Source organism: Diadema setosum, unplaced genomic scaffold, assembly GCF_964275005.1.
Source record: "Diadema setosum unplaced genomic scaffold, eeDiaSeto1 scaffold_48, whole genome shotgun sequence".
Taxonomy (NCBI): domain Eukaryota; kingdom Metazoa; phylum Echinodermata; class Echinoidea; order Diadematoida; family Diadematidae; genus Diadema; species Diadema setosum.
Window position 1 is genome coordinate 1 of NW_027307674.1, and position 57,279 is coordinate 57,279.

General features: G+C 38.1%; 2 protein-coding genes across 2 annotated transcripts in view; both read right to left on the bottom strand.

Moving 5' to 3' along the window:
* Positions 1–11,849: 11,849 nt before the first annotated feature.
* On the bottom strand, positions 11,850–44,152 carry LOC140245866 (uncharacterized). Its single transcript, XM_072325353.1, has 9 exons — positions 44,074–44,152; positions 40,932–41,243; positions 35,790–36,098; positions 28,607–28,948; positions 27,748–27,855; positions 26,486–26,662; positions 25,283–25,432; positions 23,649–23,733; positions 11,850–12,675 (listed from the first exon to the last, which is right to left on the bottom strand). Exons 1-9 carry the CDS (start codon positions 44,150–44,152, stop codon positions 11,850–11,852), a joined length of 2,388 nt encoding a protein of 795 aa, XP_072181454.1.
* An 8,257-nt stretch (positions 44,153–52,409) lies between these two features.
* LOC140245867 (uncharacterized) overlaps positions 52,410–57,279 on the bottom strand; it is a 23,050-nt gene continuing 18,180 nt past the window's right edge. The window contains exon 7 of the mRNA XM_072325354.1: positions 52,410–52,639. Within this exon, the coding sequence (XP_072181455.1) occupies positions 52,410–52,639 (230 nt within the window). The remainder of the gene's footprint in view (positions 52,640–57,279) is intronic.

Consider the following 57,279-nt stretch of genomic DNA (forward strand, 5'->3'; position numbering starts at 1 on the left):
CATTACGAACACTCCGTGATGTGATAACATTAACACAAACACTATCCCGATAGAGACACAATGTCTCCAAAAGCGTGCATGAACTAACAACTAACTAATATAAAACATTAACTTTACATTAGCTGTAATCAGCACAGCTATACAGTACATACATTTATACCCACTCATTGGAGCAACAGTCAGAATCCTGTGCATACAAGCATAACAATCTACGCTTGACATGTGCCTTCATGTGCATTCTACCAATTATAAAAAGTAACACTGAATACAACTGCAAAATCAACTACCTTACGCTGTAAAAACCAGAAAATATTTCACAATATCAACTATCAAATACATACCTAACTCACTCACATTCTACCCTTTTCTCACAACATGAAACATTACTATTGTACATAAGTACCATGATCTCCACATTCTCATTCACTCTTTTGTTACAACACTATCAAACACTGTACATGAACATACAGCTGTAATCACTTTTCTTCTGATGGAATGTGAAACAACAGTACACAAACACCACACCGTAGCTGTCTTTCCTTTACAGTCCCCCAAAGAAACACAATTAATGCTGTCAGAACCAAATAGATGACCAACTATAGGCCCCAAAAGGACAAAAACAAAAATCCCTAGATCAATCAAATTAAAGCATAAACACATTACAGATTAAGTAAACAATATATGGATGGCATGGATACAACAATGGTGTGTATGCATTATAATACATGTCGTACCTGAGACTCGTATTCGAATCGGTATGAGTAAGACACACATGTACATGAAAACCGCTGAGAATAATCACCCACCTGATGTAACAATATCAAAACCTTAGTGTCATCATCAACTTATCATGTGAGTTATCACTACAAAATGTACAACCCTTTGGCATATACCAAACAAAACAACTGAAAACGATACGTTCAGTAAAAAAAAAAAATGTTGCATATATGAAAACAAATTATCAGAAATAAACAGAGATCAAATACACCTGTATTATACTTTTGCAAACATACTCCAACTTCCGAACCATATGTTGTCCTTAAAGTGTATCACTATATGAACTGCTTGGTACAGATGCATCAAAAACGGAATCCTACATCAACGTCACTCCATACAGTATGACCCGACACATGGTTCTTACATATCAAAAAAGGGGAAGGATGAGCTACATGAGGTACATCAAAACTATGTGTTATGTACAATGTGTTATCATACATATCATGTAGGCTTTATATAATTACAAATTATCATCATACATACATTCATCTTTTCTTTATCAAAAAACCTGCTACTGATATGCTACCCTTGCATGTGCAAAAAAAAAAAAAAAATCAAACGAGCATCATACATACGTATAACAAAAACTCACCTCTCCTACATGTGTGCAATATGTATTTGACATAAGACACAGAAAATGACTCTAAGAATCATACACATTGGGCAAAATGAATGGCAAAAACACAAACATAAAATGCTGACTTGAACTTACTGAGTTACCATCAAAACTATCATGTGTATGCTACATACAAATAAAAAGATAAACATGTAATTCGAATTTGCATAACTTGCTATGTGCAAGTCACCTGGCTGCTTACATGATGTATACTACAACAACATGGACTTGCATCCAATAACAATATACATGTAGTGTTTCTGTACATTACATTGACTCAGAATCAATGCAAAACACTTAAAACCATAACAGGAATACCAGTACATGTATTATCAAGATTGTAATATCCTTAAACAAAAAAATAATAATACCTGCATAGATTCATTCCATACAATCACGAAAAAGAAAAAAAAAATGAACACGAGTTTTAAATCTCAGAGTGCCGTAAATATCAAGAGATACAGAACGACACAATTCACACACAACTTCACTCGTTGTCAGAAAAAAATTCAAATGTAATTATCATAATTTGTCAACTAAAATTTACAATATTACCTTGGGCATAAAACATAATAAATCACAAACTTATACATCACAAGTTTGTTTCTCACTTCGAAACACTAATTACACGTACGTTATACATTGTGGTAAAAAAAAAAAATATTCCATAAACTTAAAAATCTTTTGGTATTTCAATGAAAACAGTCCGTTCATCCTATTACATGCACAAATATATGAATTTAACAAAACTGATAAAGGTGAAGTAGTATATAACACATAATTCAAGTAACAAATCAGAGTCCAGAAACATCCGGTAGCCGAGGTCACAAGTGGAGGTTATCAACTTCTGGATAAACAGTCAATGTCTGGAGGACGGCCAGGAGGGGGTCCTACATGCAAGCACGTGTAGTGACCTGGTTGAGGGTGAGGAGCAATGTCTGAGGTTGGAGACATCACAGGTGTGTTAAGATGAAGACGACGTGCAGGAATCTTCTCGCCCCGTGGAAAGCGAGATGTACCACTAGGAGTGGAGGCATTGGTGAAGGCACGGGGTCCACTTGAGGCATCTGGGGGGCGCCCAGGAGGGTCGTTGATCTCGATAATGCGAGGATGGTCTGGGGGGCCACCGTGTCGATGAGGAGTGGTAGTGCTACCAACACTGATGTTTAGAACATCCACAGGAAGCTCATCAGGGGGTGAGGTGTCCAAGGAACACTGCTTGACATCTGAAGATGGCTGACATGCTGGCCAGCCACAGAGATGACGAGGTGTGGGTAGGGCATCACAGGAATCATCGTCGGTGATATCAGGGATGGTGTCATTCATCTCAGAGGTTGGAATGATGGCTAGCTCCGACTGAGCTAGACACTGACGCTCAGGCTCAGCATCCTGGGAACGGGGGCATAGGCCTATGCCTTGGTGGTGACCGTTGCTGGCTGGTGAATGTTCGGTCACATTATTTGAGATGAATGAAGGTGGGTTGTACCGGGGAAGGCTGAGAGACATCGGAGGTGTACGGGAAAGCCGAATATCTGCCTTTGGCGGAGGATCAGGACCATAGGTGTACGAAGGTCCATCACCAATTGTGATACGGCGCTTTGCGGGACGGATGGTAATGTCGTGCAACACTATGAACGGAATGCCTGCCTCAACTATAACATCCGGAGAGTCAACAACTAACCCTTCAAAGAGAAATGCCTTTCCATCTCTGGTAAGTGTTAGGCACGTCCCTCCAACAACTGCATACGGTGAAGAATGGTCAACTGGATAAACCTCAGAAGAGTCCGTAAAAACACCTCCAAGACTCTTGAATACTGAATAGCCAATGGAGTTCTGTGGAGAACCATTGGCAAGGGTAACCCGGATAGTCTGTTGACCATGGTCAAGATCAATGTAGGGAGACATACAGGCCTTTTCAGGCAACACCGAGGGACTATCTACTGGACACTGTGGTGACTGATCAACCCGGAAGTGGAGCTCATCCGACTGCGATGAGCCACGATCATAGCAGTAAGAATTGTCTTGAAACCCTATTGACCTGTCTAAATCTGACATATCCTTTGCATCTCCAAGACTAGTACTGTTTGAATCAGCAACACATAACCTAGCAGACAAGCAGACAATATCTGTAGCCGAAGCACTGTCATGAAGATCATCAAAACATTCATCAACTTCTGAGAAATCACATTCTGACTCTAGCTCATCATAATCATCCAGATAATTGTCATATGGACACAGGGAATCAGAGTAGCCAAGGATAGAAGCCGCTTGGCGAGCACATGTAATGATATCTCTTTCATGCTCTGGTAGGAACGAGCAATCACTGATGTGATGGTGGTTCGGGCGATTGGCCACGAGACATATTGGGCAACTGTGAACTGTATGTCTAACATTAGAACGACTGGACTCACTAACACTAAGACTACTCATACACATAGGGACGGGACAAGGAGTATTGTTACATGAACTTGGATTGACGCCATCATACCGAGTACCATGCAATACTAGATCCTCATGGGGACGAGGTTGGTTAGGGTCCCCGAAGGGCTCATCACAACTGTCATAACTTTCACCATCATAATCGTCACAGAAATCATCATAATCAAGACCGACATAATCATCCTCAGTCATCCATTCATTTCTGCTTTCATTTCTTTTGATTTGAATTGGCTCAGAATCATAAACATGGTAAGGTACCTGGTACATTGTACTTCTGGTTACAATACTGGTAGAGGCGGCCTCTCTCTCGGGCCTGGGTGCGAGGTCGTTGCCTCAAAAGGGGACAGGGAACAGCCATTCAAGGGCTACGTATGGGACTACAGCAGATGCGAGCAAACCATAACTACCTATCACGACACATTTTTGCCGACCAACTGGCTGCCATATCATGCATAAAATCCATCGGTAATGAGGGAAGAGCAGGGTACTTTATCCCATGTAGCTGCCACCACGCTTTTAAGAGAACATCGTTCGGAGATGGATAACCAGTCACAATAGTTAAGGTTTAAGCAAACTTTATTATGCTCACGCATCACAAACTGCCGGCCGAAAGGGGCGAAGATTGTACAACAACAATTTAACATACTTCTCAAACACTGCCCGTAAGAGGGCAGTATAACACACTGGCCCTGACTTGGACATTTTATTTTTCTTGTTTTTAATTCAAGAATGTTAGATTTAAATTTGTTTCTTTGCCCAACATTTTTTGTTAGATAGAAAGTTGGACGTTCCGTGGCCGAGTATCAAGAGCAGCGATTTAGTTACGGTTTCAATGCATTTTCTTTACCATCTCTGACATTACATTCATGGTTTTTAAATTTGACATTATCTCTCTATTTGTCTATAAGAAATACTGCTACAACATGGAATACATTTTCTATCCGCTTGTAACAGGTAGGGTTATAGATTACTTTGTCAAGTTTTCCTCTTATCACCTCTCGTTTACTCTTCCCTTTTCACTCCGTTTGTTTTTGTTATACTGCAGATGGGAATGATTACATTAACATAATCCAACTTGAAGTAGGAATGAAAATTGAATTAATTAACTCTAGGCCAGGTGTATAGCGTCTCGCTCATCTCTTTGAAATTTTAGGTTGTCATTGTTCGACCAACGGAGTTGTAGACAGGCTTTATGTTGCTATGGATGTATCTCGCGCCATATGAGTGGAATGCATATGATGCTTAGTATATTAGCAATGTACTTTTTCTTGTCACTCCGTGCCAATTATAGTGTATTTGAAGGGGTTGTGTGTCGTTCTGCAAAAGAAAAGGCAAAACTTTTATTTTCAGCATTGCTGTTTCTCTATACGTAGCCGTAGGTGATGAGTGCTGTTGGTATCTGGGCAGTGAAGAATAGAATATCAGGCTAAAATCTCCCTGTGTTATACGTGCTAAGCGTTCAATTTGATATATCTTTCTTTATGTAGTCAATCACTGCAAACGGAGTTACAGAATTATTTTTTGAAACGTTTCACTGAACGTTTGTAAAGCAAAGTTTATGGAATATGAAGCAATGGTGCATGATTCATACCATTGATTTCAGAGGCGAAATTATGGTATGCCTAAATGTAAGGGTGACATTGCTTTGGAATTGCTGGGACAATATGCTTGGCACTCCTTCCACTTCTAATTATCCCCTTTGAAGATGTGTCGGTCACGGGTGATCGTCATGATTCAACTTTCACGTAGAAGCTTGCGTTCCACAATCTTGGTTCGAGGAGACTTACCGTTTAGTTACGTGGTTAGAAGCGATGTCTCTTTCATTATTTTAATAGAGGTAATACCGCTTTCGTCCAGGTACAATTCACATCGTCATGTAAACAAACACACACTCTACTTGTTTGTTTGTTTGTTTTATTTTATTTAATCACGGGATAAAATGCCCTCGATCAGCCAGATGAGGCTGTTTTTCAGAGAGGCCGTGAGTACAGTGTTACAGCAACAACAAAAACAACACAACAGTTAACAAATCACTCAAAGTAAATTAACAATTACACAAAAACACATAAAAAACAACAAGCATAACATAATGAAATACATTACAATATGTGACCCTGCACCTCAAAACAAACAAAAAGTCGCCAGACATTAATTTTTAGTTATGACCATATTCTGAAAGAACAGACTTTAAGCTTTAAAATGATGTATAACTCAAATCAAATGGACTCTCCTAACCTATCTAAATATTGGAAAGAAAGCACAAACTCAGGAAAAGTGTGAACTGAGAAAAGAGGCTCTCAAATACCTTGTCTATTCAAGCGCTTAATCTTTACCAAACCGTGCTGACTGTGCGATGAATGGGATAAAAAAAAAAGGAAGTAAACCACCAGAGTAACAACAATGAAGGGATTATCAGATTGAAATTGAAATTAAGCATGCCTCATTAACACATTCTGTCCATAATTAATGCCAACTGTCAAAGCAGTAGCACTATCCTTTCTAAAGTTATTAGAGTTGAAAGTGAAGAGTGTGGACAAGGTCTTTCAGAAATGAAAAAGGGATTCTAAAGACACACCTAATCACACTATTCTACCAAAAATGTTCGAGATAAACTGCTAAAAAACACACTTTCCTGCCCGTTTTATGATATCAAATTTTAGCATAACGTAAAAGAAGACCCGCTCTTTCAGAAAATATGAAAAAGTCAAGTTCGGCTAGGTTATCCCATTTCACTTATTTTCAGTCCTCACTCAAAATCAGTGTGTGCGACTTTATGTTCGTTTTGAGGTGCACGGTCATATATCGCAGAAACTAGATACCAAGAACAAAAAAAAAAAAAGAAGAGGAATATAAAGGTAACCACTTCACACAAACGCTACAAAAGAGGGTGACACAAACAAGTTCACGTAAATTCAGGCAAGTTAGCTCAAACATAGTTATGAAATCCACACTATAACACATACTCTAACGTTCTTTCAAAAGCCTTCAAATTACCGAGTATTCTTACATTTTCGAGGAGACTATTGAATATTTTAACACTGGAATAAATGCATCCCAATTTCATGAAATTTGTTCTGGGTTTTGGAAGTATGATAATATTACGAGAATTACAATCCAAGCAAGTACCCTATCAGGGATAAAACTGAATTACCCTCTCAGGGCTATTCAGCGGCTCAACGAAGCGTTGCGATCGTTATCGCTATTCTTGTTGCCGGACGTTCCGATTTATGACTCAAAATGTTGCGGAGTTTGCAGGCTCGTGCGAGCGCTGCACGCTGGCAATGATCTGGGTGGTCTTGTGTATCCATCATTCACACAGTCCGCGCCGTTTGTACACACCCACATGCAGGCGATAAGTCACAGCGTCACAAACCAACGGCCGGGGATTTCCACATACAGTCTTCGCACATCGCGATAAGATGGTTTTGACAATTTGCACAAATCGAAGCTAAAACTACACTAAGTGCACATAGTCGTTGCAGGATGATACCACACACACACACACACACACAAACAAACAAAACAAAATACGCAGTGCCCCTCTCAAACAGAACTACACTAAGTGCACATAGTCGTTGCAGAATGATACCACACACACACAAACAAAACAAAATACACAGCCCCCCTCTCAAATGGAAGTTGGAACTATTTTCGCAGGTATATAATTCTCCCACAGTCCCAAGTAGATATAACACAAAATGCCTAATTGGTCCTCCAAAATATTCTGTCAATGCATTCATGGCATGACAGGGAGGTGGCAAAAGAATATAACTATGCCTGATTAGACAAACTGTACCGTGCTAATCATCCATGATCTCACTGACAGCTCACTGGTATCGCGGAAACCCAACTAAACACAAAAACAACATCACCCAACCCCCTCCCAAGTAATCTGCATGGTATGTGTTTCGCAGTGATTATCTACAACCAGGGAGGTGACTCCCTGCTACAACCAGGGAGGTGAGACAAAACCTCTCACCTCCCTGCTACAACAGACACCGCCGATCGAGAATGCCAGAACGGCCAGGGTAATAAACTTTTCGATGTTTCACAGCACTTTCCAAAGATCGACGCAGGGGCGTGATCAATTCACATTTTGATTTTTCTGATCACCTGCGTTGACACATCTTCTAATGTCCCCTGGAGATCATACTATAAAGAGGTAAGCATTGGTGTCATCCTACACAATGTATTTCCAAAATTTACAGTTTTAATTTCATGTATATCAATGTGGGATGAGTTAGGTACCTTCTCACAACAGCGAGCTTTGGCCCACGAAAGCGGCGGCCAAGCAAGCAAGGCGAGTCAGAGAGCAATACAATCGTCGGCCATTCCACGTACACTGGGCTAACTGCGTATACGGGAGGCAACAGGCAAGCGGTGTGTGCGCGTTTTTCTCAGTTCCAGTAGCGATAGCCTGACAAAATGCAAAGCGGATTGAATGAGGCTAAGTGGACAAAATTTTCGAACATGCCGTGCTTTTACAGAGAGCGTGTGAATTTTGCTCACCCCGGATTATCCTGCAAAAGGGTCTATGAAAGCAAAAACTAATAATCTTTACTCTGAGGGAAAATGAGCGCAATCCGCGGTGAGCAAAAAATACTGTTTATGCTTAAACGCAGACAGGTCGAAGCGGTTTTGTCGGTTGCCATAGACTTTACACGTGAGGGTGATTCGCTTGGCACTGAGCCAGGTTTGGCGAGCTCGCTCGGTCATCCCGTTTTATCCTCTATAGGGTACTTGCTTGGACTGAATTACGTACATTATATTTATCTATTTTGATAACTACTTTTTTACAGATAAATAATGGTAATAACTTGTGTAATAGTTTAAAGATAAATATTGCCGCGTGTTTTTCCCAGCGATTCATAATTGCTTCTACGCCAGATAATTCATATAAGGCTCGACTAATGAAACGATTATCTACTAATAGAATGGTGCGGAGAGCCCTCTTCTGCAAAACACTTATTTGATTTACTATACTTTTACTGGCGTTCCTCAACACAATTGAACAATAATCCAAATGGGGCTGAATTAACCCTTTGTATAAAATAAGGGCGGTGTCTTACGGGATATATGGCCTTATTCTCTTGAAGCAGTACAACGCAGAAGAGAGTTTGGCCTTTACATTGGCAATGTGATTGTTCCACGTCAGGGTGTCGTTTAAGGTCACACCTAAATGGTACCGATGTGTTGGCTCAGTGAGTAGAGCGGCTGCCCTCACAATCGGGAGGTCGTGGGTTCAAACCCCGGCCGCGTCATACCAAAAGACGTTAAAAGATGGGAGTTGCTGCTACCTTGTTTGCCGTTCAACAGTTGAAAGGGTTAGAGCAACGTCGATCTGGTGCTGCTCAGTGGCTGCCGGGCCCACGATCAATTGGGCAAAATGAATTTCCATTCTTGGACAATAAAATTTGGAGTTTATATCCAAAACAATTATTAAATTATTATTAAATACTTACAGGAGCTTTTTTGTTGTACGCAAAAATCATTAACCGTAACCTTAACGTTATCAAAGAGGTATTTTTTTCCGCATAGGTGTGACAATCATGTATTCACACTTTTTCTCGTTTAGCAGCAGTCCATTGTACCTCAGCCAGTTCGTTATCGCCCTTAAATCATGATTTGCACACTTTTCTAAGTCATTGGGATTGTTTGATGCGTAGTAAAGGAAAGTGTCATCAGCGTACAAAGAGACAGTACAATGTTGTACAACTTCATCAATGTCATTGATAGTTATCACGAACAGAAGCGGTCCGAGGATACTCCCCTGGGGAACGCCACACGTAACGAGACGTTGTTCAGACATATTTCCGTTAACAACTGTGACTTGCTTCCTAAGCGCCAGATAATCTTTGAACCAGGCTAAACTGTCGGATTCTACACCGTATTTTCGCAGCTTCTCAATTATCACATCATGAGGTATTAAATCGAAGGCTTTTTTCAAGTCAGGTGTGATGAGTGCAACTGCACGCCCTTCATCTAAAGCCTTCCGGATATTTTCTGTAATTGTTACAAGAGCAAGCAAATTTGAATACCTAGGGCGAAATCCAAATTGATTATTTGTTAAAAGATTATTTTCATTGAAATACTTGTATAATTGCTTAAAAACAACCTTCTCGAGGACTTTCGAAAGGACTGGAAGGACCGAGATGGGTCGATAACTTTGTGGGTCGGTCATGTCGCCTCCTTTGAAAATTGGCGAAACTCGAGCTAGTTTACATGCTTCTGGTATTCTACCCTGAGCCAGAGACAAGTTTCATACATGACATAATGGTTTCACGATCACAGGCAGAGTATCTTTCAACACACTTGTTGGTAAATTATCTAAACCGGCTGCCTTATTTCTCGGAATTGTATCAAGAGATTTCATGATTTCACATTCGGTGACAGGATCAAATGAAAATTCACAGGTTACTTGTTTGATGTACTGAGCGGAACTGCGATAATCTTCTTTCGGCAAACTAGACTTAAGACGTTTTGGCGCATCCACAAACAAATTATTCATAACATTGGCAATATCTTTGTAGTTATGAACATCCTTTCCTTCGGATTTGACATGGTGCAATACATGTCCCTTTCTCCTAGGTAACAGTGTATGAAGAAGCTTCCAGAGAACGGACGAGTCACCCTTATTTTTCAAAATACTTTCATTTATATATTTTCTTTTACATTTACGAATCAAAGAAGTTACACGATTTCTCAATTGCTTATATCTATTCCAATCAGATATTTGTTTGGTCTTCAATGCTATCTTTTTACTTTCATCTCTTTCAAACATAAGCGACTTAATGTCATCATTCATCCATGGGGCTGATTTCTGCTTAACCCTTCTGCGTTTCATTGGAGCAAATTTATCTAATACAGTCACATATTTAGAAACCATCATCTCGTAGGCGGTATTGGTGTCTACTTCACAAAACACTTCATCCCAACATTCACTGCGTAGCTCATTACAAAATGTGTGAAAATCCAGATTTGCTAAATTGCGAGAGTTAACATATTTATGATTTGATGTGGCTGTTTTCACTCTACCAATGGCTGATACCACCATATAATGATCACTGAGTGTGATTGGTGCTACGTCACAATACTGCATATGTTCATGGTTAGATGAGACCAGTAAGTTAATGGTTGTAGCAGAGAGTGGTGTAATTCTAGTGGGCGTTGTCACAAATTGTTTCAGACCATAATCTGAGGCAATGTTTAACAGCTTCCTAGAATGATTAGATAACACAGGCTTCGTTACATCACAATTCAAATCACCGATCACAATATAATCAACAGATTTAGCATCTAAACACTACAGAATATTTTCAAATTCTTCAAAACATTTCACTGGGGCATCTGGGGGCCTATACCACACCACAATACACAGTGACTTCTGCCTAAGAGTAACATTTATACATAGAAGCTCGATATCACAAACGATTTCTGTATAAATTGTATATGCTACTGAATCTCGCACATATATAAGTATACCCCCTCCTTGTCTATTCCTATCACGACGTATTACATTATAACCGGCTATCTCTATCTCAGTGTCAGATATAGACCCATCAAGTCTGGTCTCACACAAGGTAAATATATCAAAATGATTATTGGTCAGTAAATTTTCTACTACTTCTAAGTTCTTCATAAGAGAACACACATTTAAATGACAAAGTTTTAAACCACGGTGTGATTTGAGATTGCGAAATATTGTCTCGCAGTCATCATAATTATTGAAATGTGTTTGTCGATAAGGACAATGCTGTCTGCGTGGGTTCATTTGGCTCAGGCAAGTTATTGAAAGGCAATTCGGTGAAGATGCACTTACTACAAAACCAGTCAGCTGTTGAATGAAAGAAATCGTCTTCCAAGTTTGAGCATGAGAGATGAATCCAGTTGTGGCATGAAACACATAATATAGCGTTGTGATTAGATTTGACGGGCTTTGAACATTGAATACATGGGAACTTGTGTAACATAACCGATGATCACGCTGTCTGCGATATTCAATGTTGACAAAACTGAGCTAGAGCTTTTCAAGGTTACGCTCACTGTTGATTTTCACCTTCCTGTTGTCTGTTGTGAGGGCGGTGATTTTGAAGTCGCTTGTCCATGCTTTTCTGACGCTTCGGCTGCTCCGAACTTTGCCGAACAGGGCTTGACGGTCTCTCGTGAGGTGTTCGTTGACGAAGATACTGGTCCCTCGCAGCTTGCTCCGAGCACGGTAGATCTTGTCCCTCATGTTGCATCTCGTAAACTTGACTAGCAGGGGGTTGGGACCACGAGATCCCTCCGTGTGCTTGACCTGGAGACGATGTGAACGATCGATGTCTTCTGGGGTGAGTTCGATTCCCAGCTTTTCTTTGACGAGATCCATGGCAACTGCATCGGTGTCCTCGTTTGCGGATCCGGCAAGTCCGTAGATCCTCAAACAGTTCCGACGACTGTAGAGTTCAAGATGTTTCATCTCATCGGCAACTTTGGACAGCTTGTGCTCGAGATCACCGATGTGTTTTTCGAGGTCCTGGATCATTTTGAGTTTTGCCTGGAGGTTATGGTCCAGTGACGCATACACTCGCTGCGTGACAGAGTCCAAGATGGCGTCCGATACCGCTTTTGTTATGACGTCTACTACTTCAGTGGTACACAATGCGTCCACAATGCGTTTTTGAAGGGTGCCATTGAACTCTTCCATAGAAAGGCCAGGGGGCACAACGCTCGAATGACCAGCAGCAGTGGCCTCAGCTTCGTCGGAATTCGTCAACGGGGAAGCTTGCCCAGGGTCCATCGACTGGGGTGCGTTGGTGTCTTCGGCGTTTTCTGCCTTCTTTTTGGCAGACTTGCCACCGTTTCTGGGGGCCATTTCCAAGAACGGGATATCATCCAGGGGAACGAGCCAGGGTATTTGTAGCAACAGTTCCGTAACAATATGATGAAAATGTCACGAACTCGCTAAATTTAGGAAATTTTGTCAACTAAATAAGAGAGCGATTCAGAAGATGTGTTACGTCGTTGATGGCGCTTTTTGTACTTGCCTTTGTTTTGTATTGGACGCTTCATCGCTTTTACTGCTGGAAAATTTCACAGGCTTGTAGCTGTAAGGGCTTTCATTATTTTTCTTTTTTCTTAGGTAGTTCAGCTTCACTCCGATGTCATTTATTTTACTATGTCATCAAGTATACGCACCCCACGAACATAAACATGCAATTTCCCTTGTTTTGTATCAGAGGTTAGAGTGTTTCTATTGCTCATGGGAATTTTTGGTTATCGCCAAATAACAATTCATTTAGCTGAACATACTCAAGCAGCAGAGCCCTTAAAATGGGTCAGTAAGTAGTTACAATATATAGCACCATATTTCGTCCACGTATAAACCTCATTGTCATGTACAGACACACATACTGTACTGTAATATGTTGTAACAGGATAGGTAAGTATGTGGACGTTTACATAACTAGCAGGAATCGGTACTGAATTACTGAACTCTATATAATGCTATTATAGTCCAGGTGTATGGCGTCTCACTCATCTCTTTGAAATTCCAAGTTGTTATTGTTTGACCTAATAACGAAGTTGTAGACAAGTAGGAAAGGAATGGGCTTTATATTGCTTCAATACGAGGTATTTCGTGCTACAATATGCCAAGTTCGGTGCGTATGACGGGGTTCTATGTCCTTCATTTTCGTCATGGCTGTATCATTAGTATCCGTAGGTGATAATTATGTATTGTTGGCGTCTGGGGCAGTAGAACAGATCAATATCAAACTGGTATCACCCTGAGTAATGAGGTAAGCATTCAATTTGGTACATTATAATTTCTTCTTTAAAGTCAATCACTGCTGATCGAAATACACAATATTATGATATGGCACGTTCGACTGGTAGTTTAGGAAAACGAAAGTTAATGCACCATGAAATCACATGTACATTAGTGCTGCCATTGATTTCAGAGACGTCATTGTTGCGTGGTAATGGCTGTGGTGGTAAAGGAATCATTGCTTTTAAATCAATGAGACAATCATCAATACTATGCGTGTTCTTGCGGACACGTCTGTTATCCTGATGCGAACATTGTTCCTTTTTTCTTTTCCTTTTATCAAAAAATGGTTATATCCAAAGTTGTTTCTTTCCCTTAACCTGTGTGTGTGTCCGTGTGTGTTGTGCGTGTGTTTGTGTGGATGTCCCTAGGCAGAGTGGTAGAGCAGCGACTTACGCTACGGTTTACTGCATTTTTAATTGTAAGTTAGTTTTTTCTCTGACATCAAGTTGATGTTTTTTTAATTAGACATTGCCTATTTGTCAGTTTATGCTTAAGACTATGCTATGACATCTGAAACATTTCCTTCACTTGTATCACGCAAGCATATAAATTGCAGTTGTGCAGTTTTCCTCTTCCCACTTCTTTTTTTTTTCCCTTTCCTCTACGTTTGTATAAGTTATACTGCAGATGTGAATGTTTCTACTAACATAATCCAACTTGAGTATTTGCAATGAAAACTGAATTAACTCTAGGCCAGGTGTATAGCGTCTCGCTCATCTCTTTGAAATTTCAGGTTGTTATTGCTTGTCTATTGGAGTTGTAGACTGGTTTTCTGTTGCTATAGAGGTATCTCGTGCCACATGAGTGGAAGGTATACACTGTTTAGTATTAGTTAAGAGCTCTTTCATGACACACACAGCCAAGTACAGTGTGTTTGAAGGGGTTGTGTGTCGTTCTGCCTATAAAAAAAGCAAATCTTTATTTTCACCATGGCTGCTTCTCTATTCGTAGCCATGCGTGATGGGTGTTGTTGGCATCTGGGCAGTTAAGAATCGAGTATAATGCTATAATCCCCCTGGTTAGGTTCTAGGCGTTCAATTTGATGTATCGTTCTTCTTTATTATGTTAATCACTGCTGATGGAATTACAGAATTATGTTACGACACGTTTTACTCAAAGCTTAAAAAGCAAAGTTTATGTACTATACAAGCAATGGTGCATGAGGCCTATACCATTGATTTTAGATGCGAAATTATGGTATGCCTGTATGTAGGGGTGTCATTGATTAGGAATTAATGAGAAGATTAAGCACTCCTTCCACTTCCAATTGTCCCCTTTGAATGTGTGTCGATCACGTGGGATAGTCAAATAAATTATCCTTAACGTATTAGCTTACGTTCACTACTCTTGGTTGGAGGAGACCTACAGTTACATGGTTAAAGGCGCTGTCTCTTTCGCAGGAGCCGTACGTTTTGGCACATGAAATATTAAAATAACCTCATAGGATAACAAGCAAGAATAGTTGAAGAGTTTGTTTGCAAAAACCGATAAGTCCATATTTGCCAAATGGAGATATTTGTGATTAAAGGTAAAGAAAAATAAGGAGGATAATAAAGTTTTTACTTCTTCTGACTATTACTTCAAAAATGTACCTTTATTATGTAGTGATCAATATATCATTTGAAAGGCATTATTTTGTACTCTATGACAGAGACCGTACTTCAAAATCGTCAAAAATGGACTTATCGGTTTTTGGGAACAAACTCTTCAGTTTTATTTTTGCCCTTTTTTCTTCAATTGAGGTAATGCCATTTGATTTCGTTCAGGTATAAATCATATTCTTATGTAAACAGACACACTTGCTCTATATGCCTTTGTTTTGTATGGGAGGCTTCATTGCTTGTACTGCTGGTAAATCTCACAGGCTTGTATATAGCTGTAAGAGCTCTCTGAAGTGATCATATTAAATTATGGTAACAAGATTAGAGGGAATCATATTGATTATGTGAATAAGTGTCAAAGGTGATGTTTTAAAAGGTCAATGTTAATACCAAGATGGTTATTCAAACACTTAATTTCATGTTTGTTCGTGTCATTTTGTTCGTGTCGAGGATCACTGGGTAAATGCACTGTATGTACTCAAAAAGCGTGTAAATCGACTTTAATTAGTCGCACACGCACAGAATTTCTAGTATGTTTGTGTGACAGAAAAAAAAATGTGATCTGAATAATGTAGGTCCACAAAAAAAGTTCAACTAAATATCATAATATAAATTCAAGGTGTTATATCACATTCTTTTCTTTGTCGATCACAGATGACCGACATCTGATGACACCAAGCGTATCACCTAACTCGTCCTCACGGTGACGAGTTTCATATCTCGTTTTATTCTTTTTTCTTTCTAGACAATTTTATGTCGTCAATATCTCAAGAATGACATTACGGAATAACATGACATTTTCAGTCAACATGTCTCATGACAAAATCTAGCCACAATAAGGTTGTCATGACAGTGACATATCTATGCCGTCATCTAGGCGCCATTTTGTGATTTTCGGACCATGTTACATGATCGATCATAACTTCATAACTAAAGGTCATTTCTGTATCATTTTCGGTGGACATAAAGTTCAGGTCACGCTCTATCTTACATTTTGATGCTAATTACCTAGGACATCATTACGTGCGCGTACGCGCGCGTCAAACTTTTAAAAGGCTCAAAACAACTTTCCAATGGGAAATCTCGAAGTTTCAGACAATTTTAAGCGTTCCCCGCGTCCGCGTCCGTCCGCGTATTTTCGCGCGCAGTGCGCGTAAGCAACATGGAAATGCACATTTTTTGACAGATTTGGATTCTTTATACATTAAGTAACAATATCCATTGATTTCCGATCAATTTTGACCTATAACAAAGGATGCGCTGGCGTCAAAGTTGAAATTTCGTGTTCGCGTCTATGTGGAAATATGGCGAAAAACATGTCTTTGTTTATTTCGCCATAGCTCTTTAAAACGTCCAGTGACCCTATGTTTTTATTGCGTATTACAAAAGCATATGAATTGGAAATAACGTTTCAAGTATCAATATTTCCCTAAATACATTATGACGTCATCATATCGTCGTCTGAAATAAAAAAAAATGGAATATTTTTTTAGGTACTGTTTCTGATATTCATTTGCTCGTATATCTGTTATTTAAGCTCAATATTATCTCAAATTCAGATATGTTGTACTTTGAACATTTGCCTTTCAAGTCCATGTCATGATTTTTTGGAATGTGATGACGTCATTATACTTCAAATTGTGATTAAAGGTAAAGACTCAAAATCGGACAAGTTTACGTGTAATGTCTATGGGAGGTGATTTACTTTTAAACCATGCATTGACTTGACAACGTTTAAGCACCTTTATCTCAGCTGATTTTGCTCCATTTCCTCTGAAACTTGAGTATGTTGTAGCTAAGACAATAAGCTGCAGTCATCATGCATTTTATATTTTCATATCTCCTCATCAGGTCGACAATTTTGTAGTTAAAAACTGAAAATGAGAATGCAATCTGTACGGAACGATTCCCGATTGTTCTTCGCAACTGTATATTGGTCGAATCCACGCGGCCACTTGTGGGAAGTTGAATAGCGCCATCTCAGTCAAAACTGTCACGATAGTATTATCATACATTTAAGTTTCGCATAGGATCTTCAGTACAGCCGTGTGGCGTAATAGCTTAGCGCGCTGGGTGTTCATAACGCCATACCGGAAGGCGAGAAGTTCGAGTCCCGCAAGAGTTTTCTCTTCCTTTTTTTTTTTTCGGCACTTCAGGTTTACTCCGATTTCATTTATCGTATTATTTTATCAAGTATACGTAACCCGTGAACACGGCTGCTCTATATCCCTTGGTTTGTATTGGAGTTTGGAGATTGGGTTTGCTTCATTAAGTTTCTCATACTTCATGTTGTAAATTGCCCCTTGTTACAGTGTCCCGCTTGCCACCTTTCGTTTGCCCCTTCCTTTTCTCTTCATTGGTCATGTTGGTTCTTGTTATATTGTAACAGGATAGGTAGGAACATGTACGTTTAATAAACTGGCAGGAATGGGAGCTGAATTGATTAACTCTAGTCCAGGTGTATGGCGTCTCGCTCATCTCTCTGAAATTCCAGGTTGTTATTGTTTGACCCAATAACGGAGTTGTAGACAGGTTTTATGTTGCTATAGAGGTATCTTGTGCCACATGAATGGAAGGCATCACTGTTTAGTAGAAGTAATGAACTTTTTCATAATGTAAATGATATAAAGATATGAATTTCACATCCAATCTTCGGGACAGCCGTGTGGCTTTATAGTCGCTTAGCGCGCTGCATGGTCATTATGCACTACCTTAGGACGAGATGTTCGGGACCCGCAGGACGCTATTATTTTTTTTCTCTCTCTCTTTCTTTGTTTTTCTTTTGGCAGTTCAGCTTCATTCCGATGTCATTACCCCACGACACACAGTCACTCAAGTTCCTTTTTTTTTTGCCGGAGGCTGGAGGTTGGATTTGCTTCATATATCATACGTAATGTTGTAAATTGCCCTTGGTATACAGTGCCCCGCTTGCCACCTTTCGTTTTCTCTTTCCTTTTCTCTACGTTTGTTCCTGTTACACTGCACAAGACAGGTCGGAAAATAATTTACATAACTCAACTGGAGCAGGAATGGCAACTGAATAAATTACCTCTAGGCCAGGTGTATGGCGTCTCGCTCGTCTCTTTGAAATTCCAGGTTGTTATTGTTTGACCTAATAACGGAAATGTAGACAGGTTTTATGTTGCTATAGCGGTATCTTGTGCCACATGAGTAAAAGGCATCACTATTTAGTAGTAGTAATGAACTTTTTCATGTCCCTCCATGTCAATTATAGTGTGTTCAAAGGGGTTGTGTGTCTATCTGCCAAAGAAAAGGAAAACCTTATTTTCGTCATGGCTATTTCTCTATACGTAACCGTAGGTGATGAGTGTTGTTGGTATCTGAGCAGTGAATAACACAGCATCAGGCTAAAATCCCCCTTAGTTATACGCGCTAAGCGTTCAATTTGATATATCTTTATTTATGTAGTCAATCACTGCTAATGGAGTTACAGAATTATGTTATGACACCTTTCACTGAAAGTTTGTAAAGCAAAGTTTATGGACAAGGCAAGCAATTGTACCTGAATAATACCAATGATTTCAGAGGGAAATTATGGTATACCTAAATGTAAGGGTATCATTGCTTTGGAATTGCTGAGACAATATCTTGGCACGAGGGCTTCCACCTCTAATAACTGATCCCTTTGAAGATCTTCGGATCTTCCGTGTGGCAGAATCGCTTAGCACGCTGCGTGTTTATAATGCCCGACCGGAAGGAGAGAAGTTAATCGAGTCCTGCAGGACTTTTTCCTTTTATCTCTTTTTTCTTTTCTTTTTCTGCAGTTCAGCTTCACTCTGATGTCATGAACACAGCTACTCTATTTCCCTTGTTTTGTATTGGAGTTTGAAGGTTGGGTTTGCTTCTTTAATTTTGGCACACGTATAATGTTGTAAATTGCATCTTGAAACAGTACCCCGCTTGCCACCATTCGTTTTCTCTTTCCTTTTCTCTTCATTTGTTCTTGTTATACTGTAGCAGGATATCAAGGAACGTGTACGTTTACATAACTAACAGGAATGGGAACTGAATTAATTAACTCTAGTCCAAGTGCATGGCGTCTCGCTTATCTCTTTGGAATTCCAGGTTGTTATTGTTTGACAAAATAACGGAGTTAAAGACAGGCAGGGAAGGAAGTGACTTGATATTGCTTCATAATGAGGAATTTCGGGCAACACCTTTCCAAGTGTAGTGATTATGACGGGGTTCTCTGTCGTTTATTTTCGTCATGGCTGTTTCACTAGTTTAGCCATAGGTGATATATGTTGTTGGCATCTGGGAGAATAGAACAGATCAGTAACAAACTGGAATAGCCCTATAAGCAATGTGGTAAGCGTTCAAATTTTTGCGTTATCTTTCTTCTTTAAAGTCAATCACTACTGATCGAAATACACAATATAATATTACACGTTCCACTGGTAGTTTAGAAAAAGGGAGTTAATGCACGATGCAATAATAAATGTGCTACCATTGATTTTAGAGACGTCATTGTGATGGGGTACTAGTGATGGTAAGGGAACCATAGATTGCTTTTAAAGTAATGAGACAATCATTGGACCTTTGCATCAAGACCGTATTCCCATCTAGAATATAATGCATGTTCTTGCGGCGTTTTTTTAAAATCCTGACGTGGACATTTTCTTTTTCTTGTTTTTAATTTAAGAATGTTATATCTAAATTTGTTTCTTTCCCTTAACATTTTTTTTTTGTTGAATATAAAGTTGGACGTTCCATGACCGAGTAGAAGAGCAGCGATTAAGTTACAGTTTCAATGCATCTCATCTTGTTTACCATCTTCTCTGACATTAAATTGATGGTTGTTATATTTGGCATTGTCTGTCTATTTGCCTGTTTATGCTCATAAAACACTGCTATAACAACTAATACATTTGCTTCACTTGTCACACGCAATGATATGGATTGCAGTTGTGCATGCAGTTTTACTTCTGCCACCTCTCCTTTTTCTCTCCCCTTTTCCCTCACTTTGGTTTTGTTATACTGCAGATGGGAATGATTACAATAACATAACCCAACTTGAAGTAGGAATGAGAACTGAATAAATTAACTCTAGGCCAGGTGTATATAGCGTCTCGCTCATCTCTTTGAAAATTCAGGTTGTCATTGTTCGACCAACGGAGTTGAAGACAGGCTTTATGTTGCTATAGAGGTATCCCGCGCCACATGAATGGAATGCATACGCTGTTTAGTATTAGTAATGAATTTGTTCATGTCCATCCCTGCCAATAAAAGTGAAGTGTGTTTGACGGGGTTCTGTGTCATTCTGTAATGAGAAAGCAAAGTTTTATTGTCGCCATGGCTGTTTCTCTATGCGTAGCCGTGGGTGATGGGTGTTGTTGGCATCTGGGCAGTAAAGAACCGAATATCATGCTATAATACCCCCCCCCCCCCCGTTAGGTTCTAAGCGTTCAATACGGTGATATATCTCTCTTCTTTATTATGTCAATCACTGCTGATGGAATTACAGAATTATGTTATGACACGTTTCACTCAAAGCTTAAAAAACAAAGTTTATGCACGATACAAGTAATGGTGCATGAGTCCTATAGGCCATTGATTTTAGATGAGAAATTATGATATGCCTATAGTAGAGGTGTCATTGATTAGGAATTAATGACACGATTAAGCACTCCTTCCACTTCCAACTGTCCCCTTTGAATGGGTGTCGATCACGTGAGATCGTCATAAATTATCATTCACGTATAAGCTTACGTTCAAAGTGTACTCTTAGTTGGAGGAGACCTATAGTTACATGGTTAAAGGCGATGTCTCTTTCGCTGGAGCCGTACGTTTGGCCCGTTTTTCTTTTGCCCTTTTCTCTTCAATTGAGGTATCACTTTCGTCCAGGATAAATCACATTCTCATGTAAACAGACTCACTTGCTCTATATCCCTTGTTTTGTATCGGAGGCTTCATTGGTTTTACTGCTGGTAAATCTCACAGGCTTGTATATAGCTGTAAGAGCTCTCTGAACTGATCATTATGATAGCAAGATTAAGGGCTTTTTACACTTGTAAATTTTTGCTTAGCCCCGGACCAACGGTGGGGCTAAGGGGGGAGGGGGGGGGGGCCTTAGCCCCACCGTTGGTACGGGACTATCCTTAGCCCACTTTCTGTTTACACTCGTTTTTGCCAAAGTGGGCTAGCCCCACCGATAGTACGGTACTATCTGGCCCTGCAAAATAGCAGGGGTTAGCACCGCAATTGCGGTGCCAAGCAAGTGAGTGTAAACAGAACGAAAAAATAATCCTGGTTTAAGCGACGGAGACGAAGTCCGACCCTCACTGACCAATCAGAAACGAGGTAACCAAGTGCTGCCGGTGCGTGCGTGTACGTGTACAGTACACAGCGTAATTATGAATATTTATGTGGTTTGGAAAGTCCGGGGCTAAGAAATACGAGTGTAAAAAGGTCAGTTTTCTCCTTAGACCCGGACAAGAGATAGTACGGGACTAATTGGCGAGTGTAAAAAGCTGAAAAATTGGTACGGGACTAACGATAGTCCTGGGTCAGAGAAAGTCCGGGGTTAAGAAACACAAGTGTAAAAAGCCCTTTAGAGGGAGTCATATTGGTTATGTGAATAATGGTCAAAGGTCATGTTTTAAAAGGCCACTGTTAAAGGCAGGATGGTTATAAACACTTAATTGTCATGTTTTATTTGTGACCCTGCACCTCAAAACAAACAAAAAGTCGCCAGACATGAATTTTTAGTTAAGACCATATTCTGAAAGAGCAGACTTTAAGCTTTAAAATGATGTATAACTCAAATCAAATGGACTCTCCTAACCCGTCTAAATATTGGAAAGAAAGCACAAACTCAGGAAAAGTGTGAACTGAGAAACGAGGCTCTGAAGTACAGTGTCCATTCAAACGCTTAATCTTTACCAAACCGTGCTGGCTGTGCGATGAATGGGACAAAAAACAGGAAGTTAACCACCAGAGTAACAACAATGAAGGGATTATCAGATTAAACTGAAATTAGGCGTGCCTCATTAACACATTCTGACCATAATTAATGCCAACTTTCAAAGCAGTAGCACTATCCTTTCAAAAGTTATTGGAGTTGAAAGTGAAGAGTGTGGACAAGGTTTTTCAGAAGTGAAAAGGGGATTCTAAAGACACACCTAATCACACTATTCTACAAAAAATGTTCGACATAAACTGCTAAAAAAACACACTTTCTTGCCCGTTTTATGATACCAAATTTTAGCATAATGTAAAAAAAAAGACCCGCTCTTTCAGAAAATATGAAAAAGTCAAGTTCGGCTAGGTTGACCCATTTCACTTATTTCCAGTCCTCACGCAAAATCAGTGGGTGCGACTTTATGTTCGTTTTGAGGTGCACGGTCACATTTGTACGTGCCGAGGATCACTTGGACCCCGTTTACAGTGCGAGGCTCGGCCGCGCCGAGCCCACCTTCATTTCGGTGTAAACGCGCAAAAGGCCAAATGCGGGGCCAAAATTGGCCTCGCATTAGACCACGCTCTGGAGGTGGTCTCGGCCGCGGCCGAGCCGCGGTCGCGCCCGGCCTTTTTCTCAGTGTAAAAGCAAACTGGGCTAAATGAGCGGCCAATTTTAGTCTGGCTTCCATACCCTAGCCTGTACTATTTCGCTATTCAGGATATTAACCACTTCAACGTCGAAAACTAGTATAGTTTAAGGTGGTTTTGTCCTGCAAAGGATTTTTTCCTTCGGCAAAGGCCTTTGCCCGAACGGCGACTTCGTCGCCACGGAATTCAGTTGGCAAAGGATCTGAAAACCAGACAATACCAAATTGCGTTTGTTTACAAGTAGAGCGCCACTACGACAAAATATTGAAAGGTTTGAATCACAAGCGCGGCCGAGTCCGGCAGTGTAAACGGACTAAATTGCGGGGCTCGGCCTCGCAATTGAGGTTGGCCTTGGCCGCGGCAAATGTGATCTGAATAATGTAGGCCAAAAAAGTTCAACTAAGTATCTCATTATAACTTCAAGGTGCTATATTACATTCTTTTCTTTGTCGATCACGGATGACCGACATCTGATGACTCCCAGCGTATCACCTTACTCGTCTTCAGTGTGACGAGTTTCATATCTCCTTTTAATTTTTTCTTGCATTAGGGATAGTGAAGACGAATAGCGGGATTTGACATCATTATCTCACCTTACGTGCTAGCATACATAAGAGTTGTGTAAAAACATACCAGAATATGATGTTTAAGATCAATATCTACCTTGTCTATATTCCCCGAATCTGTTCAAAGTTATTGATGCTACTCAAATACATTCAGCTTAAGCACGTAATGGCAGTTCACTGTATAATGCCTATTATTTACTGCACTATTTGTCAAGAAAGAAAACGGCATACAGGTAAATAAAGTGGAAAATGTGTAATGAATCTCTCACCTGTGATGATAGACAAACACAGCGCACTGGCATTTCTCATCCTTTCTCTTGACACTTGTACTACCATTAACTGGGAATATACCATCTGGAAAAAAGAAAAGGCAGAGAAGAAATGAATTAATTGTTATGCTTAATAAAAACAATTTGATAGGCTCGACTGTTGGTATGTGGTTTTATTATTTAAAAAAAAAAATGAAAACGATCTAGTGCAGTGCTTCAGAGTTTAGAGCTGACTGCAACCTTGATACACAACGTCAGTTTTCGAGAAAGTTTGTGGAAATGGACCCGAGTGCTAACATAACAATGGAAGTCTTTCGAGTCTTCGTGTTTGTTTCTTGTTCTCTCTCTCTCTCTCTCTTTGGAATAGCAAAAATTGTTTTCGAACTGACATTTTGTCCGCGGTTTGCTCGAAACATGAACACCTCAATAATGAAAACTACATTCATGGAATGGAAATGATTGTGCCATGAATAACACATAATTGATACTTGATTGAACACATTGCCCAGCCTCTTTGAAAGGTTCGCGCTTCTCATTCCGACATTTGATATGATTATGACTATAAAAGAAATTACCGTCTTCAACATGTTCACAGCAATCCGGTTATCCTAATGCAATACAAGACATGTGTTAATGTCGTCGTTGTAAGTGCATGGTAAAACATATTGGCTCTTGGTTGTTGTTTTTTTTTTTTGTGGGGGGTGTTTTTTGGCTATAATTTGCATTATCGTTTTACCAAAGGGTCGCCGATTTTTTTGTTTTTTTTGTTTTTTTTACTACGAACACTACGCATATAAAAACAACATTATAAACAAACAAACAAAAAACACCTAAAAACTAATGTGACTGTAAACGTTTATGCAATTAATGTGGCCAACCTTGATGTTGGTCATGTAATGCAATTAAGATACCGTATTATTCAAGACGGACAAGGTCCAATCATTAAGAAACATATAACACGTAGGGTCTGATTCCATCGCTATACAACAATTGTACAAGTTCAAGGTAATTTCTTCTTCTTCTTTTTTCAACAGAACATAAAAATGTACGAATACATGATGCAAACGACTCCTAAATAACTTACCATATACGAGTACTTGATAATACAATACATTATCAAAAATGTACCAATGCCAATGTTCCGACGTACTTGACGACAATCTAATGTAAAATATAACTTGTGAAATAGGATATTTTCTTCCAAAATAACGCCTTTGTACCGTGGATGAAAAAAAAAAAGAATAGAGTCTTAAGCAAATTTGTCTGACTGTGGAGGGAATAGAAATAGAGTGTTTTCATAATAAAAAGAGTCACAACGACAAAGATTGAACAGAACAGTATCATCAAAGAAGTGAAATATTTACATAATAAAACATCGCTATAAATAACATGAAGCAGCAGGTACACGTACAAAAACAAAAGAAAGATGGGAAAGAAGGAAAAGGGTGGAACTTGAGTGGCCAATGATTTAGATTGTGTATAGGCTAAAAGCAACCACATTAAAAAGGACGGTGACTGCATGGAAGGTATAATAGTGTTGATGACGATGTACACAGCCGTATATCATTGTTGTAGTCTACGAGTTGGTGATTATATAATAAATAGTTAAGGTTCCTGTTACATATTTCACTTACTAATTTCGTCCTTAAGGCGTTCCAATGTCTCGGAAGAGAAGTCTGTTATGCCACAAGTCTCGATCAAATCAATTCTGTCAGTTAATATGTGATGAGTCTTTCCTCCTGGGTGTTCTGTGTACCCTTCGCCGGCTATGGTGGAATATTTTCCTGTTCGTTGAACAAAACGGAAAACAAACATAGTCAAGTTTGGTGACTGCAATAAAGCTCTTTCTTTATATCTGTCTGTCTGTCTGCATCTCTCTCTCTCTCTCTCTGTTTTATTTACCGCGTCTTCGGGGTTTTCCTATGAGGGTTCTTCTCACAGCCTATCATGTTATGAATAATGTATGTCTCGCGGTAATGCTATGCACCTTCTCTCTCAACACACGCACACGCACACACACATACATAAACGAGCGGAGACACAGAAAACATAAGCCATATATTACAGCAACTTCATCGGGCGTATTGGAATTTCATGACGAAAAAATATTCACAATCCTGTAATGCACTTTTTTTTTACTGACGTCCAGGGGCCATTCTGCTTGTGTGTGTGTGTGTGTGTGTGTGTGTGAGTGTGTATGATTTCATGTACTTTTAAGTATTTGTAAGTGGTTTATAAAGCACTATGTACAATACTTCAGACACCATTAAAATCACATTCGCTTTCATCGTTTGCACTTTAAAGGAACCACACACAAATGGCTGTTATGTGATGCTATCTCACTGAGTTTTATATGTACTCTACATTTTCATCAAACAGAAAATTCATCAGCACAAATATGAAAGTAATGAAATACATACAAAATATTTTCTTTGAATTGCATGGTCTATAAACACCGTTCCATCTTTCTCTACCTCTGTTGACACATACTGCATTCATGGTTTACAAAGTACGTAAAACACATGAGAGCGTACGAAGTATTACGTGCTTTGTATGTTTCACCATTCTTAGTCTGTCTCGCTCCAGTGCATTATCTATGTACGACTGGACCTTTCTTTCTCCACGCGTCAACAAATAGATAATACATTTTTGATATTTAGAAATTACCACTTGAATTGATAAATATGGACAGAATGCGTGGGGATGATGAAGCAACTCTGCTCAACAGTTTCAAATGCATTGCAATGAAATTATATGATGTTCCTTGTCCATGAGTCTGAAAAATGTCATTCCGTTTTTAAAATCAACAATACAACATTGAAGATAAGTTCCATTACCGGTTAAAGCGTAGTTGAGAGAGTTGATGAGACAGGATTTGCCAGCAGAAGTTTCACCAAAGAAAGCGATGTTCACCTTCGACGGGGGTGTCCACGGGATTTTAAAGAATGTCCTGCCGGGTTTGTAATTTCTTATCTTTCGTCGAAGCTTTGCTCGTTGATAGGCTATGTATGAAAGAAAGTTTCAATTTGATTAATGATAAGGATCAGGTGTTGGTAAATAATACAGTACAAATTATTGCTTTTACGCCTTTCACATGACAATAATGATTTTAATAATCTGAATTGGCATGGTGGGCGTATATTACTTAATGAGTGGATATTAATGAAACAGAAAAAAAAAACAAGAGCAAATAACAAATATCAACACAAAAAACAGATACCGACAGCTTGTTTGTTGCTATTAGGTGTACTGCGTAATTTGCGGTGTAAAAACGTAGACATTACGCTTGTTAGCAATTTGCTCTTTCAATTGCTCAAAATTATTGTTATGACAGTGTTTATTATGCATGACTGTTTGTGTAAGACATTACAGGAATGCGTTATCTCAGAATATACTATGTTTTATTGCTATCGTAAGTATTGGAAATTTCTACGACGCTTGAAAATTTAGATCACACTTTCCTTTTAAACCCTAAATGGGAATGCAGAAAATTAGGCTTAAGAATCCAACAATCTTCTATTATTGTGACTTTCGTTGTGAGCAACAAAACGATAATATCCGACGTCTTACGTGAGGCACTCAGGATTTAACCAGTAGCGATAAAGTATATGCATGTATGTATTAATGTGCTCTTATTTATTTGACCTGTTAATTTATATGAAAAAAGAGCGATCATAAGCAACATTTGGATTAACAGAAAAAAATCTAGACTCGTTAAGTCCATAGACTTTTACAATTTCGACTTTTGCGAGGTGTACAGTATGAAGTGCATTAAACAAAGGTAAACGGTATTACACAGTCATCATAGCCCACTCCTTTAAATTGGAAATTATTTTGTCCCCTACACACCAGAATGACAAAATACTTTTAGGCAATTAGTCAGCACGCGATCGACGGGTCTAAAACACTGCGGAAGACTCAGCAATGAGAATGAAGGGTCTTGGCTTGTATTTGCAAAACTGCTGCTACAAGGGGCTTAAAGGCAAGGTCCTCTTAATTTAGAGCCCTCCACTTCCTTTTAAAAGTTTATAATTGTTCAACTTGTAATTATTTTCAATTCGGTATACTTTGGATTTGACTATAAATAGTCAAATCCCCACACCTTTCTGCAAAAAGCTTCGAGCACGCCACAACAGGAAGACTACTGTAACAGCGCACGGAACACCAATAGCCAGTCCGATGATGAGACCCCGAAAATCACGTTTTCCTGGAATTTTGATACAGATACAATTGACACACGTAATTAAACCAGTCCTTCATTCATAGAGCATTGAATATGCAGACACTCACTGTGCATTCTGTGTAACGAGTAACAAGCAAATGGAAAATTAGGTAGAACCGTAAGATAGTGGTACATCAGCATGCATGGTCAGTGGATCTCACGTGAGCATCGTTTTGCTATAGTAAACGGTGAACGCGTAAATTCAAATACAGTTTTGTGTCCTCTCACAAAAACAGAAACACAACTGCCACCGACAATAACAACAACATCAACATAGATTAACTTATTCCAATGTTTTAATAGCAATAAACGTCCCAGCAACACACAAAGCGAGATTCTTGTATGTTTTTTTTTTCTCGGGATATTTCTTTTTTTATGTGCTAATAAAAGCTCTTCAAAAGTTAAAGTCCCACTTTTGAGCAGTCCCTCATATCCAACAATTATTATTTGGTTTTTCACAAAAGTCAAAGCACTTATGGTATATTTCATTCACAGTATTTTTTTATTCCATTCTTGCACTTAAGTTTGTTTCATTATGTGTATCCAATTATTTCATTGTAATTATTTTTTTAAACAACAACGACAACCGATTGAAAGCAAACCATGTACATAAAGATTGTGATAACAAAGTGAAAGATAGACAGTGATAGATAACATCGTGATGAAAGCATTAAAAAAACAGGAGCAATTCAGTGGTTACATTAGGAAACACAAAGTAATCAACGCTTCAAGAAACCTGGAATAGGCAGAACAGTAATTTCTGCGGTAGACGTTCCATTCAACGAGTCTCCGGTAGCCGTGCAACTGAACGTTTGCTCCGCTCCACGTTTGGCTAAAACGGTGATTGTCTCGAATCTCTCGTATGTGTCGTCAGATAGTGTGGTCTGTTGTGAAACCACTGAAGACAGTCTTTTTCCCGCCTCCTCTGTCCACAGCATGGAAATATTTGGCTTAAACCCACTCACGACACACGTGAAGTCAATGGAGTTAGTATTAGAAGGAGTTTGGTATGTACAACGGCTTGGATTCGCCTGCCCTTTGTCGACGCATCCCTCGATTGCAGGTTTTGATGCCATTGCTACGGAAACAAGAAATTGCATGTCAAATAGATTCAAATTCAACATTTCTTGGCCAAGAAATGACGAATGTATTTGTTAAAGACTTCATTTATTTCACCATAGGTCCTACTTATGTTATGGCAAGATATGACATTTGTTTCCAGACTAAACCGTCTACAGTTATGGATTAATGAGGAAAATAATGATATTTCCTTATATTTTAGGCTTTATTGCAAGCATTTTATATGGTAGGATATTTTTTGATGCAACTGACCTACACATATACACTGCTCACTAAATCACTGCTCCCAAAGGTAAATAGGACTTTTAATCTTGATTGTTTTATTTGAGCGTTTTCTTAACACCGCTTTTAGTTTTATTTAAATTCTTTAATTTAATTCAATTCATTTCAATCGTCCAATAAGAAAATAAAAAAACATAACAGGAAATTCAGTGCGGGATTTTTATATAATGAATGACGAAGAAAAAGAAAAACAAAATACAAGAGAGAACATGAATTAGTACATTATAAATACATGAATAATTTTGCATGCATGTTTAGTATACTCAACATGCATGCAAAGTCAAACTGAAAAGAACAATCGTATAAAGACGTGGCATAAAACCGACTCAATTGTCGTGATGTTAAAAAGTCCAGAAATCTTCCCTGCTGCTACGTTCCCAATCACATGTGCCCTCCAGTCAACCACGTCAAGCAAGCACAAAACCAATAACCTTTAAGACAGCCAATTCGATAGTATCGTAACATGCGATATCTGTAAGATCTTCAGCCATGGCAGCACTTGTTACAATGCCTACAGTGTATTGATGACAAAAGAGAACGTGCACGTCGCCGAATTTATCTGTGCTGTTTTTCCATGCAACTGTTAACGTCCTCTCTAAAAGCATTTGCTTCTGTGACAGTTTCTCCCATGAAACATATCTACATTCTATTACAAATATAAATTCTATTTACAAACATAATACCTTTTTCCCAATCATCACAATAAACTCCACCTGAAACGATATTACAACCCTGAAACCCGAACAATGCTATAATATAATTTTATTAGTTATCGTAAATTTCAATAATTATCAAAAAAGGACTGTTTATCAGCAGTATTTGCATTTATGTATTTAATAGAGTGAAGTGAGTAAAATTTATTTGTATGAGTCCCGAGGGCGCCGGAAGCGGGAGGGGGGTTACCCCCCCCCCCCCCAATAAAACTTTTTGGGGCCAAACGAGTTTTTGCCTCCTCCGCCCCCAAAGGTGCCCCCTGTAACAACAACAAAACAAAAAAAAAAACAATTATTTAATGACCAAAATGAACAATATAGGAACTTTTCTTGTGTAACAGTTGTCAATTTCATAAAACTGAAAATGCGTAATTTTTGCCCCTACGGGGCGAAAATCTTAACACGCTTCTGACATACATAATCTATACACCGATATTTACTTATGAGTAAATTTAGAGTATATATCGCAGCCTCGCGTCCTCGAGTGTGTCCCCTGAAACTCACCTTAAGTAAACCTTACATTTTCCCTTTCTTCTATGCTTTTTAGTATTATATTAATAATCTTTATTGCTCGAACAATGCGATCACGTTTAATCTTTTAATTAATACATTCAGACGAATGGCACAGTGAAAGTGGTTCGGGCGCTCTGTCCGTACTTACAGTAAAATGAACAGTTTTCAATTCAATTTTTTTTTTTCAATTCAATAGTTTATTTATTTCCATCATCAGACATAAAAGAAAAGAAAAAGTTGACATAATCCAAAGTGATACAATTGTTGTTTTTTTTTCATTTCTCTTACACTCGTCTGATAAAGGATTTTTTCAATACAATATAAAGTATATTATACACGAATAATGTCGTAAAAAGGAAACAATGCACTTTGCCATGGCAACAAAAATAGCAAATAATAACAATGATGGAAAACAGTGTTCCACTAAAAAAGCCAAGCTTGTAAGACGTGAAACACTAGAACAAAACAACAACAGCACCAATTTGTTATACCAATAAGACATATTCATTTTAAATTCTTCTATTATACTACTGTTAATTTTACTCATTGATATATGATGCTGATACTATAAACAATACTTACTAGGATTTTAGAATGCAAACTTATAAGCTATGTAACATATCACATTTGTGGCACAGACACTATGGGGCCAGATGTGCCAGGAAAATTAAACGGAAAGGAAGATATGCAATTGGCCACAAAAAACATAACGACGACAACAACAACAATAACACAACACACAGAAATAACAGAATTTGAGGAAATGCACTCAGACAGATACTGGACAACGAAGAACGAGGAAAAAGGAGCAGGGAAGAATAGAGAAGGAAAAGGAGAGGGAAAAGGAGAGGGATGGAAAAGGTCTGTGGACACACTACAAAATCTGAAGGAAAAGTGACACATGACGGGTTTTTTCATTGAACAGAATTAACTGGTATATTTAGAAAACAAGTATTGTTTGAGTTTATACTTAAATGTAATTAACTTCACAGAATTTTGTAGATCATTATCTAAGCTATTCCAAAATCTGGGTCCGGTATAAACAAATGTATTTTGAGTGTGTACAGTTCTCACTAAAGGAAGATGAAATTCTTTAGATTGTCTCGTGGGATAATTATGTACGTGGATGTTACAGTGAAATAAAGAATAAAATATTTTGGGTAGAAGGTTGCAGTTGTGATTAACATAAATTGACCAAGTTGAAACAAATACAGCTGTTTTATTTTCAGAATTGTGTGTTCAGTGAAAAGCTTGTCAGTGTGTTGTCTTCGATATGAAGGTTAAATACGTTTCTGAGCGCCATCTTTTGCAGAAGAAAAAGTTTATCTACCAATGTCGAACATGTATTCCCCCAAGCAAGAATTCCGTAATTCAAGTACAGCAATACCAAACTTGAATAAAGCGTAATCAAAGCCGAAGAAGGAAGATAATATTTCAATCTATTCATTATGCCTATGTTACGTGCAATTCATTACAAATATTGTTTATGTGACACATCCATGATAACTTATTATCAACACAAACACCTTAGAATTTAATAGACGAAACCTCTTCTAGGGGAGTAGTGTCAAATATATCATTGCCTGGTAATCTATCTAAAGAATTACTGAAAAAAACATATACTTTGTCTTCTCAATATTCAGTGACAAGTGATTTGCATATATCCATTGTGAGACATTCTTCAATTCATGATTCTCTGTACTAATTAAAGTAGTATGGTCAGGGTGTGAATAAAAAAGATTGGAGTCATCCGCGAATAATATAAAAGAGTTTATCCGAAGATCTATAAAAATCATTAATGTAAACTATAAATAACAGTGGGTCTAACAAACTTCCTTGCGGAACACCACATTCTATTTTCTTCACAGAAGAATCAAAACTGTTCACATGTACATATTGAAATCTGTCAGATAAATAACTCGTAAACCATTGCAAGGCTTTTCCGCGAATACCATAATGGGATAACTTAGAAAGAAGTATACCGTGTTTAATCGTACCAAAAGCCTTGGAAAAGTCCAGGAAGATGCCTATTGTATGTGAAAATGTATCAAGTGCACGTGTAATCTTTTCCACAAAGGTAAGTAAAGCGTGGATGGTGTTGTGATTTTCTCTGAATCCAAATTAAAAATTCGTAAATGTATTACTCACATTCAAACTCACAAAATTTACAGTTCGGATATATACTATTCCTTCCAAAATTTTAGAAATTGAAGTTAATAACGATATTGGTCTGTAATTATTGACATTATTCTTCTCCCCTTTCTTATATATAGGTATAACTTTAGCAGTCTTCATCTGACTTGGTACAAACCCAGTAATAAGTGATAAATTAATAATATATACTAAACGATCTATTATTTGAAGAATTATATTTTTCAACAAATAATTATCGATTCCATCACAACCTGGGCTTTTCCATTCTTTCAAATTATAAATAATATCAATAACTTCTTCATTATACGTAGGGTCGAAGAAATATATAGTTTTAAGATTAGGCATATCTAAAAACTCATAAAACACTTTATTAGATGAAGGGATACTTTGTGATAAATTTTTCCCAATCGATGCAAAAAAAAATCATTAAAATTTTCGGCCATGCCAGCAGGTACATTGCTTGAGGTATTACCCCATCGTACTTCTGAAATACTAGATACATCATTAGATGTATTCATAACATCTTATATTGTTTTCCAAGTATTCTTAATACTTTATTATATTTCATTATCTGGTTAACATAAAATTTTCTCTTTTGTAAACGCAATAATAAGCATGTTTTTATAAGTCACATATTTTTGTCTATTTTTATCCGTATTGTTACTCCTGTATTTATAAAACAAATTATTTTTTCTATTAATCGATCTTAGAAGTGATTGGGTTATCCACGGGAGTCTTGGAGTTCTTTTGTAAGAACTTTTCCTAGTACAAAACGGCATATGTTCATCAATTTTAGAAGTTATAGTTTTCATAAATGATGATCCTAGTCCTTCCCACTGATTGTGTTTTTACTATATTCAATCCCTAGAAAATTTGAATTATGTATGATCTGTAAACGCGACTTTTATACTCTGTTTTTACAAAAAGTCCCTACAGTGATGCCCCCTCCCACACCCTCATCCGCTCGGTCGCAACTCCCCCTAGCTGAGGATCTCACACCGTCACATAATGTTCCCCCGTATGTTATGATCGTATAGTCCTTCAAACTAACAATTTTTCGTCATGTTTAATTCCCTAGAAATTAGCTTTCAATTAGCTTTTTATAAACGTGACTTTCGTACTCTGTTTTCACAAGAAGTCCCTACCGTTGAAGGGGGTTTCCCCCTCCCACACCCCCACCCCTCGCTAGGTCGCTTCGCTCCTTGCCGAGGATGTCACACCGTCACATAATGTTTCCCCGTTTGTTATGATTGTAGTCCTTCAAACTATGTTTTTTTTTCGTCATGTTTAATTCCCTACAAATTAGCTTTTAAATGTTCTATAAAATGTTATATAAATGTTCTTTTGTACTCTGTCCCTACAATAGGAGGGGGTATCCCCCCTCCCACAACCTCCTCCTGCTCTGTCGCTTCACTCCCTCATCGAGGATACCACATCGTCAAACAAACAAACAAACAAAAACAAAAACAAAAACAAAAACAAAACAAAACAAAACAAATAAAAACAACAACAAAACAAACAGAAGTGTTCCGGCGCGCTTGATGACCCCACTCGAACGGCGGAAAGGAAGACTCTTTTGCATCCAAACACAGGCTGAAAAATACGCCGTTATAGGTTTTATGGTCTATTTCAGTGGGCATGTTACCGGCTTTCGGCACGTTTATAGGATGTCATACCAATGTCATACTAATGTCATACTAAGGAGGTACTCGCCTAGTACCTCCTTGGTCATACTACTGCCAGTAGACATTCGCAAGAGTTATTCCGTGTAATTGCCGAGAAGAACGCATTGGCGTTCAATGGTAGTACATCCAGACTTTCGAGAATTCCTAGCTGGTCTATCATGCAACTAGTAACATATTTTTCGATAACTGTGATCTCCCTATTAACTCTTCATGTGCCACGTTCGCACGTCGTCCGGCTCAGTCGACGGCGTGCCAACTTCGCATATTCTGCTCAACAAACAAAGCCGCAAAAACCGATCGATAAATCGGTAATCACTGCTAATCCCGCGGCACGATGAAAGCGTTCTTCGTGCTTTTGTTCCTCTCATATACGGCTTGCATTCTATGTGGTGATTGATTATCAAGTGGTGTTTCCAACTAGATTTGCTCGTACATTCTAAAGTTTCTGTGACGGTTATATGTGCAAAAGTCATGCCCTTACAGTAATGTACAACTGGTCATTCGAAAGAGAAATTGAAAATAGATTCGTCATAAAATTTATATCGAAACAAAGTTTGGCATTCCTCTTTGACTTTCCCTACTATTATGCCCATCTTAACACAAATTTGTAGAGGTTATACAAATTAGAAATACAGAATTCTTTTCTCAAAGCATGACTACCTTCGTGTCTCGGAATAACGTGACACACAGGGGGTTTCACCATGGCACATAAAGAGTTAATAAAAAAAGAAACAGGAACGGAGATCAGATGATTTATAATGCTATTCTCACAACAAAGAATGGTTAACATGACTTGTAAATGTCCTAAATAAGTCGTTGTGTACATTCATGTCACCTCAATGAGTTACAAGAAATGGAGTCCTAGTAGTCTGTATTACCTTTGATGTCACTTTGATTTGATTTGATTTTGATTAGATCTTGATTTGATTTATTTGTTCTCTGAAAGGAGCATCTTTTTCAATTATTTTTCCCATGTCATATAATAAAACATACAGTTAAACAATGATAATACTCACTGTGGTTATTTACCCTGTTAAATACTAAAATTTCAAAAATTGTCAATACACATACATAAGTTTTATGTGATCCTTTTTTTTTGATGCCGCCACCAAAAGATATTTGGAGCATAATGTGGGAAACTAGAGCTGCTTCACGGATAGGACGACAATTGGTTTATGTGCATGTTTGCATAAGGACCAGCTTTTCTCAAAGGAAAATATGCCTTTTTATCGTGGTAATTATTCTTCGCTGTCTCTACTTGAATAGATGAGCGGTACCTAAGCCTAATGGTACAGACAAGTGGGTGGGCGAATAAGAACTGCGCGAAGATTAATGATATACAATTTAAATCACTCGAGTTTATATGTCTTTACACTAATCTGACATACTTTACACTTGAAGATATAACACATCAGATCATTTGTCGAAAGTGATCGGAAAAATGATTTCGTTTACAATTTATCGAAAGATTTTGGTACATACAAGTACTCACAGTTCACGGTCATTAGGGTGGAATTTGAGAAATCTTCGAAGGTCGTAAACACCAATTGACAATGATAGAGGCCCTCATCAGCCACTTCTAGGTCTGTAATTAACAGGTTGAAGTTCTTATCGATGTCGAATCGTTGCTCAATGCTCACATAATCCCCGTCAAAGTAAGCCTTACTCGTTGACAACTTGGGATGTGACATGCTCTCCTTGACCCAGTATACAGCGAGAGGCTCCTCCTGAAAGTCACACGGCAGTCGGATGTCTTCCCCTCTCCATCCTTGAATGGTAGGGAGGGTGTCTACCACAGGGGCTAGACAACGGACAAATGTTCATTTTTGTCATTTATGCATGTTGCCTTCATGACCCACGGTAGGAATAATGTGCTGTGATCCACAAGTACAATTAAATATGATAAAGACAACCATGTCTATGGCAATTTTAGTCCGGCAGCCGAGGGGGCTGAGTACTTTTTCGATATAGTTTTTTTTTTCTTTGCTGATTATTCATCTTTGGGGTCTCTACAATGATATTCAGGTGGGTGTGGAGCTCTCACCCTTGGGCAATTTTAATTATTCAAAATGGCGTCCAACATGGCCGCCATGAAGCCTAAAAGCCAGAAAAATGTCACTACTGAAACCACTAGTATTTCTATTAGAACACTTATCTAAAAGACCAGTAATATTAGTATAATGCCTTTAGTTGAGCAGAATCTGGTGGCCATGGTAACCATCAAATCATTAGAACAAACCTCAAAAAAGTTAGAAAAGTATGCAAAATACACAAAAATACTCGTTATTTGTGCTACGTGCACAAAATATCAATTACCTGCCTACCCCTAACAAAGAAAATCTTAATGAAGTAACCATTAATCTAGCCTTTATTTATATTTATAGTTGCCATAGCAACCTAGACTAGAATTTGATTTGGAATAAGTGCCGAAGGATTGAACTGCAGTATAGCAATGATGTGAAAATGTGACATATCATATTTACTCCACTTTACTTTATTCCACATATGCCTATATTGGTTACACATATACCGGTACCTCCCTCTGTTATATGAAGTTGATATGTCCTGGTTGCCATGGTAACTGCTCAATGTCAGTCCCATAACAAGCATACATATACATTGCAACAAAAGTGTTCGACACTATTAAAGTTAGATGGCAAGAGACTAACATCTTTGTGTAATACTTATTGGTGGATAAATCGACTCTTAGCTGGGATGTGCATGCATGGTTTCATTAAATTTGTTTCTAAGTGGTAATATAAATACAATCATACAATGTGAAATAATTTCATGGTTTTGTCAAATTATTGAAACATACATTGCAATATTACAACCTGCATAAATGTCCTCAAAATCGTTCATTAAGTGTTATGTGAAAACAACATTTCAAAATGAGACTGCCTATGTGGTACAAGGTGAAGACTGTAATGAAATAACTTTCACATTCATGACATTGACATCAATACATACATTGTTCGTAATAAACTACAATCCTTGAGAATGAAATAATCCAGTTTGTTTCATTAATTTTGTTAATTATCTTACTGTACTTGCCTGTAGTTTTTATTCATGAGTCATGCATATTAATTTAACCGAAGTTAATATTATACAAGTGTAGAAGGCAAAAACACTCTGAAAAAGAAAATATGTGTTTGTTATAATTTCCTGTAAAAAAAAAAATAACATATTATGACTTACTTTTCTTGTTTCATTTCTGTGGAACATGTAGGTTTCTAAATTAGATCATGTTAGTTTTTAAGATTCAGGTTCCAGTTCTGATGAGTAGCTTATTTCTATTTTGCTTCATTATGCGAGGGATTATAGTATCTAAGACATAGGGAGGGGATGAGCAAACTTAAAGAATCGTAAATATCTTACTTGATTCTCACTCTGGTCTTCCTTACCACTCTCTCTGTTCCCTTCTCTACCGCCTCTACTAGTACAACTTCAACTTCCGACCCATTACTATCCCCCGCTCTGCACTTTTTGCACTCCTTACTATCCCCATATGTCGCTTCCCTCTTCAATTCTCCTCTTTCTAGTCTCTAGAAAATTCTACAAAAATCCATTTTTCATGAAAATTACAAATTCCATCAACTTGATATTGACATATGTTAGGGGTAGCAATTATTCCCCCTGCTTTCTGAAAGAGGTTGGTCCATTGCTCTTTCATAATTCTAGAAAAGTGAATTTTTGTTGAATTTCCTTTATATTTTCTTTGTATTGTTGTCCACTCATACGTCATATCCTCTAGTAGTCTCCTCATCCAGCGGTTTCAACACCAAAACTTTAAAAATTCATAACTTTTGCATCGATTGCCCGATTTTCCTCAAACTTTTACTGATGTGTTCAACTAATGTTGCTGCTTTCACTTAATCCACATTGCTTTTTGGGTTTACCTTCCCTTTAAGGACTATATACACATGGTGTCACTGCAAACCTTTCTCCCTCAAACTTGAAGAAGTTCCATTGCAAAATATCATTACGCAAAACTTTACTTTTCACTGTAATACACAGAGTCGACGCAAACAAGGGATGAGGGCTCGCCTCAACTTTTTTTTTTTTTTGGGGGGGGGCATAATACATAGGAATATAATATAGGGTCTTACGACTAGGATCCCCACACTTTTTTATACTGAAGAGACACAAGAAAAGTGGGATAGCCCCCCCCCCTCCCTTTTTTTCTTCTTGTCAGCTGATTCAGCCTATCAACACCGGAAGTAGCATCAGAAAATAATAGTTAAGCCCTCTTCCCCCCCCCCGTTTTTGTTTTGTTTTTTTTTTTTTGCTTGTCAGTAAAACCCAGAAGTGGCACCAGAAATATAAACCGGGCCGCCTCACTTTTAAAACATAGCGCCATCCCCGATATGAGTGGTTCTTACAAGGGATGTTTAAGAATAAAGTGCATTATGAGTGTCTGAACTTCTTAAATTTTCATATCTTTCTATGCTTGAATTTAGGATAAAACCGATTTTGTTAGCTAAGATTTATTTCTGGCTACTTGTAAGCCGATTTTTTTTTTTTAATCTAATCTTTATGGTTAGACATCGTGGTTTAACTCTCAAACAAGTAGCACATGTCTTCTAAAGGTGGCCCAACTCTCCTCAAGACATGGCTCAACTCTCCTTACACTGCAGAGTGTTGACATTTATTTTTCTAAAGAAAGTTTTTTTTTTCTTTTTTAATTAGGCAATGACCTAGAACAGTAGAAGAAATTGTCATAGCTGCAAGACAGGTTTACAGTTGTACTTCAATTTGCTAACAGACACTTGTTGTGAGCAAGGATTGATCAGGAAACATATTCAAAAATAGAAAAAGTGGCCCATCTCCTCTACTTGATATCATAGGATTTTCTTTATTGTATAGAATTTTATGATGTTTGAAGACATCATATAGGCAATTATCTCTTCAGATGATACTCTCATGGTAACATGTATAACACCAAGAAAAAGGCAAGTTCCCGAGGCAACGATGTAGTCAGTTTCTTTTACAGATAAAGCTTCCTATATACACAGGTTACATTATATACTCATATACATTCTGAGATATCCCAGGATTATACATTCGTATGTTAATTATCATGTCTGCAACCAGCCAAAGAGCAAGTATCCATGGCAACCATCTACTCAGGTCCTTTAAGTAAAATAGTTTCTATGATTTTCTGCCAAACATTCAGGTTAACATGTCCCTCATCACACACACAAACCCGATTCCATATCATTTTGTATTTATATTGTGATTTTAGTGATTTTAAACTAATTATTCAATGTTTACCATGGCAACTGTCTTGCAACAAATTTCAAAAAATATTTCATTCAAGTTGTTGGACCTTTGGACAAATGCCCCAATCCAAACATTGGTATAGTGGCACTTAAAACACATGATACATACGTTTTCCTGGTTTGAGGGCTGTGTGGCGGCCATGTTGGACGTCATTTTGAATAATTAAAATTGCCCAAGGGTGAGAGCTTCACACCCACCTGAATATCATTGAAGAGACCCCAAAGATTAATAACCAACAGAGAAAAAAACTATATCAGAGAATGAGTACTTCGGCCAAAAAATGGCCTTTGGCTGCCGGACTATTTGCCCTTCATTGTTTCTCCAGCATAAAACAATTTCAACCATTGTTGATTGTGTTTCCTTTACCGTACATTCCAAATTGATTTATGGTGTCTATCCTAAACACAGTTACCTCATATCCTTCCCCTGACCCTAGTGACCCTAATCCTAATCCTGAACATAATCCTTACCCTAACCCAAAGTCTAACCCTAAACCTAATCCTGAACATAATCCTTACCCTAACCCAAAGTCTAACCCTAAACCTAATCCTAACCATAATATTTACTCTAACCTATCACTAAACAATATTTATGGGGGGGGGGGGGAGGGTAATCATTGTTGTCCGGGGGGGGGGGGGGGGTCATCGCCCTGATACGGATTCATGTTATATTCTATTTATCTATGTCTCTCTGTCTCCTGAAATTCATACTAACGAAAGAGCTATTTCCCCTTTATTACAAGTAATATCATACGGTACTTATTGGTTCAGATGCGTCCAACTATTATATACAGCTTCTAATAAAAACCGATAAAACGATAGACTTGTTATAAAATAATTATGACTTCTTAGTACCATTGTACCTAAACAATGCTTATAAATGCAAGGATATATTAAGTGGGAACATCAGTCAAGTTTGATGAAATCCATTCCTGAGTTGTGAATGTAAAAAGTTTGTGTTTATCATGTGCCGTCATCGCCGGATGAGAAGCTTACAGACATGACAAATGTAAGTGATGTCACAGTCTGGCAACAGTATGATTGCTATCGTTGATTTATTTATTTAAACATTCAAAAGTGCCACCTTTTCCGCATGCCAAAACCCTGTTATTAATATTTTGCTACAAAGACATTATGAACGATATTATCGTAAGTTTTATCTCTTAGCAGAGAATGAATTCATGGTGGGTCAATCAGGATCAATATTAAGATCTATTCACGACTTTCCATAAAGCCATTACCCATTCTTGTTTCGCCAGCTTCATTAACAAAAACTAATGTCTTTCACCTGTACGGTTGGTCATCCCCATACATCTGCCCGAATGATACCATGACAACAAAAGATTACTTACAGCTAACCGTCAGACTAGTGGAATTCATAAAAATCTCGAAATTTTCCAACATGAGTTGGCAATAGTAGCGACCTTCATCTGCCACTTGCAAGTCGGTGATGACAAGGCTGTATTTCACATCGATGTTAAACCGCTCCTCTTCGCTTGAAAAGTACCCATCGAAGAATGAAGCCTTCATCGACTCCACTGGCTGATTCGAAATGCTCTCCTTTGTCCAAAACACGGCAAGCGGCGCCTCCTCAGAGTGACATGGCAGTCGAATGTCTTTCCTTGTCCATACCTGAACGTCGGGGACAGTCTCTACAACAGAGGCTATGTGAAAATAAGAAGAGTTCGTTCTTTCAGGTGTGAGTTTCTTCAGTTTGTCTCCTTCTACAAATTAAATTGGTTAAGATTGCAACTGCTAATCTGTATACCAAACATGTCGGAAAAACGACATGTTTGTTAATTTACAGATCAGCAGTTGCGATCTTAACAAATTTAATTTGTAGAGGGACACAAACTGAAGAAACTCACACCTGAACCTTTACCCCTCTGAATAATATTATCTTTCTTTTAGTTCGTTCTTTTTATTAAGGTTATTGATGCACGTAGGATAGCGATGGCTCTTGTCAGTTAAACATCGGCTGCTGGAATGTTGGTGGTTGGTCTGATTCATGTTCTTTGAGGAAAACTATTTTAGCGAAGTGTGATTTTGATATTATTTGTTTGGTGGAAACTCATCTTGTTGAAAGTCAAACAATTCAAGTTAGCAACTACATTTGGTTTGGGCGTATAAAAAATTGTATGATGCTATGATTTTGCCCATATTGCAATATGCAAGCGGTATTTGGGGCTTAGAAGAATATTCAGCCATTAATAGTGTTTTTTATAGAGCATGTCGTTTCTACCTTGGAGTGGGGAAATATACCCCTAATGATGCAGTTATGGGTGATATGGGTTGGGATCCCCCTTTTTATTATCAGTGTCAATCAATTGCTAGGCTTTGGTGTAACCTGAGTAAGTATACTAGTGACCGTTACCCTGGAAAAATTTTCTTGTGGTCAAAGTCCCTGGCAAATAATGGTATTAAGAATTGGTGTTATAAGGTTAAACAATTATTTGCAAAATTGCAGTGTATGCATGTTGAACCATTGGCTGAGCTTGTTAGTACACATAATTTTGTGAGCACCGTATCCAAAGCATGTAAATTATTTGTTGAAAATAAGTGGAAATGTTCACTGTTTGATGATAAAAGGAGAGTTCCCCAATCCAGAAACAAACTCAGAACATATCGTAATTTTAAACATTCTATGAATACTTCTAATTATGTTATGCAGTGTCAGAATAGATCTAACAGGCGAGCATTAGCTTTGTTTAGAAGTGGTTGAGCCCCTATTGCCCTTGAAACCGGACGTTATAAAAATGTCCCACACGATGAAAGATTTTGTATAATCTGTAATTCTGGGGATGTAGAAGACGAGTTTCATTGTTTTATGATTTGTTCGGCATATGATGATTTCAGATCACATTTATTCAGTATAATAACAGAAAGAGATCCCACCTTCCCTCAGTTACCTATTTACCAACAATTCCTTTTTTTAATGTCATCAGAATCACTGTGCTGTCAAGTAGCCAGTTTTGCCAACCTTATTTTAACGTGCCGTAACAATTTATTATATTCCCACAGCTGAATATCTCTTTTATGTATTATTTAGCCCACCATATTCTCTCTTTTGTTATGTTTAATTATTTTTTACTGTCTGTATGTCCTACATGATTCATTTATATATCCTGTATTATTTATGATGTTTGATGTACACATGTATCACTCATAGGCCTTTTTAGGCCGGCCGGCCGTGTGACGGGTGTGATTTTTAAAGAATAAACTACTACTACTACTACTACTACTACTACTACATGGCGTCGTTAAGCCCCATTGGTTGATAAATCTGTCATAGGCGACAGACAGAGTCGAGTCAAAACTGTGTGCGCTTTTGTTTCCTTTGTCTTTTCGATTTCCAACTATGGTTAACAATATCACCTTAGTTCTTTTAATCCCGTTATTTTGGGTGTGGTCAATGGGAGGGGAGGGACGAAATTTGAATTCTACACAATATCGTGCCTATGTTCGGGTTGGGGTGAGCTAATACTCATCACAAGGTCTCCCAACACTTTAAAACGTAAAAAAAGAAAAAACAAGTCCTGAATAAAACGAATCACACTCAGTAGTTTCGTCTACACATAAAGCATACCAAACGCAATACACATCCCATGCTAGAAATCATAAGTATACAACACTATAACAGTGCTACTCGGTTTTTAATTAATATTACAAAGTTCACAAGGCTATCTTTTAGTAGAATGAACTTCGCACGAGAGCCCCTTTTTCAAAGTAAAATTATCCATTAGTTATTTAAACAGGCATTCTTTTTCTCTTTGATCTTCATACTAGGGCCTACCCCCGTACCACCACCTGTTTAGGCACCAGTGTATAATACATCACACCTATACATCTACAATGAGTTTATCTTCAATAAACATTTTCTCGCATAACGTGTAGAGACCAAAGTTCATTTGGTTTTCATAGCTCGAATGTTAGACATGTAATGTTATACATACAATGGTTTGGGCATGCAAACACGACGCCATTGTATGATGCAGATTCTTGTTTATATGTATTTCCGTGTGAAGCTAATTCGGTACCCTTTCAGGCATGAAGACATCAGTGTTGCTTGTGATATTTGGTTTGAATCAATCCAACGGATTTGTGAGTGGCTGCCCCTACTTTTTCCAGACTTGCATGAAAACATTAATTGCTAACTAACACAATGTAAAACAGAGTTAAACATTAAAATCCTTGATTTATCTAATCTTCACTTCTCTATTTCCACTAACGTGAGTCACTTCAGAAATGAAATTATATAAAAGAATCAAACATCATCTTTCATGATCCTAATGAATAATTATGTAAGAACTAATATCAACGAACAAGCGATCCCATTGTCATGTACACAAATGTCTTTTCGGTAGGCATTTGCTCATTATCAAATTTTGCTGTTGCCAGCCGATAGTGAAAAATATTGTCAGGCGTACTATTCTTACATGTGTCAAAAGGAGACTCACGTGTAAGGCAGATCCCCAAATACTATGCACCTCTTACCTTCTATAAGGGGAAAATGGTCCACAAACATAAGAACTGCTAGCAGCAGAACGAGGTAAGTGTAGTCTCTTATATCCATTGCAGGTGGAATGAAATTATGCTCTTAATCCATAAAATGATAGTAGTCCGTAAAGGTTTCGATGGGTTTCGATGGCACGAGAAATCTCTTAACGAGTTTATCAACCGACTAGTTTTCCGTGCGCTAAAACGTTGTGGTGCGATCACCATACATTTTTGTGATAAGTATAACGCACCGGTCACGTGATCACTCGACTCATACTGGTGACGCTTAGGCTACTGGGGGGCCGGAGAATTCCGATGACCAAGAGCTATAGTTCTCTCTCAAAGATGGTCACATCAAGGTACAGTGAGTAGCTGCAATCTGTCAGCTACTGAAAGATGTGACAATTCTCATTCCACATAGAGCTGAACAAGGAATGCAGTACGAACAGAGACTGGCTGCGTGTTGCGCCATGCTCTTCCTTTCTGCATGGCGAAAGTAGTATTGGACATCATCATCTCATCACGAAACCTTTTGGGCAGATATAAGAACTGTACTGTATAGCACACGAATCGGAACCAGCAATAAAAGTTCGGTTCAGCTCAGTTCGAGGACATTGATTTCTAGCTAATATTGATTTACATAGAAACAGATAACAAGGACAACAGTTGTAACGTGCTGGGGGCACATCTCAGTGGTGAAAAACGTGCCCTTAACATAACTGAATATTATATGCAACAGTATGCTATATAATTGTAAATGAAAATGCAAAACAGACATAGGGACAAATGCAGAGATTGAAACAATGAAGACAGACAAAGACAACAATAAAGACAGGGACATACATCCGGACATTGTCATTGACGTTGACGTAAACATGGACTTACATAACAATAACAAGGACATGGGCAAAACAGATGCAAAGCACAGGTAGATTATCGAGGATATAGAGAATGGAAGATGGGGAGGACAGCCATAAGACAGTAAATAATAAAAGAGAAATATATATATATATATATATATATATATATATATATATATATATATATATATATATATAGAGAGAGAGAGAGAGAGAGAGAGAGAGAGAGAGAGAGAGAGATATACATAGCAGAGTCAGGGTGAGAACAACAATACAACATCTCCATTCACAACACTTTCGCCCGAATTCTTTGTCCATGGTTTATGGACAAAGACGGTAGTTTTGTTTTGGGAACCAAAATAATGTTGCATGGCCTATTTCGTTACGAAATCAGTCAGTTCGTCGACGAAATGACCGTTTTGTTACGAAATCCGACATTGCGATGGTAAAGTCCGTGTCACACCTTTCCGGGCAAGCCTTGTGTGCGACTTGCGAAGAACAATTTTTACTACCCGGGGGTCCCCGCTGATGACCCGCACATGACAGTACCTAGCACATTTCTCATCCGTAGTCGCCCGGAGGTGCGCACGTAAATCTTTTTACCCGCAAATATGTTTAGGCCCTGTCACACCTTTCCGGGCAGGTTACGTGGGCTTGTTGAGTGTAGGGATTTTCCAGCATACCGGACATCCTGAGGGCGAAAATGGATTTGAGCGAGTCAGTGCATGTGTCTTATTTGCTGGACGCGTTCTACTTAACTCTTTATGTGCCATGGTGGAAACCCCCAGTGTGCCACATTATTCTGAGACACGAAGGTAGTCATGCTTTGAGAAAGAATGCTATTTTTCCAATTTGTATAACTTCTAGCAAAGTTAAAGAGGAATGCCAAACTTTGCTTCTATATACAATGTATAACAATTCTATTTTCAATTTTTGTTTTGAATTACTCGGAAGTATACTGTGTGACCTTTGTACCCACAAATGTAAAAACGCCCACAAATGTAAAAACGCCCACAAGTGTAAAAGTACATCGCCCACAAATGTAAAAATCGCTCACAAATGTAAAAAAACACCGCCCACAAATGTCAAAAATTTCAACCACAAATGTAAAAACGACAGCGCCCACAAATGTAAAAAACGCCCACTAAAGTAGTAAAAAAATTCAAACATCAACCACAAATGTATTTTTTTTTTTTACATATGTGGTTGACGTATTTCTACTAAGTGGGCGTTTATGTACACCTTCATTTCTTGGGTCTTACCTTCTACTATAGACGCGAGATATTTAATTACATGTATTCCGTGTTATGTGACCTGTCGAAGCCGATCCGTTTTCAGTTACGAGCGACATACGGGGACTGGAGCTCTAAAACTAAGGCCTTGTCACATCGTGTCTGGGGAAGCCTGCGGGTTGACTTGCGGGGAGGTTTTTTGTTTTTTGTTTTGTTTTTGTTTTGTTTTGTTTTTCCTCCGGAGCTCCCCGCAGTGGTGTTGGCCCGCACTAGTATCCGGAGATGCGCACGCAAGTCTGATTTGCCAGTGTCGCTGGTCATCTGCGTGCATGTTGAGGGTCAGTTACTGCCTCTCTGCTGGTCAGTTGAGAGTATAATAGACATTCTGTATGACTTTCTGCCATTTCAAATTACTTTAGAGGGATTCCTTTGCAGATAAGTCAGTCCTCAACCGCCGCCCAGAAACAGAAACTTGCAGGAAAACATACATACACACACACACACACACACGCACGCACACACACACACACACACACACACACACAAACAGACAGAAGACAAGCATGTTATCACAGTAGTACATGCAACGATACTCCATGGCAGGAGTCGGCATGCAAATAGCAGGTAAGTGGCACGCGTCTAGCAGGTAAAACGTGTACACATTATTTTACCAGAAGAGCACTGCTATCTTAGAGAAGTGTCTATTATATCAACGTACTATAGTACTCGTCGTTTTTACATTTGTGGGCGACGTTTGAAATCATTTCTACATTAGTGGGCGTTTTCTACATTTGTGGGCGATGTTACATTTTTACATTTGTGGTCAATTTTCTACATTTGTGGGCGATGTATTTTTACATTTGTGGGCGTTTTTACATTTGTGGGCGTTTTTACATTTGTGGGTTTAACAGGGGCTGACAACTCAGCAAAGGAATTCCTCTGAAGGAATGGCCGAAGTCCCACAGAATGTCATTTTCTTGGCTGTATACGGGACTGTGAAGTACATTGTACCTGCGTTGGAGTTGCCTGCGAGGTGCTGCCGCTAAGGGCCTCCTACTGGCGTTCTGCGTGGACCTCTCCGGGCATTCCCGCGACTCACCCGGAAAAAAAAAAAATGGTCATGCTCAAAACCTGGCTGCGGTTAAATCGGACTTGCGTGCGCACCTCCGGGCAACTACAGGCGAGATACGCGCTAGGTCCTGTCAGGGGCGGACCAACTACGGAGAGCTCCGGGTAGCAAATTCGTTTCCCCGCATGTCAAGCCACAAAACTTCCCCGATGTGGTATGACAAGGCCTTGAGCATGCTCAAAACTTGTTCCGAGTGAGTCATGGGGGTTCGCTCGCAAAGGTACACGCAGAACACCAGTATGAGACCCTTACCAGCAGCACCTCGCAGGCAACTCCAACGCAGGTACATCTCGGCACCTGTAAGTCGCTCGTACCAGAAAACGAATCGGTTTCAAAGCTCTCACGCAGGTCACACGGAATACACGCAAGTAGAAGGTAAGTAGTAAGTGTCTAGTAGGTCAGAAACAGGTGCGAAACTTGCAAACATTCATGTCCGCCCGCGGAAAATTTTCCTGCGTGCGGGAAATCCCTCCTCGCAACAAGACCGGTTAGCCTGCCCGGAAAGGTGTGACACAGCCTTAAGGGGGCGCTCTGTTACGTGGTACGTACAAGTAACAGGTTGGATCAGAGCCGTTGGTACGGTATTGCCAATGAGAATGATTAAATTAAAACGGACTGGAAAAAACCTTTAGCCCAATGACAAATAGAGCTGCAGAGTTGATATTACATTAAATCAGTAATGATAATAAGTTTTTTGAACATATTATCATGGATGCGCCTTTAAAATTATTCGAGTTTGGTGTATTTTGAATAGCTATCAAAAATTATTAATGTTTCATATTTGAAAAGGATGTCCTTGCCTCTACCAAATTACAATATACGATCAAACGGCAGACTGAAAGTACAATAAATCAAATTAGAATATTTTTAAGACGTGAGATTTTGCTTAAAAAACCAGTTGTTATTGGAAACTCCCCTAGATCAGAGAATCTGTCTCCAAGTCAGCCCGGTTTCACTAAAGAAGAAAGCAATGTTTTCGCGTTAATTGTACTGAGCATACAATACGTTTTTGCAAAATGAGAAGGCATAGTAATAGCTGATCGCATAATCCGCATAATTTACCTGTACATAGCGGCATGAATTAAGGAAAATTAGATGATAACTTTAAAATTAGTGACTCAATTAAAATGAAATTTCAATGTATGAAAATAGAACATAATAATTATTACCTACATCTTGCAGAAAACTCCATTCAATTTGGTTCAGTGATCACAGATTAAAGTGAACCTTTGTAATGCATGTCATAGTTTCAGTTGCGATGGGGCTTCAAAATTGATTTAAACATTTTTATTATGCTTTTCTGAACTGAGAAGCACCTTATGAAATACAAGAGAATATACAATTCTAAGAGGAATTCAAAGTCTATTTGATGGAAATTGGTTTTGAAATAGTTAAGATATCCAAACAAAGCAATCCTTAAAACTGGTGGAACCCACCTTTTAGTGGGATATCTTTGTTTCTGGATATGTAAGTCATATCAAAACCGATTTTTATCAAATGAAGAGTTTGTTCGCAAAAACCGACAACTCCATATTTGCCTAATGGAGATATTTGCGATTAAAGGTCAAGAAAAATAAAGAGAATAATAAGAAAATTGTTGCTTCTTTCGACCATAACTTCAAAAATGTATACTTTATGTGCAGTGACCAATATATCATTTTAAAGGTATTATTTTGTACTTTATGACAGAGACCTCACTTCAAAATCTTAAAAAATGGACTTATCGGTATTTGCGAACAAACTCTTCGAATTAACCCTAAATTACTACCAGAATTGAATGCTCAACATTTCTTTCAAGTGGTTTCTTAGTATCTTGCAAAAAGTTAAAAGCTGAATCCCACCTCAGGAAATACCAAATTATCATAATAATTACCTTTAAACAGTGAATGCAGTGGATAGGATTAAAAAAAAAAAAGAATGCTTGCCAAGGCTTTCCCTCATTGCAACTTGGACGTACAAATATCGATAGGATACCTTTGGTGATCATAAATATATACACAAGTACAAGTACATACACACTCACACACAGACACCCACACCAACACAAATCAAAATAAGGCAACAAGGTTTGCAAAGCACTGAACTGGATGTAGATCTGTGTGAATGTTATTCCAATTTAAATTCAATAGTGAAACTGTACAGTGACTGAGACTATTTCTCTAATAACACCAGCGCCTACATGACTATAATGTCTACAGTGTATGTGTTTATAACAATTATAAATTTGACAAACTGACATAAGCCTACATTTAGGCGTAATCGAGGAACGTATCGTTTGAAACGCGTTGGTTCAAAGGCACATTGCTCTAGTGCCATTTTTTGTTTATGCAATGCAAATGCATGTTCGGCATTTGTTTCTGACACATTTTTCTCTAATAAGTCTTCACTACCTCTTTATTTTCGCTCTGATAGTAGCAACAGTGGCAGTTGTGAAAAAAAAAAAACACGTTCGGTCAACAAATGCGTATTTCACTTTTCTTTGGGTGTGTGTTTTTATGATTGTGTGTGTGTGTTGCGTGTATTTGTTGTGCAAAACGTGTGTTGATTGAATTCCTTTTACAACAACGCTGAAAATCATTTATATACAGACACAGTATGGTGCAAACAAAATATTTATTGAAAGAAAGATATTATTGAGAGGATTGAAGGTTCAGGTGTAAGTTTCTTTAATTTGTATCTTTCAACAAATTAAATGTCTTAGGACCCGACTGTTCTAATATTCAGCGAGGTTCTTCAGAACTGTACAAGGCAACCGTGGCAAAGAAGGCAAATATAGGCTTGAGAAAGGTCATATTATTAAAAAAAAAGAACGTTGATACGAATTGTCCAATGTACTTAAGACTAATGGCATTATGTTGAAAAAAGAGGGAGCACAAGTTATGTTCCTGCCACAGTGAAATGTATGCAAAAATGAAGACCCTAGGTGTAGTGCCATTTGAGCTCAGTAAGAGGCTGTGCTTTATTGGCACATGTATCTCACACCACATGCAAATGTTCTTTTAGTCTTGATCACTTTGCATTTTGATCTACGATATTGTGTGGGGTCCCTCGCGTAAAGCAAAGAGATTGTTGTTTTATCAATTCAATTCAATTTAAAGGTTTTATTTTCACTTCTTTCAACAGAATGTACAAAAAGTATAAATTCGACATGCGTTTGAAGGAATGGTACTTAGACAGCAAAGAATAACATTTGTCAGTAGTCATTACAAAATGAGGCATTTTTCATACAAACATATTTATACATTCTGCGAAAAAAGTGGAGGTACCCACCCAAAAGACTGTGCTTGTACAATGTGGGCACCTCACAGGAGAAAAAAAAAAATAGGTTATCCGGTTCAGTGGAAGCAAAAATGTACATTATGAAATATTCAATCCTAGATTACATGGAAGATAATTACGAACCCCGAACACAAAGCCATGTACTCAACATGATCAATAATAACATGAAGAACTACGTAAATTCACAAAACGGTGGAAAGTCAGGATCATTTAGAAAATAAAAATTACACTGCTTTATCAACAAACATCAATTGTATTTATATAATATAAAAACGGAGAATGTTGAAATTATTGCGTGTTTTATATTCTATTTAACTATCTGAGCGCCACGTTTATTTCCTCTCCATAAGCTTGTGTGTGAAATGTGTGCATATTTGTCTCATTGGCATAGAAAGAGTTAAAAGAAGGACTATTGGAATTGAAAAAAAAAAAAACCAGTACATTCATTAATGTATTGGAAAAATATATAGATTGTCTATACATGCAATATACACAAAATAATAAATAGTTTTACATGGAATATAATCCTATGGCATATGTATTTTGTGCGGATCGTCATAAGCTATCAAGTTTGACTTGGACGTCCAGTAGATACATGTATGACGTACGCATACAAAACGCCATAAAATGTATTTGTGCACGTTAAATAGATTTCATAGTTATGGATATGATAGAAGGGGAGAGGAGAAAGAAAAATGAGAGGAAACTAAAATGAGGGGTACACTTTTCATGATAGTGATAAGTGAATATTCAAATTTCATAATGCTGAGAGCGTGGAAAGGCTTGTTACTGTGTCTTTACGTGATGTACACATAACAAAATAAACATGTGAACCTGGGGAGTGCAGGCAAGAGGCATACAACTGATAATAGTTAGACATATTTACCAAAAAAGGGTATTCTTTTCTTCTAAAAGAATGCTTTGTTTGACACAGTTGTATTTCATGGGAAAGAGAATTCCATATGTCAGGACCAGCATGGTCGGCAAGGGACGTTCTTGGATCTTCTATCCATTAGAAGTGCGCGTTTTTAGATGTTCTGGTTGGATAACTATGAATAGCTAGGTTGTTAAAAGTGAAGCATGTTCAACGGGTTGGTGGAGAGTTCATGGAAATGTAATCTGTACCTAAACACTTTGGAGTTAATGCATGTCGTGTATAGGGAGTGGACGCAATCGAAACACACACACACACACACACACACACACACACACATAACTGGTTCGCATGCGACTTCTAGTCAGAGTTCGGACATAATACATGGGCAGCATTTTTCTTTTTCTGAAGGAAAAGCAATAAATCGAGTTTTCAGCAACATTGAAATACACAGTTGAAATGTCAACTTAGTACTGAAATTTTCTGACGGGAAAAGTTATATTCTCTTCTGATACCACACACACACACACACACACACACGCCAAAAAAGCACACCAAACACAAAATACGCATGAGTATGATATACACTTTGCTTATCAGAGAGGTATCGGAACACGCCCTCCTCAAGCATGTAACTCTTAGCGTGCAGATAATAACGACTTGAAATAATAACAATAATAATAATACACTCTGCTTATATCGCGCATGTTACACAGAAGTCTCTATGCGCTTTACATGAAATTCATCTCGAACTTTACAGCCCTACAAATAGGCACGCATATTTTGATTCATCAAAAGAAAATTTTTGTTTTTATCATTATCTGAAATATCATTGCTTCGTGGATAAAATGAAATCATTTTGAACTACATCAGACACTTAAATATAAATATGGCATATATACACAGACGAAGTTTTGCGTTTTGACTATTTAGAAATATAAAGTTTGAAGTATTATAGGTCAGTTACGTTCACGACTGAGCTTATAGTCGCAACCTTTCAGGGCAAACCATAGGAATTGTAGAAACGCTGAATCTTTCTCAATGTCTTCCTCGCTATTTGTTGGGGTATAGTTGTCAAAAACCCAGATAGCCTTTTCCCACCAGTCTGTGACACTGATGATCTTCTGACGAACAGCCTCTGCGTCTTCATAATCACTCTCGTGGGTTATCGCAATCATCCAAACTGAACCTAGAAAAAGCCATAAGCAAATAAACAAAACACAAATGGTAGCTTCTAGTGTCTTAAATGACATGGCTGAAGACTAAAGATAGCTGAGTGTTTTAAAACATATTCACCATAAAAAGATAAGATATCATCTCAAGATTGATTCACCATAAATATTAATTGAATGAATTTCTAACCACATGTCGTTTCTTTCGTCAAGTGGCATGATGGACTTACAAGACAGATATTTATGGGCATAAATCCCGAGGGGATGAGGGGATGGGGCTCAGAAATGGAGGAGGGGGGATGGCCTGTCCAATCATCCCCCCCCCCTCTCCCCGAATTAAAAAAAAAAATGGAAGAAGCAGAAATGTGATTCGATCAATTTCGGTATACTGTCTGACGTACGTTCCTACGCCCGCCTTCAGGGAGCTAAGCAGAGCTTAACAATCACCGACAATCTTCAAATACCCTCCCCATTTCGTCAGCTATTGTTATACTTATTACACTTTGGAGTGTTAGGCCAATGCCGAATATTTCATCAAAAAGCGTGCATCAAATCCGTCACTTCCATTCTAATAAATCAAAACGATCCCTCATCCTTTTTAAATGTACCCTTTCCCCACTCAGTACCGTAAAAATTTAACATTAGGCCCTAAAAGTCCGTTCACCCCTGTCGGTGACCTTTGACCCTGTGGTGATCTTCAACTCCCCAAGGGACATCTACCATTCAAGTTTACTCACAAACGGACATATACATAAAAAGTTACGAGCCATAATCGAAACCCTCCGTAAAAAATTTAACATTGGGTCTTAAAGTTCATTGACCCCTGCCTGTGACCTCTGACCTTGAGGTGACGTTCGTGTTCCTCTTCCCTCCAAATTTGATTGAAATTGAAGTTCTCAGTAGAGAGTTATCAAGTTTTTCTAGCGTTACGGACTGACGACGGAAGGACGGACAGACGTCGCAGGCAATCTCTTAGTCTCCCCGCATCCCCGTTGAGCGCGACAAGAAATTTAAGGTCCAAACATTAACTTTTGAATTAATCATTTTAATATTTTTGTGCATGAAGTACCCTTCGTAACCGAGGGAGAATTGGTGTGATACCTTTTGAAACCAAAACGTCACAAAGATTCACTTTGAAATATTTCGTCGATTTATCATTATTATTTTTTTAGCTATGGAGTTGATTGGGATGGGATACGAAGTCAAGTCAGAATGCCAGCTTGCCTACCAATATTTTGGATTAATGATTGTCATTGGTCATTGGCATTCAAACAAATTTGGCCCGCTGTACTGTTCCGGATCCATCGAGCATGGTGGGTGTGGTGGTGGTGGTGGTGGGGGGGGGGGGGGGGTCGATCATGCACAAAAAGTAATACCGGGGAGAGGTCACAAAGGGACAGTGCCCCTATACCGGATTATCCAACCAGGTAGCAGGGACAGTTGAACATATTGCGCTCACGATATGTTTTTACCTAGGCCCTTTTCTTTCCCACAGGCTTTATTTGTCGTTTTCCATCTACACAACCCTTTTAATTTCTCTTTTCTTATTTTTTTTTTCATTCTCACTCATGTGATTTCTCTCTTCCATTTTTTTTTTCTCAGGGCTGTCTTTCATGATTTCTTTGTTATGTTTTATTCACTTTGTTTTTGCTATCTTTCTTTTCTGTGAATTCTCCATTCACGTGTCTGTACAATTCTCTTTTTTCGTTATCTCTCTCTTTGTCTTCATTTTCTTCACTGGAACTTCGAAGGGGAAATGGTTAAAGCAACATCTGAATGTACAGTTTTGTATCAACGATGTTATTAAATTCTGGATATGTGAATTTCATTCTGGAATTTTCTTACCAGGTTGATGAAATCAAGACGGTCCATAAGTAAATAGGAACAACTAACTATACACGTTTGGAATTAAACGTGTAAAGAAAATAATATAAATTACATGAATCTATACAGCGTTCAAAGCTTCATGCCATTACTTTTCTGCTCTTATACTTTACATTAAACACATATAGAATAGCACAGTATAGGTGAAACACTGCAGGTAGGGTGTCAAGGTACAGACAGTGTATTCATACATACAATACAGAAGTTTCACCGAGTATGACGGGGACCCATGAATTTCATGTCATGTAATTATCATTCAACACAGTAACTTTGATTTCATATTAGTTGTCACACATTTATAACCTGTTAAGCCATATAAGGCATAGTCCATACTAACAAAGTGCTTGTACTTACATAATTTGAGGGACAAATGGCTTAAACTCAGTAACTAACAGTAAACACAGTGCATAGGACACTTTTTTGTTCGGTTTCTCCGCCTTTTCTCGACCCTTTGCTCTTCTCCACTCCTTTTCTTTCCTTGTTCGTTTCTTGGAATAGTTTGTTATGTCAATGAGTTCTTTTTCATTTTCGTCCATTGCTTGATCAAAATGTGATGATTTTTTTTCAAGATATTTTTTTTTCAGATTTGCGATGTGATGTTAAACAGAAAGCCAAAAGCCTAAAGCCAACTTCAATTGTTTACTGATTAGGTCAGTGGACAATGTAGAGGGATCAGGTCAATACTATGTGTAGGTCAGTTGTATCACTAAACATCCTACCACATAATAACTTTGCAAAAAAGCCTAAAATATATGAAGATATTACTATATTTGTCAGTGGAAAAAATGTAGACCCTTTCGTTATATTCAAGAAACAAAAATTTATCGTAATTTTTGTTCCCATCGTGTATATAAACTGACTAACAATTTTAAATTGTTTGTTTTTATCTCTTACTCATACGTTAAAACTATTGAGCATTAAAGCATGGGTTTTTGTTTCATCTTATACAAATGGCAAGCAATACATTTAGGCAATGCTAATATCTCAATACTTGATGCCTTAGATTCCGCTAATGTTTTGCATATGTAATTTTGAGTAAGGCATTTAGGATAAAACAGAAAAAAAAAAAGTTTTGCGTTGATTCTTCAATTCATGGTTTTTGGTTGAGATGTAGTAGACCGTACTTACCGATTTTATCCATCGTGTCGTAGAATCGGCTGATGAATCTCATTGCGTCTTCTCCCGCGTCTGGTCTGAAAGCATCAATATCCGATTACTGATATATATTCGATACCTACATGTACTGATATCTATTTTACATTTTCGAAGATACACATGCATTTCAGGTATCGCAGTCGTATCGTTTTTGGAGTGACCTCAGGGATCACTCCAAAATCTTCGAGTGATCCCTGAGGTCACTCCAAAATGATTGAAAATGAACATTTTCACTCAAAATTCACTCCAATTTCACTCTAATTTCACTCTTTTTTGTAATCACTTCTTCAAGAGTGAATATTTTCACTCGATTTTTAGAGAGTACCAATACAACAGTTTACGCACACGTGGTGGTATTTCCGATCTTAAAGCTTATCATTAACCCAACTGTTTGCCGACAAATTAAAAATTCATTGATATCAGTGGACCATTATGTAATTAATCTCTCACCTGTGATGGTAAACAAACACAGGGCAATGATATTCTTCATCCTTTCTCTTGACACGTGCCCCACTTGGAACACGGAATACACCATCTGAAAAAAAAAAATAAAAGCAGTATGATAGTTGTTAATGTATCTATTATCATAATAAATACAACGAGTGTTTCAGTATTCAGAATTGACGGCTAGATTGATACATTACGTCGTCCTCAAGGTAATTTGGTGGAACTGGATCTGAATGTTAATATATTGACTTTTCTTTTTGTAGTAGACTTATTTCGGCAGTCAAAGATTGTCCACCGTTTGGTCTACATATTTACCACCTCACTTAAAGAGGAAATCAAGGAATTTAATGAATGCTACTAAAGACTGTGCAATTGATATATGACTTAAAACGTTACCCAGCCTCTTTGGTAGGTTTACACATATCTCTGAGACGCTTGATATAATCATGATTGGGAATCATATGAAACAAATTGCCGTCCTTCACAAGATTCCGGCTCTTTGTACATTACATTGGGCCTCTTCCATACAATGTATGACGTATATATGCGTCGTCGTTAAAGTTGATGGTGAAACGCCCATGTGCATGTACCTGGTTTTGCTTCATTCATTCAACTGAGAACGTTTATTCGAATAGACAAATAATCAGAATAAGGAAGAGTTTGTTCGCAAAAACCGATAAATCCATTTTTGAAGATTTTGAAGTACGGTCTCTGTCATAAAGTACGAAATAATACCTTTTAAATGATATATTGGTCACTACATACAAAGGTATTTTTTTAAAGTTATGGTCAAAAGAAGCAACAATTTTCTTATTATTCTCTTTATTTTTCTTGACCTTTAATCGCAAATATCTCCATTTGGTAAATATTTACTTATCGGTTTTTTGCGAACAAACTCTTCATATATAAATCTCAACAATATTGAAATGATATAGTCATCCCGATGTTTGGATCACCGTGTAGAAGAGTACAAAACACTCTTTAGGTAGCTTATGTTTTGTACGGAGAATGACATCGATTACCACATAGGGCCTATATCTATCATACAGTGGTTATGTAATATGGATCCCAATCAAATGATTGTATAAGAACAATGACGTGTATTCACAAAGCGTATAATTTATAATGTGTGAATAGTGCAATTACTATAGTGTGTTTTTATACATGTATG

What these genes read in the sequence shown, in the direction of transcription:
- LOC140245866 (XM_072325353.1), bottom strand. Translation starts at nt 44,152, where the DNA reads ATGGATATAAGAGACTACACTTACCTCGTTCTGCTGCTAGCAGTTCTT. An exon ending in CACCCTAATGACCGTGAACT is followed by an intron (nt 28,949 to 35,789) that starts GTGAGTACTTGT and finishes TTGTTTCCGTAG; the next exon opens with CAATGGCATCAAAACCTGCA. An exon ending in AAGCTTTTTGCAGAAAGGTG is followed by an intron (nt 26,663 to 27,747) that starts TGGGGATTTGAC and finishes ATTGAAACTTTC; the next exon opens with TTTCATACATAGCCTATCAA.